At 38.4% G+C, this 72089-nt stretch overlaps 1 protein-coding gene across 1 annotated transcript; it reads left to right on the top strand.

The window, feature by feature from the left end:
- Positions 1-36090: 36090 nt before the first annotated feature.
- On the top strand, positions 36091-61307 carry LOC110914148. The gene is made up of 2 exons (XM_035984445.1): positions 36091-36961; positions 61285-61307. The coding sequence occupies exons 1-2, from the start codon at positions 36091-36093 to the stop codon at positions 61305-61307; spliced, it is 894 nt and encodes a 297-aa protein (XP_035840338.1).
- Positions 61308-72089: the final 10782 nt, after the last annotated feature.

Genomic DNA, 72089 nt, shown 5'->3' with positions numbered 1-72089 from the left:
GTTCGTTTTTGCGTAAAAAATTTTTTTTTTTAAAAGAAAAAGTTAAATCGTAAACTTTTTAACGTAAAATGTAAACTGTTTAACGTAAAAACGTAAAACATAAAAAGTTTTACGTAAAACGTAAAAAGTTTTACTAAAACGTACAACGTAAAAAGTTTGCGTTTCTGGGTGCGTTCGTGTTGCGTAAAAATGTTTTTGTAAAAAAAAGTGTTAAACCGTAAACTTTTTAACGTAAAACGTAAAAAGTTTAACGTAAAACGTAAAAACGTAAACTTTTGAAACGTAAAACGTAAAACGAAAAAACGTAAAAACGACGCGTTAAAAATGTAAAAAAACGTAAAACGTAAAAAAAACGGTACGTTAAAACGAAAAAAATGTAAAAACGTAAAACGTTAAAAAACGGCGCGGTAAAACGTAAAAATCAGCGCGTAAAAAAAACGACGCTTGAAAAAGCCCGGCGTAAAAATCGGCGCATTAACAAAACGACGATTGAAACGTAAAAAACAGCGCGTAAACCGTAAAAAACGGCGCCTAAAACATTAAAAAACGGAGCATAAAATTTTTAACGTAAATGTCGTCGCGTTAAAAAAACGACACCTGAAAAAGCCGGGCGTAAAAAATTGGCTCTTCAAAACATTTTTTTAAACTAATCTTAAAAAAAATTATCATAAAAATTTGATTTCAAAAAAGTTATTAAACCAAAAAATCAGTTTCTTAATAAAAAAATTATTAAAACCAAAAAGTAATAAATGAATGGGACAAAAAAGACATTTAAAAATTCTTGGATCTGAGTTTGTTTTTGATTGTATTTTATGTTTGTAAATAAGATGAAGATGGATGAGTGTGCAGCGGATATTATAATGAACACAAACTTTGCATACAATTAAACGAGAGTAATACTTTTATCAAACATCTTTACACAATGAACCGAAAGATTGAATTTATTTCAAACACGATTACAATGATTGATGAGTGATTGCAAACTCCCCATCAGCCAGAGCTCAGTAGTTTGTTCGTGCAAAGAAGACGAATGATGCAAAGAGCTAATAGAACAGTACAAAGTACTGAACTATTTATAGGCACTTGCAAACTACTAAGCATCTTAGCTGACGTCACCATGAAAGTGACATCTAACCTCCTAACAAACTCTAACCTCTGATCTATACAGACTTTAGAACAACTGCTACAACCTTCTACTGCTGTGAACCCAGCAGCACTTGTCCGGATCAGCAGTGCTTGACTCAAGGCAGTAGATTGAATCAGTAGGACTTTAGTCTTCCATCAGATCTTTAGTTGAGCAACAGTTATGGGTCAGCAGTTTAGCAAGATCAGCAGATAGGAGGTCATCAGTAGTTGTAATCACTTTCAAGGGGAGAGATTTGTATATCAACATCTGCTTATTCAGGATCCACTGCTCTGATCCAGTTTTGGCTTTAATTATCTGTTTCTCTGATAGGGTTCAATCCCAACAATCTCCCCCTGGAACAGATAATGCCAAAACCCTTCATTATTTGTGGACATTTTATTGCCTCATTAACAGCTCCCTTATCTGACCTTTAAATTGTAATTCAAAGTCAAGGGCATCTGTATCTTCATCATCCCTGCTAAGTGGAAGATCAAGGAGATCCTGCAAATCTTCAAGACTCAGGCCAAGAGCTTGTTCCCTTGATATTTTCTCCACTTCTCCACCAGACCTGAGCAAAGTCAATACGCAGGTCTGTTTGTCAGTTTCCCACTTTTGTATTTTTGAGCCTGGTGGGTTTCTTGGGAGATGCTTATTTGCAGAAGTATTTGGTGAGGCTGGCCTGTTCATCACTGGCTGAGCAGTGGTAGCAGAGTTTTCCTGTTCAAGTTCTTCTTTTAACTTTCTTAACAAGCCTTCTTTTACAACAGCATTTCCAGTAAGAATTTCTTGAACTGTTTCAGCTCCTAACTGGCTTTGTTTCCTTCTTTTGTAAAAGGCAGTACCAGTAGGAGCAGTGGCTTTCCTGGTGTGCAGCTTTGTTGGCCTTTTTGAAACCTCTGCTTCAGGATAGTCAGGTTTTTGAGGAATTTTTGGATCTTTCTTTCTTAATTCCTCCAACCTCTTGTAGGTTGACCTGATCATATCTTCTTTCCATCTAGCAATTTGTCTTTTTGTACCAAAATCAGCAGCAACCAGTTCTTCTTTCATTCTCTTTAGTTCCAACTGTTTGTCAGGTACATCCTTTTTGAACTTTGCCCAATCAGGAGGAGTGTGAGTGACTTTCCTTTTTATCATGTCTTGAATTCTTGCTGCTTCAACTTCAAGCTCAGGAACAGTCCACTCTTTGTACATGTGTCTATCTCCTTTGTATCTCTTGTGAAACATAATGCTTTCAATGTAGTCTTTCTTCAAAGTTTCAACTGCTCTTTCTGAAATTTGTTGACTGACATTCTTTGCAAAACGTTCTAGGGAACTGACTTGTGTGAGCAGATATTGATAGTATCTTGAAACTTCTTTGTCAGATTTCCCTTGTGTGTTTCTTTTCGAGATATCTTCTGCTTGCTTGGCCTTTATCTTCAAATATTCATCAATATTTTTGGGCCAGGGATATCCTTTGATTGAAGGCAAACTCCTTTTGGCAGGGTCATCCTCAATATAAAAAGATTTTATTTCTTCTCTAACAGCTTCTAGTTCAAGAGGAAATTGAACACCTGCAGGAGGTAAGGGTTTGTGCATTGGAACTGAAGAAAGTGGAACTGGTTTTGGTATATTGACAAGAGCTAAAGATTTTGAAGATGTTTGTGATGGTGAAGAGACATCATCTTTAGGAATTAGCCTTCTCCTCTTTATTTGAGGAGGGACTGATGATGTTTTGGATGGAAAGGTGGTTGTAGTGGCAGTGGTGGGTGATAGACTAACAGCTGTTGAAACAACTGGTGTTCCAACCACTGTTGTCTTTACAGCAGAAGTTATAACAACTGTTGTCTTCTGCCTTTTGACAGGAGGTGATTTTGATTTTGGTGGTGATGGTGGTAAAGCAGTGGATGTAGTGTGTGTTGAGATGGTGTGTGTTGAAGTGGGAGCAGATGTTGAAACTACTGAAGTACCAACAGCAGCTGATACAACAGGAGTTACAACAGCTGTTTTAGGTGGTGGTTTTTTAGCAGACTTTGAACGTCTGACTGGAATGGATTTGGGTAGCCTTACTCTTCTTGTAGGCTTCTTCTTTTCATCAATAAGATTTTTATCATCTCTTGACCCTGAAGTACCCTGATCCTGGTAATCCACCCTGGCTTTCTTTTTGGCCTCTCTATCCATTTTCACACATGCAAGTGCTTCTGTAAGTGCATTTGTGGTCACATCAATTTTCTTACTCCCATCTGGCAAAGGAATCTGTTTGGTCATATTTGAATTTTCTAGTGCAAGGTAGAGACCATCTGTTATTCCTTTCCTTCTCCACTCCTGAATTTTCTCCCCCTTTTTGGCATTATCTTCGGGGAGTTGATCAATGAAGAACACTGGTGGAGGAGCAGTGCCAGTGGAGTGCAGGATCTGAGTTTTGAGAGCCTTTAGATCAGCCTGAGTGTCTTTGAACCTAGACTCCATAGCATTTCTCAATTGTTGAACATGTTTTACATGTTGCTGATATGCTGTTTGTGCTTGATGATGGAGAAAAGGTTGAAATAGATTCCAGAGCTCATTTGTAGCAGGTGCCTGTTGGAGAGCAGGTGCTTGAGGTGGAACAGCAGTGGATTGTACCTTTTGTACCTGTAACAACTGTTGGAGCATATCTTTGAGCTCTGCAATAGAGTTATCAAGTTTTTCAACACGAGCCGTCAATTTCTGGTACTTTAAATCATCACCCAATTGAATGGAATCATCTGATTTCCCACTAACAGTGGTTTTATCAGTGGTAGAGGTAGGGAGTTTACTCCAAATATTAACCACTGATGCCCCTTTTTCTTGGTACTGGGGTCTTCTTCCTTCAACACTTGACAACCTTTTGATGTTGCCAGTAGGATAAATAAATCCACTGGTGGTTAGCAGAAGTGCTATAAAAGGAATTGCCTCCAAGGAAGTGTTATTGATGTACTGTAAACCAGTGGGTTCAACAGTTGTAGTGGCTGCTTCACTTGGATTACCACAAAGAGTTACTTGTAACTCAATGGGTGTAACCTCCTCAGGTTGTGTTGGTGGGTTAGCAATGAATGATACAGCAGGCTCAGTCATTGGTTGAGGCATATTCTCATTGACAGGTGATTGAGAAGGACTGAATAATTCCTGGTTCAAATCAATTGCATCCAACAGTAGTTGTGTTTTTGGTGGAATTGTGGATGTGATGGTTGGTGTAGAAGGCGGACTTGCTCCGGGCATTGAGCTGTGAATGATGGAAACGAGTGTATCCAGAGCATCATAATGTGGTGGCCCTTTGTGTACAACCTGTTCTTTTTGTGAAGAAGCAGGAGGAGTTATGGTTATGGGTTGAGATATTTGTACCAACTGCTGTGAGGAAGAAGCAGCAGTGGTTTCTTGTGACATTTGTGTTGTCACAGGCATTAACTCTGGTATCTCATCCTCCAGAGTTGCCGTTTTGATTGGTTTGGGGGGTTTTTGATTTTTCTTTTTGTAAAGCCTTTTGGGTTTTGTAGGTGTGGGTTTCAAAACAGTTGGTCTGCTGCTTTGATCACCTAGAGCAGTAGGCTCAGCAGCAGATACCTGAGGAGCAGTGGTAGCTGCTAAATTCTGCTCAGGCACCCCTGCTTGTGTTTTGCAAGGTGCTAACATACGTGAAAAAGTTTCAGATGTTAGGCGGTTTATTACAGTTATCTCACCTTGGTTTATTAAAGCTAAATCATCCTTACTGAATTTCTTTTCAAAATAGTAACTTAAAAACCTTGGAAATAGTAAGAATGATTTGGTTTCAACATTATGAACCAAATCTTTAAAGATTTCCCGAGAATAGTTAAAATTTTCTTCTTGAAGAATTGCATATCCCAGATTTTGAATCTTTATAGGGATCTCATTAAAAGAAGTGGTTTTGTTTGAAACACATAGTAGGAGGGTATGAAATAGGAATCTGGGTGCAGGAGGAAAATAACCTTTTTCTAAGGTTAGTTTCTTCATCATTGTGGCTTCATACCCTCGTTCAATGAAGTCAATGTGCAACTCGTTTTTAGTGAAGGAAGTTTTACCTGCCTGATCATCGAGTTGAAAGACTTCGGAGATGGCTTGTGGCGTGATTTGGACCTTTTTACCCTTTATAGAAGAGTGTATGGTGGTTGCAATGTCTCCTTGTTTGTCAAGGGTTGCATTCTTCCAAAACTCCCTTTGGGTTGCCAAATAGATTGGTGCAGCGGCGGTGAACAAAGTTTTGTACTTTGATTTTGCCATGATGTTGATGATGGAATTGAAAACATCGGTGGTTCCTGGTTTTGTTAGAAGACCCAGGAGATCGTGAGATGATTTGTATGGAATTTCAGTGGAAGTTGCCTTTTTAGAGGCTGTTTTCGATAATTTTGATGTGGGTTTTGCAGATGACTTCGATTTTGTCATTTTTGAAACGAATGATCGAAGGAATTTGTGACAGATGAGAAGAAAAACTGCTTTGAGAAGAGAATTTTTAAGAATTCAATTCGACAGTAAAACCCTGTTTTGGTGGTGAGTGGGGAATTTTATAGGAAAGAGAATGAATGCTGACGTGGCAGCCGTTACAAAAGGTCTGACTGCTATGTACTGCCCACATGACAACCACTGGTGAAAATGAAGAACAGTACTTTTGATGAAAGCAACTGATGAAATCAGTGGAAAGGGGGCAGTGGATGATTTTCACTATCAGTGGATAGCATATCAGTGGATAAGACACTGCTTTTGAACAACAGAGGTTATCAAGAAATGAGAGAACAGAGGTTGCCTTTCAGCAGTGGGCAGGCTTTTTGAAGTAGAGCAGACTTTTGAACAATCAGTGGTTATGGCAGACTTTTAAGGATTTAATGAAATTTTCATTTTTAGCTATTTTTAAGGATGGATTTTTGATTTTCTGAAAATATTTTGTTGCTTTTATTCATAGAAAAACAAGATGTTGCTTGTTATTCCATGTTTAGCATCCCAATCCTAGAGACCAAACTTTCAAAAGTGGCTGTATCAAGTGCTTTTGTGAGCACATCTGCCAGCTGGTCTTTAGTTGGGACATGATGCAGAGAAATCAAACCTTTTTCATAGCAATCCCTCACAAAGTGATGTCTGATGTCGATGTGCTTTGTGGTAGACTAGGAAACTGGATTTTTTATGATATTTTCTGCTGCCTGGCTGTCCAACATGAGTGGTTTTTTTAAGGCAGTGATACCAAAATCCAGCAACTGATTTTGAAGCCACAGGAGTTGGGCTGTACAGCTTGCAGCAGCAATGTATTCAGCCTCAGCAGTGGATGTTGAAACTGCTTCTTGCTTTTTGCTCTGCCAAGAGACTAAGCAATCACCTAGAAACTGGCACCCTCCTGAAGTGGACTTCCTTGTGGTATGACATCCAGCAAAGTCACTGTCTGAAAAACCTGAAAGCTTGATATTCCCATTAGCTGGATACCAGATACCAAGTGTGGGAGCACCTTTTATGTATCTGTGAATCCTTTTTACAGCAATGAGATTTGATTTTCTGGGAGCTGATTGACTTCTTGCACAGACACATGTTGCAAACATGATGTCTGGTCTAGATGCAGTTAGGTACACTAAAGACCCAATCATGCTTCTATAAAGTGTTTGGTCAATCAGCTCATCCTTTTCATCAGACATGACCAGCTTATTTGTGGCCATGGGTGTGCTGCATGGTTTACAATCATTCATATCAAATTTGGTTAAAAGTTCTTTAGCATATTTGCTTTGATGAATGAAGGTTCCATTTTGCAATTGCTGTACTTGGAGACTAAGAAAGCATTGCAGCTCACCCATTGCACTCATTTCAAACTCAGCTGTCATGAGTTCTCTAAACTCTTCACACATTTTGGTACATGTGCTTCCAAAAATAATGTCATCCACATACATTTGGACAATCATTAAATCTTTCCCTCTCCATTTAAGAAACAGTGTTTTATCAATGGTACCTCTTTTGAAACCATTTGAGAGTAGAAAGTTGGAAAGAGTTTCATACCAGGCCCTTGGGGCTTGTTTCAGGCCATACAAGGCTTTGTTTAGCCTGTAGACATGATCAGGATAAAATGGATCCTCAAAGCCTGGAGGTTGACATACATACACCTCTTCTTGCAATGTACCATAGAGGAAAGCACTTTTGATATCCATCTGAAACACCTTCATGTTGTGGTTGACAGCAAAGGCCAGGAACAGTCTGATAGCTTCCAATCTTGCAACAGGGGCGAATGTTTCATCATCATCAATCCCCTCTTCCTGTCTGTAACCTTGAACCACAAGCCTGGCTTTGTTCTTGACAACAATGCCCCTTTCATCTGTTTTGTTCTTAAAGACCCACTTTGTGCCAATGGGACTAACCTCTTTTGGCAGTGGTACAAGCTCCCATACTTGTTGTCTTTTAAACTGTTGGAGCTCCTCTTGCATGGCTTCTACCCAGCTGTTGTCTTTTAGTGCCTCTTGGTACTTGACTGGCTGATGGAGTGATAGAAAGCCAGCAAAAAGACAAATGTTTTGGGTTTGGCTTCTTGTGAGCACCCCTTCATTGATGTTGCCAATGATTTGATCAGGTGGATGAGATCTCGAGAAGATTAAATCTCCTTGGTATGGTATGATGGCATTTGTTGGTGAAGGCTGCAAATGTGTATCATCTGAGCTAACCACAGCTGGTGACTTTGATGACCCAGCAGTGGCTTCAAAAGGTGGTGGAATGGGTGGTAATGAAGTGGACCACTGCTGACTTTTATCCACTGTTTGAGGACTTTTGTCAGCAGTGTTTGAGGATGTGGAAGCAGTGGTAGAAGGGCTACTTTGGTCAACAACTATTGAGGTAGCAGTGGTTGAGCTTTGACAGCTGTTTTGAACAACTGATGCTTTTCCATTTGTGGCAGACCTTTGAGGGATGATGATTTCATACCCATAGTCTGGTGTTGTATCCTCTGTTGGACCTGCACTGTTAGTCTTGACAACAGTATTTTCAAAAGTAAACTTTTCAAGATCAAGCAGATCAGCAGGATTTGCTGGGATTTTCATTGAGGAAAGTTCATTGAACATTACATTCAAAGTCTCCTCCACTGCCTTGGTCCGTGTATTGAACACTTTGTAGGCCTTGGCAGTGGCTGAGTATCCCAGATGATAACCACAATCAATTTTGGCTGCAAATTTTGAAATGGAATCTTTTAAGTTCAAAATAAAGCATGGGTAGCCAAACACCTTGAAGTATGAGATCAGTGGTTTAATTTTATACAGAATTTCATAAGCAGTCTTTTTGTGTCTGGGGTTTATTAAAACTCTATTCTGGACATAGCAAGCAGTGTTTACTGCCTCTGCCCAGAAAGTTAATGGCAAACCTGAATCTGCAAGCATAGTTCTGGCAGCCTCAATCAAAGTTCTGTTCTTTCTTTCAACAACCCCGTTTTGCTCTGGTGTTCTAGGGATGCTGTACTGCCTTACAATCCCTTTCTTCACACAGAAGGCATCTAACTCCTTATTTTTAAATTCTGTGCCATTGTCACTCCTAAAGCTTTTCACTGGAAGATCAAATTGCTTTTCAACCTGTGTCACAAAGTCTTGCAAAATGCCTGCAGTTTCATCTTTAGAGTGCAAAAAGAAAGTCCATGTAAACCTAGAAAAGTCATCAACTATAACCAAATAATATCTTTTCCTTTTGAGGCTCATGACTTGAAATGGGCCAAACAAATCCATGTGTAGCATTTGCAAATACTGGGTTGTTTTGGACTCTTCAATGGACTTGTAAGAACTTTTATGCTGTTTTCCTTTTAAACAGGAAATGCAATGTTCAGAACATGAAAACAATTTTTGTGGTAGGCCTCTCACCAAACCATTTTTTGAGATTTCACTGATTGTCTTAAGATTTGTGTGCCCCAGCCTTATGTGCCAAAGTTCTGTCTCTTTGTTAGAGGCAGCTGAGAACAGACAGGCATCAGCTCTGGGACACTCTTTTGACATGTCAACAACATAAACATTGCCACTTCTTTGAGCAACAAGTTTAGTTTGACTATTTTTGATTATTGCTTCAATCTTTTTGACCATTTCTGGTCCAACAATCCTACAACAATCTTTTGTGAAGAATGACCCAAACCCTTTGTCACTCATTTGAGACACACTCAGAAGGTTGAATTTCAGATTGTCTATTAGACTGACATTTTCAAATTTTACATTACCAGATTGCACTGTACCAGACCCCAGAACTTTCCCTTTACTATTATTCCCAAAGGATATATCACCCCCTCCATGGATTTTAAAGTCTTTGAGGAGGGCTTTACATCCTGTCATGTGCCTGGAGCCTCCACTATCTACATACCAAAGACTATCAAAGCATGCAGAAGCTCCCTGCACATGAAGTAAAAGGATTAGTTCATTAAGGACTCCAAAGCCAACAAGGCTTTGGATGGAGTCTCAACAGTGTCTGGTATGGATGCAGTATGATGGACAGTGGTTAAGTCAGAGGTTTGGACAGTTTTAGTACTGTTTCTAGCTAACCACTGTTGGGGGTCTTGACCAATCACCTTCTGATAACCAAAAGGATGCCTGTTCACTCTGGGTTTAGAGGGCTTTTTGTAGACCTCATAAATGTGTGTAATCCTTTGGTAAGACTGTTTTTCCTTGCCTTTTCTGAACTGATTGGCAGGGGGTGCATCAGTAACCTGAACATCTCTTTTGACAGATGTTTGGTTCAGCTGTTTTGTGACAGCTGTTTGAACTGGTACAAACAGTGGTTGCTTTTTGGTGAATTTGACCGATGATGATGCTGATGGACTCAAGGATGTTTTAGCAAGGTACTCATTCTTTTTGATATCAAAGTTTTTGAGATACACACATGCTTGAGTTTTGTGGTTTGTTTTACCACAAACAATGCAACTTTCAGCTGAAACTATGACACTTGTTTTGTTTATATCATAAGCTTTTAAGTGGAAACAATCTTTTGTTAGATGGTTCCTTTTCTCACAGAATTCACAAAACAAGTTATCAATTTTTTCTTTCTTCTTTCTCTTTTCAGACTCCTTTGTAGCAGAGGTTTTAACCACTGCTGGGATGTCCTTGAGAGGTATGACTTTAGCTTTTGGAGCTTTAACACCATCAGTTGATGTAAAGTCCATTGGCTTAAAATTTTCATGAATATCACACTCATCAGACCATTTTGGTTTAAATTGATGATTTTCAATCTCCTCAAAAGCAGAGGGGCCCATTGGTCTGTCAAGTGTGATTTTGTTACCAAGTTTGTCAGTGATTTTCACTTCTTGGCCATTCTTGTTTGTGGGGATGAACTCAGCAGTTACATCAGTGGTTGAAACAGATTTTCCAAAAGCAGTGTTTTCATCATCATGTTTTCTATAACCAACCCCAAATTTCACATTGCTTTTTATCTGTTTCTCAAGCATAACCTCATACCCTTTGCATGATTCCACCCATTTCTCACATGTGATCTGGGTGGATTCTAACTCCTTTTTGCAACCTTGGTATTTTTCTACCAAGGTTTGGAGTTGGGTTTTGGTTATGCGTTGCTCTTCTTTCATGCTGCTAATCTCTTTTTCCTTTTTAGCCAATTTGTTTTTAAGTTCTTTTAAAGATCTCTCAAATTTGACTTCATCAGATAAGATTTTATCATGAAGGTTTTCATTCACCTCTTTGATGTTAGCAAAAGCAATAATGCAGTTGTCAGAACACAGTTTTTCAAGAACTTGGGGTGATACCTTGGCAGCAGCCATCATTGCACAATCACATTGAGGATTTTCCTCATCTTCAGCTCTCTCTTCTTTCTCACCTGCCTTTTCTTCTTTGTTCTCTTCTGACCATGGATCTGTCAATGGTTCAATCAGGGTGCCTGAACTTTCTCACAACAGTACTTCATTTGCCACAGCAGTAACCACTGCTTCAATCACCACATCCACTGTTTCAGAAACCAGCTGTTCCTCTTCAGATTCAACATCCTCCTGTATTGACTCTAATGCCATCAAACAAAATTCATCATGAGAAGAAACATTTGAAGCATAGAGTGCAAAATTTTCATCACTAAGGTCTTCAGGCATACTGCTCCAGTCAACAAACCCTTGAGTGAAAAAGCTTTGTTGATCTGGTTGTACTGCTGCTAGAGCAGTGGTTTGAGGTGCAGGCTGCACTTGTGCCTGAGGGACAGGGGTTTGAACATATTGGATCTGTGGAGCAGCTGTTTGGACATAATGTACTGGCACAAGGGGCAACAGCATAGTGAGCAGTGTTCACTTGAGCTGTTGGGGCATATTGGGCATAGTGCACAGTGTTTTGATTTTGAGGTCTATGGTTTGAACTAGGATGAGTGATTATGGGGCCAGCAGTTTGACTCCTACATTCCCTAGCAAAGTGTCCTAACCTATTACACTTGTAGCACTTGATTTTCAATTTATCCAACCCAACCCTTAGATTCCCATGCAACCCTGGGAATTTTCGCCCTGTTCTTTTATAAAACTTGCTAGTTCTAACACTTAGCAAGGCCAGTTGATGCAGGATGTCCATTTCCTCTAAATCAGTGGGGTCAAAATGCTATAGATCATTGAGTTCAAAGCTTAGATTGTCTGACATCTGGTTTTCGTTTGCAGTGAATGCATAACTTGTAGAGTGAGGATCAGGGTTATTAAAATTTGCACCAGCAGTTCTGTCAATGAAGTGATCATAACCCTGATCCTTACCACTACTCCCAGATTCTTCTTGACCCAAAAGAGCAGTGTTACCGAATGTATAATCATCAACGGTTTTTCCTGACTCTTGTAACTTCCTTTTCTGGTTCAACTCTCTTTCGTAGGTCAGGAGTCGACCATGGAGTTGGGTCAAGGTCAGATCCTTGAACTCAGGTGAATTTCGGGTGATAAAAGCTATGGTGTCCCATTTTTCTGGCAGTGACCTGAGGAACCTGCTATTTTGAGTTGAGTTTGTAAAAGTGGTTTTAACAAGCCTCAGTTCACTGATGAGACAACTGAAACGCTCAAATTGTTGCGTCAGTGACTCACCTTTAACATGACAAAATGTTTCATACTGTTGGTTCAGGATTTCCCTATTGTTTTCTATGACTTCTTCAGTACCCCCAAACTGTTCCTTAAGCGCGTCCCACAATTCTTTGGCACTGTTACAGTGTAACAGTCCAGCATTATTTCATTGGGCAGCGCTGAAGCTATGATGCTAAACGCTTTAGCATCTAGTTCGATATTTTGAAAGTCGGTTTCGGTATAGTTTTCAACTGGTTTTGGAACGAACTTTTAGTATCTTCAGCGCTTGGCACTATAGGAACATGGGGACCAAAGACGACAGACCTCCAACAACCTGTGCTTTGTTGAGCGAGGATGTGACCCATCCTCCTCTGCCAGATGTTGTACTCATTTCTTTTTAGCATAGGTGGTTTAAAAAGAGAACCAATGTTGTGTTTATCGTCCTGAGATTGCGATGTCATTCTTGTTGTTTTACAGGTACTAAGAAATCAACTTTAACGGTGATTAATCCTTACTCTGTTTTTCAACGACGAACAAACGAGCAGTATCAACTGTTTTGAGCTGAACTATTTACGTCAAAATGATTGTTAAATCAAATTTGACTGTTCTAGCTCTGATACCAATTGTTGTATCTGAGTTTGTTTTTGATTGTATTTTATGTTTGTAAATAAGATGAAGATGGATGAGTGTGCAGCGGATATTATAATGAACACAAAATTTGCATACAATCAAACGAGAGTAATACTTTTATCAAACATCTTTACACAATGAACCGAAAGATTGAATTTATTTCAAACACGATTACAATGATTAATGAGTGATTGCAAACTCCCCCTCAGCCAGAGCTCAGTAGTTTGTTCGTGCAAAGAAGACGAATGATGCAAAGAGCTAATAGAACAATACAAAGTACTGAACTATTTATAGGCACTTGCAAACTACTGAGCATCTTAGCTGACGTCATCATGAAAGTGACATCTAACCTCCTAACAAACTCTAACCTCTGATCTATACATACACTGCTTGTGTTAACTACTGCTAATACATTCTATTACAAAACAGACTTCAGAACAGCTGCTGCAACCTTCTACTGCTGTGAACCCAGCAGCACTTGTCCGGATCAGCAGTGCTTGACTCAAGGCAGTAGATTGAATTAGTAGGACTTTAGTCTTCCATCAGATCTTTAGTTGAGCAGCAGTTATGGGTCAGCAGTTTAGCAAGATCAGCAGATAGGAGGTCATCAGTAGTTGTAATCACTTTCAAGGGGAGAGATTTGTATATCAACATCTGCTTATTCAGGATCCACTGCTCTGATCCAGTTTTGGCTTTAATTATCTGTTCCTCTGATAGGGTTCAATCCCAACAAAAATAATATATATAAAAAGACAAAAAAAACAATTTTACCTAAATACCCTTTAACAATAAAATATTAAAAACATAATAAGACAAAAAGCTTTTAATATTAATATTAACTACTTTTAATCTCATCCATCCATCTAGTTGATCTAAGGGCTAAAAAGTGGTTCCCATGGTTCTTACAACTGGAGGTGGTTTTCATTTTAGCGGTCCCCTATATATATATAGGGGAATGTTCAAATGAAAACCACTAGTTATTGTGAAAACTCGAAAACTAATTAAAAAAGCCAAAAAAACATACCAATTTTTTTTTTGCATAATAATTTTCGCAGGTTTTTTTATATAAAAAATAATTTCAAAAAAAAAAATTGTGTAGTGCACATGTGTAATACTACACATGTGTATGTGTACTACACATGTGTATTATTACACATGTGTACTACAAATTTTTTTTTAAAAAAAAAGTTTTTTCATATATAAAAACCAGCGATTTTTATAAAAAAAATTGTGTGTTTTTTAGGATTTTTTTAGTTAGTTTTCGAGTTTTCACAATAAAAGTGGTTTTCATTTGAACCATGCCCTATATATATATATATATATATATAGAGAGAGAGAGAGAGAGAGAGAGAAACGGGTTCGGGAGAAAACGCTCAAAAGTGTGAGAACGGTGAGAACACATCCTGGCCTAAGACGTGTCCCGCGACATAGAGAAGGGCGGAGGGGCTTTTTTGGCTTTTCATTCTTCTTTTATTTTCACAACGCGGTATAATATTTTCTGGCGTCTAAGTTTTTTTTTGGCGTTAATTGTATTTATTAAACTTTTTGGCTTTTAATTAATTGTTTTTGTGTCACATATATAATTTTTTGGCGTTATATCATTTTCTGGTTAATTTTTTTGGCGTTTGTGGCGTTTTGTATAATAATTCACTATGAGTAATTAATGTTTGCATAAGATTAAAATAAGTCCAATTTTTCTTTTTGGCGTTTATTGAATTTTTTGGTGATTTAATACCCTTTTTCAAGGTGCTTTGCCAGCAGCTGTTCTCCCAGTTTTCATTCTACTAGCGTTTTGGTGATTGTAGTTTTTGGCGTTTTATATAATAATGTATTTTATTTAAAGAGAATTAGATAACAAAAAACATATAACTTGATATCAATACAATATAAAATGAAAACGAAAATATTTAAAAATGGTAATATAACTCTTCTTTCCAATCTTCAATGTCATCAGCCTCATCTTTCTTGAATTTGTTTTTGGCGTTTTGAACCTTTTTTGAATAATTTAGCTAGATTCCAACTTTCCTTCATACACCCCGTCTTTTTCAGAAGAAGCTGCTTAGTGGCAACCCGTTTTTTGGTGTGATATTCTTGTTTAGTGGCATGTCATTAAAGATCAACTATTGCTTGATGCTCTCTGTAATAATGGAGTCCAAAATAGCATTTTATACTTGTGTTGAACCCTTTCTTCCATGCCTATAATCATCAAGAACAAAGATCACATGATGGCATATCATTGTCATCAGTCTCTTTTTCTTGAATATTTGTCCATCTCATCTAGCAAAATATTATTGAGTTAACCTGCTCAGAAAAAGGATCCATTTCAGTGAAAGCTTTGCCATCTGTGGCTTTTTAAAGGGAGTGGTTTATAGAGGATATGACGTTTTTTGTGTTTTTCTAGGTGTGATTAATTTCATTGTGTATAGACCCCTCTCTTATAGGAGTTTTTTGGCACGTAGTTTAGGCGGGACTTTTTTATTGTTATAAATGATAGTAATAAAGTAACTGTCTTCTCAGTTACTGTTTTTGTATCTACTGTGTTGATAAGCTTTTATCAGTTTTATAGGTTATAGACGTCCCATCTTCTATGTTTGGCATTTTTTTAAATGGCCTTATGCAGACCAACATGACAAAATACAATAACGGAGTAGATAAAATATTAAGCAGGAAAAATATTTTTTGTTATTTTTGGCGTTTTGTTAGGGTTAACCATTTTTAGTATTATTTTGGCGTTTTGCTAATAAAGATAGAAATATATCATTTAATTAACTCCAATTTTGAGTCTATTTCTGTGCTGGTACAAGTGGCGTTATGCAATTCTTCCATGAAACCTAGTCGCTGCTTTGTCATGATGTTCTCTAGCCAGTAGACTTCCTGCTCTCCGCTGTCGTATGTAATCGTCACCATGTCTGTTTCGTCATCAAAACGCCATGATGTCATGACAGGGTCTGGCTTCACATCTCCTTTGATTGGTCCAAATTTGTTGGTTAATGCTTTCATAAGCATATGCGTTTCATGGCATTCGTTGTCTAGAGTGATGCCAATAGATAATATTTGCCTCTCTATCTCTTCTTCCATCTTCAGAATAGCCCAGACCGTCTTAACATACACCCTTCTTTTGTTGTCATAATGGAGGACGTGTCGTCTGATTCCCAGAGTGTATCTCCACGAAACGATTGTTGCCATTTTTGGCGTTTTGTTTAGGTTGGCGTTTTTGGTTAACGATATTTTTTTTCAGAAAATGGATAGATTGAAGTGATTATGGAAGCTATGTTTTACCTTTGTTTATATAATGATGTTTTTGGCGCGTAATTTTGGAGGGAATTTCTTCTAATAAATTTTAATAACCGAAATTCAGTTATTTGTGTTGTTTCATCTTCCTGTAACATTCAACGCGTTTTATTAGTAATTTTTGGCGTTTTGTTTTTAATGGTGTTTTATTTTTTTGTATGGCGTTTTACCATTTGATGGCGTTTTGAATATGAGGGGTAAAAGACCCTTTTACCCTTAATGAAGCGCGTCCCACATAATAATATTGATGTTATTTACGAAAACGCCACCGCGCAATCTAGTCCATGGATTGTTTTGATCGGACGATCCATAAGCGTTCTCACCGTTCTCACACTTTCTACCGTTTTCTCTAAATCCCGACCTATATATATATATATATATATATATATATAGAGGAAAACAAGATCAGGAGAAAACGCCTCAAATTGTGAGAACGATTCTCAGCCACGAGATCTTCGTGGTTTGTTGCTGAGATTGATGCGGTGTTATTTTTGTAAATACTAGAGGCCTTGGAAATATCAGGATGGGTAAAATAGGAAGATCCAAAGAAGAGTACACATGCTAATCACATGTCATTTCCCCCGATCATATTTAAACGTCAATAACTTTTTTATAGGCGATTATTTTGTCAAAAAAATCACACCATAGAATGCAGCGTTTTTTTATCTTTCCAACGAATATACTATTGCTATATTTTTTGAAAAAAAAATGAAGTGGGTTTTTTTATGGCGTTTTAAACTTTGTTTTTTACGGCATTTTCAACTGGGTTTTTATGGAGTTTTTCTGAAGCGGGTGTTTTTATGGCGTTTTTCAACCAATTTTTTAAGGCATTTTCTGAACTAAATGTTTTTATTGCGTTTTCAACTGAGTTTTCATGGTGTTTTTCTGAACTGGGTGTTTTATGGCGTTTTCAACCGAGTATTTTTCATTGCGTTTTTCTGAACTGGGTGTTTTTATGTCGTTTTCTACTGAGTTTTTATGATGTTTTTCTGAATTGGGTGTTTTATGGCGTTTTCAACTGGGTATTTTTCATTGCGTTTTATGAACTGGATATTTTTATGGCGTTTTTATTTGAACACACAGCTCATGCTATTTTTTCTAATTTCAAAAGTATAGCAACAGTATACTCGTTATAAAGATAATAAAACACTCGATTTTACGGTGTATTTTTTTTTTAAATAATCACGTATAGTAAAGTTACGAGAGTTTAAAAAAGATGGTGAAATATGCATGTGAGTGGCATGTGCATGGTCTTTGACATGTGAGTGACATGTGCATGGGCTTTTTGACAATATTACCCTTAATGTAAGTTAGCACAACCGCCACATGTCAACACCAAAATCGTTCTCACTGTTCTCACACTTTTAAGCATTTCCCTAAATCTTGACCATATATATATATATATATATATATATATATATATATATATATATATATATAGGGCAAGGATAAATTGAAAACTGACCTGAGTTGAATAAACCCTGAAAACCCAATAACAACCATTGATTATGATGCATGGATGGCTAAGATTAATTTTTGGATATTTGTGGCTTTTTCTCCCTTTCTCTCAATGTTTAAATATATATGATGTGCGTGAAGGGTAAAATGGGAACACTCTTACACTTATTTCTTATAAACAAACAAAAAGTCTACATGCATGTGTCAGATTTTTGTTTCTTTTGATGTAATTCTGCTTTTTTCATTTTTATATAAATCAGATCTTTAGTTTCTTTTTTATATACATCTGTAATTTTATTGCATAAAAATGTAACATACATTTTTTAATTATCAATTTATGCCACATTTGTAATAACATACTTTATTTCTATAACATAAAATATTACATAGAATCGTAACATATAATTTTTACATGATTAAATGCACTTTATATTCTGTAACAGACATTATTTCTGTAACACAAAAAAATGTAACAGGCATTTTTGCTTTGATTGATTGTTACATTTCTAACACACAAAAAAAAAATATAACAACACACTTTGTTTCTGTAACAGTCACTTTGTTTTTACAATAATCTGGGAAAAAATGTACCAACACACTTTATTTTTACAATAGTCTAAAAAAGTGTAACAATGCACTTTATTTTCAGTAACGTGCATTATTTATGTAACGAAAAAATGTAACATGCATTTTTTTCTTTAATTGTTACATTTCGGAACTATGTTCAACATCAAACATCTTTTGAATCATCTTCAACATCTGAAACATCATCTTCAAATTGTTTTGGTTGGTACAAATATAACAACCCTCCAATATATATCCGACACCCTAAAAATATTTAGAGTGCCCCGATATGTCCTAAAATACACCCCATATACGAAAACTGGCCCTGATACCTTTATTTTTGCAAAAAATAATTAAAAACAAACTTTTATGGTCCTTGGCGGCGCGCGACAGAGCCAGGGAAGGCCTACGCGGGGCGCGACCGCCTGGACAAGCGGCGGCACCCGGAGCTGCCACGTGTCGTGTGCGTACCGAAGCTAGCCGCTGAGTGGGCAAGGCTAGGGCCTACACACCTTACGTCGCGGGGCACGACGGCCCCTCCTGTTTCCGTCGCCGGGTCGACGAGGTCGACGAACAACCCTATAAATAGGGGCCATCAGCTTTCGTTTTCAATCGTTCAAATCTTTCTTTCTCTCTCAAATCTCTATAGTAGGCACTATACCCGGGCATTATACCCCCTAAATAATGAAGTTCTGCCTCGTTGTAAGTATCATAACCCCCGGTTACTTATTAGATATGCTGCCCGATTGATTTCGGATTCCATAGCGGCTATCGAGGTGTAACACCTCGCGAAAATCATGTTCAATATAATGAAGACACGTGTCATAAACTTTAAACGTGTAACGAATTGATTTCGAAGGACTAAAGTTAACAAACAAAGAAAGATATAGGTGGAAGGACCAAAAGTGTCAACATGCAAATCATGTGCCTCTGATTGACCTTACAAGATGTTCGTATTCCTAGTTGAATATAATATCTCAAGGAAGAAGCCGTTGTGCTTAAAGTTTAAAATTTACAAAGCTCAGGGTTAAATGTGTCATCATGTTAAATATTACCTCTGAGTGACCTTTAACGATTCCAAAGCATTTTAATAATTTTATTTTACATTCACAGACGTGAGATATGGATTTCATGGAGTTACGATGCATATAAGACATTTCGGGTGATCTCGTAACTAACCGGAAGCTTAACGATGTTTATTTTTGACCCAAGACTCTTAAAAGTTAACTTTGGGGGTCAATAGTGTAATAAAAGAAAGTTATTTAAACTTAAAATGGACCAGGGACTGAAATTGCAAAGCTGGGAAACTTTTTACCGGATTAGGAGGTCCTCGCGGGCCGCGTAGACTCCGTTTAAGGTCTACTCGGGCCGCGACTGAGTCACCAGCGACAGATTTCTACACAGCTGCATGTTGCAGCCTGTTCCACCGCCATTGCATGCCTGTATACGATACCAGGGACTGTGCAACTGGTTTTTACTGCCCTAGGGACACATGGGATCATCTGGTTACTCCTAGGAATAGCTGGATTGATCTTGGGAGCCTTCAATCTTCTATATAAAGGGCCATGTTTTGAGTTCTTCACTTGCACACTTCAAGTTTTTACTCACAACTCACTCTCTGAAGCATCCTGGTGTTCAAGGAAGCTTTCTCAAGTCTAATATTCGTGCTAAGGACCATTGTAAGCGTTCTTAGCTTCTATAGTTAAGCTTTTCTTAGTTTACTGACCGAAAGTCAAAGATATCGTAATTACGCTTTGACTTTGTGATTAATCACTAACGGTCCAGCCATTATTCGAATTGAAAGTGGCTATGTGTTGTTAATTATGTAGGTGTTAAACCCTTAAAAGGACACCTTCTAATTATCACGTTATCTCAGTCAATTGTCGGGTTAAACTACTTAACAGAAAAGTCAAACGAGTCAGTTTTTGCAAAATAAATTATAACTGATAATGTAGAAGCTATAAAATACATTTTATCACTTAAACAACTTGGTAAATAATATAAGAACATGTTTAGGCATGTTCAACCCGACAATTCTGAGTTTAGGCTCGGTTCGTAACCAAAAGTCGCAAAAGTAGACTTTTGCTTTGACTTTCAGTTCTGACCCGATTTAGCTTAGTTTAGTTATTCCTTAGGGTTCCTTTGGGATCACATTATATGTTAGTATAACCCTCTGAGGTTATACGATACGGTTCCATAGAAATCTGAATCATTTGCATGTTCCCGTTAAATGCTTAAAATGGACCATTATGCCCTTTTGTTATTAAAACGAGACTTTTGAAAATGTGAGAGGACAAAAAGTTTTATTACTGATATATAAGTATGTCCTAAAAATTTGACATCAGTTTATGGTCTAAAATAAAAGTTATGCAAGATATCGTAAAACAAAAACTTTTTGTTAATTAAATTGCATTTTTGGCATAAATCATATTTAAACCCAATTTTTGGCACCAAACTTACTACCCATTGATATGATTTAATATTTAGGGATTTTTGGAAATTTTTGTCAAATTTTATACTGACCATAGCATAGAGTTCTAGAGTAAATTCGGTAATTGAAGATAAAGCCCTTTTTATTAATAAAATGAGTTTAACATATGATTTGCATACCAAACCTTTTACTACTGATATGATATGTTAAATAAAATATTTTAAACACTTGAGACTGATCTAATTGAAGATAAAGCCCTTTTTGTTAATAAAATGAGTTTAACATATGATTTGCATACCAAACCTTTTACTACTGATATGATATGTTAAATAAAATATTTTAAACACTCGAGACTGATCAAAATCTCAAATTTCCTTAAACATATCAAATATTGTCAAATACCAACTTTTATGCAGCACCTAGGACTTGCTACCTACTGATTTTAAAATTAAATTTTTATACTTTAATAGTAAGTATAAGTCTTGAACTCAGACTTCCAAATTTGACCTTAAAAGCATATGTGAAATGACCAAAATGCCCCTACGGTGCATAGCTTGGCCATAAATAATAAATCTCACATATGTATGATATCTTACTGATGTAACTTGATAAAATTAATATTTTTACTGTATATTTTAGACCAGAACCTTAGTTTGCTATTTAACCTCTTTTATAAACTTTAAAATGACAAAAATACCCTTACGGGGCTTAAATTGTTTTATAAATTTGTTTTGGGCATAATGAAAGATATGCTACTGATAACACAACATATTTTAAGCATAATAACTTATGGGACTTGTACATGACTCATTTGGTTACCCGTTATGCATATACGCGACTAGTTTGCATAAATTAACCGAAACGAGTCAAACCATATCATTTTTACTTCAAAATCCAGAATGTGTTTAGTATACCCATTATATACAAGTCTTCTTACTTGTCATGTCTAAATCACATTCCAATCCGGTCACCGCTTAATCTTGCATTTTGTACCGTAAACTTTCCTTTAAAACTAACCGGTCAAAGTTACAACTTAAATAAGACCCGTTAGGAATCTAATAGGTTATTAAAACCTTCGTTCCAGATTAGGAGCCCAGTAAAAGCTCCCTGCACTTGCTGATTAGAATATACGGCTGAGAATAAAATTTCATTTTAGCTCAGGCAAATACTTTTAACTTATTTTCCCTTATACGGGCTTGGGATACGGTAAATTATTACCGCTTGGTCGGGTATTGAATCACTAAGGCCTCGTCCGGTCCTAAGTGAGCATGCTTCCTATTCGTAATCAAGACTAAGCAACTTCACCTGAAACATATGTAAAAACAAAGTCAGCAAAGAAATGCTGGCGAGTACATAGGTTTTGCGTGAGTGTCAGATTCATGGCTCGTTTGCATGTCGAAATAACTCGTATAACTTCGTTATTCGACATTAGAAAACCTTGTTTTTGTAAAATATTTGTATTGTAAAATAAATAACCAAGCCAACAGTTTGGTTATAATTTATAAACCTCGATGCCATGAATCTTACTCCAAAACATTTGTTTTTGTACACCAAATTGGAAATCGTTCTCGTAATAAAACTCGTATGGTTTATATAGTTTGCAAACATCGTTGTGTGACATCGTTCAACCCGTACTTGTTATAGATCATCGTTCATTTGTTTAAATCATTCGGAATCGTGTCAATTGTTCAAATCGTTCTCGTTTTACTTGTGAAAACTACTTTTGGTCGTCTCGTTAACAACATTCAAACCTTTGTGACTCGTTCATCGTTCCCCTTGTTCTCGTATTAACAAACCACCAAAGGATAAGTTAACAATCATCAGATTCGGTCGTTACCCACCTAACCCACACATAACCATGGGTCCGGTCTGATAACGGGATTTGTCGGATCCTATGGTTCCATAACCAAATACTGGTCGGTTTGGCCGAAATTAATGAATGTCATTTGTTATGTAATTACAACCAACAAGCTCGTTCACATTATCGAAATCGTTATTAGTTTAATATAAACCATCTTACTCGTTGTGAAACCATCGTTAAAATATCGAAATCGTTTTGATACATATGAATCACCCCAAAACAATTGAAAACAGTAAAATATGGGAACTATGTACTCACCTTCGGGTGCGTTTTTAAACGTTAACACAATCCCTCAATTGTTTATCCGCCCTAAATTAAATAAGAATGATTTTTAATAATCAAGAACCACACTTTGGCATGCAATTACTACTTATGTCACTTCTGTTTTAATGTATATGAAACTGGACTGTTTTCGGACATTTAAATAAAATGGTTAACTTATTCTAAAAATTCCCAAATTTTTACAGAACATCTTACACGAACCAAATATTATCGTGTAAAAATATCGGGGTCTAGTTCATTACCATTATTTTATAAAAATTCATTTTCCCGGACTGAAGTCAGATTTGTTACTTTCTGACCGCAGTCTACGGAATAATTCACTAAAAATTAATCGCAAGTCCGATTGACGTAATTCCAGTTGGAGGGTCACGGCGACAACAGTGACCATCTACAGTATAAGTTTCATGATCTAATCCTACACAGAATGCAGGTTATGACTGAAAATAGGATGCACATTTTCAGCAGAAAAATTCAGCTTAAGCTGCTGTTACGGAAAGGCACTTTAAAAATAGTAAACGGGGTCCAAAAATTACGATTCCAGTGTCATTAGAACCGTATTTTATAATAAAACATTATAGACTTAAGAAAATGAAGTTTTTGTTAAGTTACGATGCAGTTACAGCCAGTTAAAGGTGGCTGGAAAAGCAGATCAGCATGCTGTTTTCAGTCTCTTATCATCATAAAGTGCGTTCGATTGATTCCGTTAACATGTTTAGTGATCACAACAATACTTACAGCAGATTATTACTTATTTATATAAGATTTATCAAGCAATATCATATTTCATTCATCATTTTAACACTACTTTAACCATACTCCATCTTTAGTTAGTTACACTTCAAGACTTGTTTATGTTCATTAGGATTTCCATCTTTTGATCTTTAAACATCATTAACCACATAAAAACATGAACAAGATGAAGATCTAAGGAACTTACTACTAGCACAAGGCTAGGGGAGTTCGAGTGTAGAAAAGTGGTGGATAAAAGAAAACGAGAGCGGTCCTTCGACTTCCGAACGCACCAAGCTTCGTTGTGTGTCTCCTTGCACCCTTGTATGGTAATAGAATGGATGGAACAAGGTCGAATGATGGTGGTAGGGTGGTGGTTGATGGCTGCCGATTTGGGGAAGGAGGGAGGAGATGGAGTGTAGTGTTGAGTGTGGAATGATGGACTGATGGAATGGTGGTATGTATAGATCTTCCATATAGCATATTCCTAGCATATTCCTAGCATATTCCTGGCATATTCCTGGCATATTCCTGGCATATTCCTGGCATATTCCTGGTATATTCCTGGCATATTCCTGGCATATTCCTGGCATATTCCTAGCATATTCCTGGCATATTCCTGGCATATTCCTGGCATATTCCTGGTATATTCCTGGCATATTTCTGGCATATTCCTGGCATATTCCTGGCATATTCCTGGCATATTACTGGCATATTCCTGGGTTTGCTGCGTTGTCTGCGTTTTGCAGTGTAAGCACTGTGTCGCGTAGGAACACACGGTACGCGCTTAAACTTGAAAAATAACGTTTTTAATTTATTTTTCAACATGAACCTGATTAAAATAAAATTTTAATCATAACAGAATATTTGTGGGATTTAAATATTATCCGCGCGGTCACCAATGTTCGTTTCGCAGTTTTGTCGTAATTAGTTCTTTAGTTCAAATAAACATGTTTTCGCCATACCGAATCCTTCGAAACTTATTTCTAAGTTATGCAAGGGATATTTAGGGTATGTTTGGCTTACGTCACAGTTCCGGAGTGTACGTCGCGTTAAACTGATTGCGTTTAAGCACCAGTTTGCGTATAACCTTCCAGAAAGTGATTTAAAGCTTGAAATCGGTATCGAATCAAATTGTAAAATTAATAAACACAATTGCACATATAGTAATACCAAAATACACATAATAACACCAAAGCATATTGTTTTATTGATAACGGACAGTGTTTTACATAATACGATGATTACAGATCACAGTTGTCACAGTCTCCCCTACTTTAGGAAATTTCGTCCCGAAATTTTACTTAGAGGAATCTTGTGAAAACAAATGTGGATATTTCTCCTTCATCTGGTCCTTATGTTCCCAAGTAAACTCGGGGCCACGTTTGGATTCCCAGCGAACCTTGACCAAACGAATCCGTTTGCCTTTCAACTGTTTGTATGTACGGTCCACTATCTCCACAGGTTTCTCAACAAAGTGCATCGTTTCATCGATTTGAATCTCGTCTAGAGGGACGTGAAGATCAGCATCAGCTAAACACTTTCGCAAATTGGACACGTGAAAAGTCGGATGAACATTTCCAAGCTCTGGAGGTAGCTCTAGTCGATAGGCAACCTTTCCAATTCTTTCAACAATCTTAAATGGTCCAACATATCGTGGTGCAAGTTTTCCTTTCTTTCCAAATCTCACCACTCCCTTCCAAGGTGACACCTTGAGTAGGACACGGTCTCCGACTTGAAATTCTACGGGCTTGCGTTTCAAATCCGCATAACTCTTTTGACGGCTTCTAGCTGTCACAAGATTATCGCGAATTTTCTTGATTTTGTCTGTTGCTTCCAGGATGATCTCAGGTCCAGTAAGCTGAGCTTCACCGGTCTCATCCCAACAGACAGGTGAACGACATTTTTGACCGTAGAGAGCTTCAAATGGTGCCATCTTAATGCTAGCATGATAACTATTATTGTATGAGAACTCGATCAATGGTAAATGAGAATCCCAATTACCACCAAAGTCTATCACGCATGCTCTAAGCATATCCTCCAAAGTTTGAATTGTTCTCTCAGATTGACCATCTGTTTGGGGATGAAAAGCAGTGCTTAGATTCAGTTGGGTTCCCAAAGCAGATTGCATGGTCTTCCAAAAATGAGATGAAAATCGAGCATCACGATCAGAAATGATATCCAAAGGAACACCATGTCGTGATACAATCTTGTCTACATAGATCTTGGCAAGCTTTTCAGCAGGGAAATCCTCACGGATTGGTAAGAAGTGAGCAGATTTTGTCAAACGATCAACTACGACCCAAATAGCATCGTGACCTTTAGACGTACGCGGTAACTTGGTGATGAAATCCATTGCAATGTTCTCCCATTTCCAAACCGGTATTTCTAGTTGTACAAGCAAACCAGAAGGTCATTGATGTTCCGCCTTGACCTTGAGACAAGTTAGGCATTTCGATACATACAAGGCAACATCTTTCTTCATACCAGGCCACCAATACTGGGTACGAAGATCCTTGTACATTTTATCAGCACCAGGATGGATAGAATATCGAGACTTGTGAGATTCGTCCATTACTAAGGTGCGAAGATCGTCCTGATTCGGAATCCACAAACGATTCTCAAAATAGAGTAAACCATCGTCTTTCCTTTCGAGTTTAAGCTCAAGTTGAAGCGGTAGCTCATACTTCAATAAGTCTTTGATCACACAAGATCGTTGAGTTTGAAGGACGCGAGATCGAATATCAGATAGGGTTTGAACAGAATGAAGCTTGACTCGTTCCTTTCGACTAAGCGCATCGGCTACGACATTCGCCTTGCCAGGGTGGTAGCGGATCTCGCAGTCATAATCGTTTAAGAGTTCAACCCAACGTCGTTGCCTCATGTTCAGCTCCTTCTGATTGAGAATATGCTGGAGACTTTTGTGGTCTGTGAAAACCACACACTTCGTTCCATAGAGGTAGTGTCTCCAGATTTTAAGTGCAAAAACTACAGCTCCTAACTCAAGATCATGAGTCGTATAGTTCTTCTTGTGAATTTTTAATTGTCTAGACGCATAAGCTATGACTTTACCACGTTGCATAAGAACGCAACCAAGTCCTAGATTCGACGCGTCACAATAGACAACAAAATCATCGTTTCCCTCAGGCAGAGATAAAACAGGAGCATCACAGAGCTTTCGTTTCAGTGTTTGGAACGCTTCTTCTTGCTTAGGTCCCCACTCAAAAGGCTTATTTTTCTGAGTCAAAGCAGTGAGTGGAACCGCGATCTTCGAGAAATTAGAAATGAATCGACGATAATAACCAGCAAGACCAAGAAAAGAACGAACTTCTGTTGGTGTCGTTGGTGTATTCCAATCCTTAATTGCAGCAATCTTGGATGGATCTACATGAATACCCTTCTCATTGATAATATGACCCAAGAACTGAACTTCCTTAAGCCAGAATTCACACTTGGAGAATTTAGCAAAAAGTTGTTCCTTCCTTAGGAGTTCCAATGTCAAACGAAGGTGTCGTTCGTGATCGGCTCGAGACTTTGAATAAATGAGAATATCGTCGATGAACACAATGATGAACTTATCTAAATAAGGTTTACATACCCTATTCATTAAGTCCATGAAGATAGCTGGGGCATTCGTCAAACCAAAAGGCATGACAGTGAACTCGTAATGCCCATATCTTGTACGGAAAGCAGTTTTGGGAATATCTTTTTCGAAAATACGAAGTTGATGATACCCAGAACGCAGGTCGATCTTGGAAAAGCATGAAGCACCTTGCAGCTGGTCGAAGAGGTCATCAATTCTAGGTAGGGGATATCGATTCTTGATGGTAAGCTTATTAAGCTCACGATAATCGATACACATTCGAAAAGATCCATCTTTCTTTTTCACAAAGAGGACAGGAGCTCCCCAAGGTGAAAAGCTCAGACGGATGAATCCTTTATCAGACAACTCTTGAAGCTGTTTTGATAACTCTTGCATTTCCGACGGTGCAAGACGATAAGGCGCCTTCGCAACCGGGTTGGCATTGGGTACAAGATCAATATGAAACTCGACTTGACGAAATGGAGGCAAACCAGGCAGTTCATCGGGAAACACCTCTGGATAATCCCAAACAATCGGAATATCCTGAATACTCTTGCTCTTGCCCTTCTCCTCGGTGACATGTGCCAGGAAAGCGACATATCCTTTTCGCAAATAACTTTGAGCCTTTGTACATGACATAAGCTTCAATCCACCAGATGGTTTCTCGCCACGAACTTCCAGAACATCACCAGATGGAAGAGGAATACGAACAATCTTATCGAAACAAACCACCTCAGCATGATGTTTGGTTAACCAATCCATCCCCACGATAATATCGAAACTACCAAGTTGCATTGGCGTGAGGTCGATGGGAAAAAGATGGTTATCAAGGTTTAACTGACAATCACGGATAACAGAATCGAGAACAAGAGGTTTACCAGTAGCAACTTCGACAGTTAAGGGTTTCCTTAGTTTAGTTCTAGGTATCGCAAGCAAAGGCTCAAAAGATAACGAAACAAAACTTCTATGGGCACCAGAATCAAAAAGGATGGATGCAGGTCGATTGTTAACAAGAAACGTACCATTGACGACGAGGTTGTCAGCTCGCGCCTCGTTTTCATTCAGATTGAATACTCGTCCACGAGCGGGATTCGCATTCGCATTGACATTGACATTCACGTTCGGATTTGCATTTGCATTTGCCAACCTCGGACAGTTGTTGCGGAAGTTACCATACTCTCCACAATTGAAGCATGAACCCGGTGGGAATCTAGCAGCATTCCCCTGAACTGGAGCTTGATTCTGAACAATCTGATTCTGACCCGAACGACAGACGTTGGCCAGATGCCCAAGCTTACCACACGTTGTGCATTGTCTACAAGCTTGTTGCGCAACATGATGACCGTTGCAACGAGCACAATGGGGTGCGGTACCAGCATACACTTTCTTTGCAGGCTGTTGAGTTGGTGGGTTCTGAGGGTTCTGAGCAGTTTGTGCAGTTACTGCAAAATTCTGAGCACCCTTTCGCTTCCTCGACTTCTTCAATGACTCACCCTTCTTACCCTTACCCTTTTCCTTGTCTTTAGCAGAATCAGTTGACTTCTTCTTATCACCCTTGCAGGTAAGTTTACGCTTCCTGACTTGCGACTCAGTCAGGGTAGCAGCTAACTCGATCGCTTGGCGAACAGTAGTAGGATTAACACCAGTCACAATGTCTTGTATGGAATCGGGTAACCCATCGATATACCTCTCTATAGCTTTCTCCAACGGGGTAAACATAGTAGGACACAAAAGACTGAGCTCCTCAAATCGATCCGTGTACGCACGGTGTTCTCCCCCATCTTGTTTTAGATCGTCAAACTCTCGTTCCAAAGTTCGAATTTCGTGACGGGGACAAAACTCTCTCATCATGAGAGCTCGAAGCTCTTCCCAGGTTTGTGCCAACGCTACTTCAGCACCCCTATTGCGCATCACTCCGTTCCACCAAGTAAGGGCACGCTTCTCGAACACACTTGATGCAAATTCAACCTTACGCCCATTCGGACATTGCACATGTCTGAATGTGTTCTCGATACTTTCGAACCATTGGAGGAGTGCAGTCGCTCCTTGTGTCCCAGAAAACTTTAGCGGCTTAGCAGAGTTGAAACTCTTGAAATTGCATTGTGCATTGTGCATTGTTATTGTTGTTGTACAGCTCGTGGATTTGGGTCACCACGCCTGGAAGCACCGCAGCCATTTGCTGAGTGAGAAGGGCTGCGATTTCTTCAGCAGTAAAAGATTGTGCATCACGTCGAGGAGGCATCGTCTAACAAGAAAATATGAGAGACGAGTGAGGTCGACAATTAGGAAAAACAAGAGAGGTTTTGAAAATATCGACGAAACATAAGGAAGGCGATCATTTGTTCGTTACCTCGAACAAACAAACGACACGCAGTGACTAATCAAAGTAATGAATCGAAATAATGTATCGCGAAGACATGCTCGCCTATAAGTGAACACTCACCCCAAGAGTTCCCAGGTAAGAGTGACTGGTCTGATTATGTGGATTTGTACGAACACTCTAGCCTTAGACAGAAAACTCAGGGTACAGGCATTCACTCTTCCAGTTTGCATGTGTTCACATTATTTAGACCCAAACTTTGACGAGATTTTGAAAACTCAGAAGGCACTAAGCCAAAAATGAATCAAAATGGGAGGGTTCAAAACCTAGTAATTAATCATTCTAGAACGGACGATTAATTTTTGAAGCAGATTCGGATTTCGCTTTTTAAAATTCTATACGCAAATCAACTTGCGTTGGGGTCCTAGAAAGTTATAGTCTAGGTCGAAATTTTACTAATAACCTAATTCTCTATAACCATTGGCTCTGATACCAACTCTTCTGTCACACCCCGACCACGTAAAACGACAAATAGTGGCGGAAACGCCGGGGAGTGTTGTAACAGAATTATTGTTTCAAACCATGGATACGAAGAGTTTCATTTCATTAAATATTAAACATTGATTTAAAGTTAAACAAGCAAATCAAACATAGACTAATATCATTATTAAATCACTAAGGCCTCGTCCGGTCCTAAGTGAGCATGCTTCCTATTCGCAATCAAGACTAAGCAACTTCACCTGAAACATATGTAAAAACAAAGTCAGCAAAGAAATGATGGCGAGTACATAGGTTTTGCGTGAGTGTCAGACTCATGGCTCGTTTGCATGTCAAAATAACTCGTATAACTTCGTTATTCGACATTAGAAAACCTTGTTTTTGTAAAATATTTGTATTGTAAAATAAATAACCAAGCCAACAGTTTGGTTATAATTTATAAACCTCGATGCCATGAATCTTACTCCAAAACATTTGTTTTTGTACACCAAATCGGAAATCGTTCTCGTAATAAAACTCGTATGGTTTATATAGTTTGTAAACATCATTGTGTGACATCGTTCAACCCGTACTTGTTATAGATCATCGCTCATTTGTTTAAATCATTCGAATCGTGTCAATTGTTCAAATCGTTCTCGTTTTAATTGTGAAAACTACTTTTGGTCGTCTCGTTAACAACATTCAAACCTTTGTGACTCGTTCATCATTCCACTTGTTCTCGTATTAACAAACCACCAAAGGGTAAGTTAACGATCATCAGATTCGGTCGTTACCCACCTAACCCACACATAACCATGGGTCCGGTCTGATAACGGGATTTGTCGGATCCTATGGTACCATAACCTAATACTGGTCGGTTTGGCCGAAATTAATGAATGTCATTTGTTATGTAATTACAACCAACAAGCTTGTTCACATTATTGAAATCATTATTAGTTTAATATAAACCATCTTACTCGTTGCGAAACCATCGTTAAAATATCGAAATCGTTTTGATACATATGAATCACCCCAAAACAATTGAAAACAATAAAATAGGGGAACTATGTACTCACCTTCGGGTGCGTTTTTAAACGTTAACACAATCCCTCAATTGTTTATCTGCCCTAAATTAAATAAGAATACACTTTGGCATGCAATTACTACTTATGTCACTTCTGTTTTAATGTATATGAAACTGGACTGTTTTCGGACATTTAAATAACATGGTTAACTTATTCTAAAAATTCCCAAATTTTTACAGAACATCTTACATGAACCAAATATTATTGTGTAAAAATATCGGGGTCTAGTTCATTACCATTATTTTACAAAAATTCATTTTCCCAGACTGAAGTCAGATTTGTTACTTTCTGACCGCAGTCTACGGAATAATTCACTAAAAATTAATCGCAAGTCCGATTGACGTAATTCCAGTTGGAGAGTCACGGCGACAACAGTGACCATCTACAGTATAAGTTTCATGATCTAATCCTACACAGAACCAAGGTTATGACTGAAAATAGGACGCACATTTTCAGCAGAAAAATTCAGCTTAAGCTGCTGTTACGGAAAGGCACTTTAAAAATAGTAAACGGGGTCCAAAAATTACGATTCCGGTGTCATTAGAACCGTATTTTATAATAACACATTATAGACTTAAGAAATAAAGTTTTTGTTAAATTACGATGCAGTTACAGCCAGTTAAAGGTGGCTGGAAAAGCAGATCAGCATGCTGTTTTCAGTCTCTTATCATCATAAAGTGCGTTCGATTGATTCCGTTAACATGTTTAGCGATCACAACAATACTTACAGCAGATTATTACTTATTTATATCAGATTTATCAAGCAATATCATATTTCATTCATCATTTTAACACTACTTTAACCATACTCCATCTTTAGTTAGTTACACTTCAAGACTTGTTTATGTTCATTAGGATTTCCATCTTTTGATCTTTAAACATCATTAACCACATAAAAACATGAACAAGATGAAGATCTAAGGAACTTACTACTAGCACAAGGCTAGGGGAGTTCGAGTGTAGAAAAGTGGTGGATAAAAGAAAACGAGAGCGGTCCTTCGACTTCCGAACGCACCAAGCTTCGTTGTGTGTCTCCTTGCACCCTTGTATGGTAATAGAATGGATGGAAAAAGGTCGAATGATGGTGGTGGGGTGGTGGTTGATGGTTGCCGATTTGGGGAAGGAGGGAGGAGATGGAGTGTAGTGTTGAGTGTGGAATGATGGAGTGATGGAATGGTGGTATTTATAGACCTTCCATATAGCATATTTCTAGCATATTTCTAGCATATTCCTAGCATATTCCTAGCATATTCCTGACATATTCCTGGCATATTCCTGGCATATTTCTAGCATATTCCTGGCATATTCCTGGTATATTCCTGGTATATTCCTGGCATATTCCTGGCATATTCCTAGCATATTCCTGGCATATTCCTGGTATATTCCTGGTATATTTCTGGCATATTCCTGGCATATTCCTGGCATATTCCTGGCATATTCCTGGCATATTCCTGGCATATTCCTGGTATATTCCTAGGTTTGCTGCGTTGTCTGCGTTTTGCAGTGTAAGCACTGTGTCGCGTAGGAACACACGGTACACGCTTAAACTTGAAAAATAACGTTTTTAATTTATTTTTCAACACGAACCTAATTAAAATAAAATTTTAATCATAACAGAATATTTGTGGGATTTTAATATTATCCGGGCGGTCACCAATGTTCGTTTCGCAGTTTTGTCGTAATTAGTTCTTTAGTTCAAATAAACATGTTTTCGCCATACCGAATCCTTCGAAACTTATTTCTAAGTTATGCAAGGGATATTTAGGGTATGTTTGGCTTACGTCACAGTTCCGGAGTGTACGTCGCGTTAAACTGATTGCGTTTAAGCACCAGTTTGGGTATAACCTTCCAGAAAGTGATTTAAAGCTTGAAATCGGTATCGAATCAAATTGTAAAATTAATAAACACAATTGCACATATAGTAATACCAAAATACACATAATAACACCAAAGCATATTGTTTTATTGATAACGGACAGTGTTTTACATAATACGATGATTACAGATCACAGTTGTCACAAATATGACCGTGTCCTGGATATCCTCGGCTCATTCATTTGAAATGGCCACGACTTAAGCACGGGGTGTAGGCATACACCTGACAATTGCGTATGTAAAACGGTATCTCACTCGTGAGGAAACTTCTTGTGGGTTTATACTAGTGGTGTGTCTATTAATCTTGTACCGGCTCTTCTATTCCGGTCCTGAACGTATGACAAACATATAAATCTGTATACAAGATTATTTTTAAATAATTGTCCCAAGTTATAAAAGAATATTTTTGTCTTGTGCATTTAAATCAATTTTCTTAAATGTTTTCCAAAAGAGTCAGTTAATTGTATTTACCAGTGTAAACTGACGTATTTTTCAAATAGATTAAGTGCAGGTACTACATGAAATGGGCTGGAAACTCCTGAGTATTAATTAAAGAGTCTTGTAAGCTTTTACTACTTAAAGTCTGTTGAACAATATTTACTTTCCATTTTAGGTCCGCCTGTGGATCCATTATCGACCGTTTGTATAATATTTTATTATACTTTTCAAATTTGGTTTGTAATATTATTTTAGACTTCCACCGTGCATTAAACTGTGATTAATTGTCTATGATGATATCAACTACGTCACGATACTCCCCACCGGGCCCACCGATAATACGTGGAAATATCGGGGTGTGACAGGTTGGTATCAGAGCCAACATTAAGTGAATTAAAGACTAGCCTTTTGTGTTTAATCTCAATGACACAGTTGCACATTCCTTGACTTCCGAGTCTAGGCAAAGGACTTAGGATTAATCCTAATCTTAATTGGTTTTTATCTTTTGTTGTTTTCTTTTGTTTTGACAGGATCAAAGACAAAATGCCGCCAGAGTTAGAGGCAGAGGTGGAAGAGGAAAAGCCCCAGTTTTGACAAGAAACGACCATGAAGTCGGGCCATCTCACCGGCGTACACCATCAGCAACACTTAGCTCTAGTCCTCATGAAGACTAGAGAACTTATTTGGAACCCGCGAGACGCTAAGTCTCACTTAGTTCCTCACCGTCCTACCACCATTCGTTCGGGCCACATCAAGATGAGGAGCCTAATGATTCGCATCATTCTTTTATCCTGTTGCAGCGTTCGGGTTCTCACAGCTCTTTCCAGAACCCAACTCCCTATTTCCAAAGCTGGTTCAACCCAATGAACCAGGTACAAGAACCAGAGGGTCCGAACCCTTTGGGGCCGGCCGATCATTTCCCTGAAATCCAAAACATGGATGTGGACGAAGATCCAGATCCTTAGATGCTACCAACTGGGACGCCGACGCATCCCATCGACATATCTAGCGGGTCATCCTTCCATGGTTCGCCTTACAGGGGCCCGTATATTTGGGCCGAAAGATGGGCTTCATACAACTGGGAGTACACTCCCCCTCGCCGCAACTCACCACCACACCAACAGGTCCCTTCTGAGGACCCACATTTTCAGGCGGTCACGCTACCGCCACCGCCGCCGCCAGAACAGCAACTGCCTCCAGAACCATCGAGGAGAAGAAGAGGTGCACAGATGTCCATGCGCGGGGATTTCCATTTCAGCACCCCCCAACACTCCAGCAACAGCAACTACCCGCCGTTGTATGAAGACCCGCAAATGGGTGAGCCTTCAAACCCAGTTTCTGAAGTCGACTCTACACCAGTCGCACCAGCACTACCACCCATGGGTTATGAAAACCCAATTCCTTCTTACCCCGGTGCAGCGGCGTATAACCCGTTTGAGCAGCAAGCTTACTCGAGTTACAATTACAACAATGCCCCTGCCATTGACCCGTATGTCGAGGCAGCCAACTACAATGCTCTTTACCCTGGACCCTTTCCAGCTACGTACCCAACTGGGTACCCAGCATATGGGTATCAATACCCACCACCTCCTCAACCTCAGCAGCAGCAGCCGTCGCAGCCGCCACAAATTCAACCACCGCAGCAGCAAGAGATCCTCCAGCGGTTGCACGAGGTGGAGCAAAGGGTAGATGAGGAGCGTAGGAGCCGCCGTGGTCTACTGAAGGGTTTGACATAACTTATAAAGGGGAAGAAGAAGAGGGATTATTAAAAATCCTCATTTAATTGTTTTGTAATTTAATTTCAATTAAGTCCCTGCGTGGACATTTTAATTATGTATTTGGTCCCTGCGTGGACTTATATTTCTTATTTTAGTCCCTGTGGACAAGTTATTTATTTAAAGTCCCGTTTAGGGCAGCTATGTACTTTTTTCAATTTATAGAATGTTTTATTTAATTTTTTTTATTTGTCATTAAATATATGCATATACTATATGAAATAAATTAAAATAGCATTCCAATTTATAATTGATCCGCCATTAAATAAAATCATAAAGTTAAAACCTAGCCTATATGTCATTTTAAGACATGGCCATGATGGTAAATCCTTTTTAAGAAAATAAATCTTTGTTAACAACTGAAAACATGTTAGCACTCCTGACAATAGTGATACGATAAAATCACACTTGTCATCCTTATATTGGATTTTTTTTCCAATTCCCTATTCTTACCTAATGATTTAAACATCCATTAGTGATGAAGTGCCTACGGGCCATAATCATTGTCTAGCAAGACAAATGGCAGTTGTAGTCTATGACTCCCTGTCAAGAAAGGTGATGAACTACGTTCAAACCTAAATGCCTCAATCCTATAAAATCATGGTTTATAAATTAAAAATTCCTTGTGACTAGGCCTTTTGTGTGCCACCTTAATACCCATGATAGTTTAAAACTGGGATAAATTATAACAAAAATTTAAATAAATTAAATTACTAAATTAACCAATATGGTTTATAATTACCATGGTTAATGAATCATCAAAAATGATGATTCTATAATAGACTTCTGAATAAAATTGTTGTCATCATTTTTATATAGCAATCAAGCTACATGGCTGAATCTCAAGAGGTTAACAGTCACCGAAAGGGAGAAAAATGATAACACCAGAAATTAATGTAGCTGGTGCAGACCTACAAGCATTAATAGATAATGCTGTCACTCGAGCCATTGACAGACAGTTTAAAGAATCAAGTGGTACTCGCACTAGGACCTAGTCTGTACCTCATATGAAACCACCTACCATGACACAAACATCTCACAAGGACGATTCTCATCATTCGTTGAATCGGGGGAGTGTCCCATCTAAACAGATTGTGCTTAATCAGGAGCCACGTGTCAAAACCTGTTCTTACAAATACTTTGTCTCTTGCAAGCTGAGGGACTTCACATGATAAAAAGGAGCCATTGATTGTATGACATGGTTCGATGAGATGGATACTGTAGTTGATATCAGTGGTTGTGCGGAACAGGATATTGTGAAGTTTGTTTCACAGTCATTTAAAGGTGAAGCTTTGGCTTGGTGGAGGTCGTTAATCCAAGCCACAGGGAAGATTCCATTGTATAACTTGTCTTGGGATCATATTGTTACACTGATCAAAGAGAACTTTTGTCCCCAACATGAGGTGGAGAAAATCGAGACTGACTTCTTGACTCTGGTCATGAAGAATTTGGACTGTCAGGCGTATGTTACAAGCTTCAACACCATGTCCCGATTGGTTCCTTATTTGGTCACACCGGAACCGAAGCGCATAGCACGTTTTATAGGAGGTCTAGCTCCAGAGATCAAGGGAAATGTGAAAGCATCCAGACCTACCACATACAGGTCAGTAGTGGATCTATCTCTATCTCTCACACTCAATGCAGTCAGAAATAAATCTGCCAAAGCTTCTGAGGAAGGAAAACGGAAACGGGAGGATGAGAGTTCTGATCGCTCTGACAAGAAAAGAAAGGGGAACTCAGTTCATAAGAAGAGTTCTGGATTTAAAAAGGACAACCAGCAGTCAGGTGAGAAACCCAAATGTAAAATCCGCCAGAAACACCATTTTGGGAAGTGTAGATTCGAGTCGAAATCGCAATCGCAGTCGCAACCTAAAGTTTATAGGATCTGCAAGTCCAAAGAGCATAGAACTTTGGAATGCAAGAAAATGAAGGATGCAACCTGTTATTGTTGCAACGAAAAGAGGCACATAAAGACTAATTGCCCGAAAAATCCAAAGAAGCCTGAGGAGGCTAAAAAGACCAATGCTCGAGTCTTCCAGATGAATGCTCAGGAGGCAGTTCAGAATGACAATGTTATAACAGGTACATTCCTTGTCAATGATGTTGATGCTAGAGTTTTGTATGATTCTGGTGCAGACAAGTCTTTTGTAGACAATAAATTTTGTAAACTGTTAAATTTGCCTGTTAAAACTCTAAGCATAAAATATGAGGTAGAATTGGCCGATGGTACCATAGAGACTGCTTCAACAATATTAGATGGATGTTTCATATCCATTAGGAATCACTCTTTTCCGTTGTCCTTGCTTCCGTTGAAATTGGCAGGATTCGACATAGTGATAGGCATGAATTGGTTGTCTCGTAACCAAGCCCATATTGTATGCAATAAGAAGCAAGTGGTTATCTAGACTCCTTATGGTGTGCCATTAACAATTCAGGGAGATACGCAGTACGGATTGCCTAAACAAGTGTCTATGCTTAAGGCATCAAAGTGTTTGAAGAAAGGTTGTGTCATTTACGTGGCACAGGTAACCATTGATGAACCAAAGCCCAAGATCGAAGACGTCCCTATTATTTCTGAATATCCAGACGTTTTCCCTGAAGAACTACCTGGTTTACCTCCAGACAGACAAGTGGAATTCAGAATCGATATCATTCCTGGAGCAGCACCAGTTGCAAAAGCACCTTATCGGTTGGCACCGACTGAGATGAAAGAGTTAAGGACTCAGTTGGATGATTTGTTGAAGAAGGGATTTATTCGACCTCGCTCGTCCCCTTGGGGAGCGCCAATTCTTTTTGTGAAGAAGAAGGATGGCTCGATGCGTATGTGCATCGATTATCGCGAGCTGAACAAAGTTACAATTAATAACAGATATCCATTGCCTAGGATCGATGATTTGTTCGATCAGCTTCAAGGAGCAAGTTACTTTTCAAAGATCGATCTAAGGTCAGGTTATCACCAGTTGAAGGTCAGAACCAAAGATGTGCACAAGACCGCATTCAGAACACACTTTGTCCACTATGAGTTCTTAGTGATGCCTTTCAGGCTCACTAATGCACCTGCAGCATTCATGGATCTCATGAATCGCGTTTGCAAGCCGTATCTAGAGAAGTTTTCATTGTCTTTATCGATGACATACTCATGTATTCAAGGAATCAAGCTGATCATGAAAGACACCTTCGGTGTATCCTTAAACTTCTGCAGCAAGAGAAGCTCTACGCCAAGTTTTCCAAATGTGAGTTTTGGCTTCGTGAAGTCCAATTTCTTGGACATGTGGTAAGCGAGCGTGGTATCCAGGTGGATCCCGCTAAGATTGAAGCGATTATGAATTAACAAGCGCCTAAAACACCTACAACGATTCACAGCTTCTTAGGATTGGCAGGATACTACAGGCGTTTCATCGAAAACTTTTTAAGGATTGCTGCACCTTTAACATCATTAACTCGCAAGAATATAAAGTTTGATTGGGGTCCCAAGCAACAAGAATCCTTTGAGATTCTTAAGCAGAAATTAAGCAATGCTCCTGTGTTGACATTGCCAGAAGGGATTGAAGAGTTTGTTGTGTACTACGACGCATCGCACACCGGTATGGGTTGTGTGCTCATGCAGAGAGGCAAGGTTATTGCGTATGCTTCACGTCAATTAAAGGTGCACGAGAAGAACTATACCACCCACGATTTGGAATTGGTGCCGTTGTATTTGCACTAAAGCTTTGGAGGCACTATCTATATGGAACCAAGTGTGTGATTTATTCCGATCATAAAAGCCTTCAACACTTATTTAACCAGAAGGATCTTAACATGAGGCAGCGTCTTTGGATGGAGACTTTGAATGACTATGATTGCGAAATTCGATACCATCCGGGCAAAGAAAATGTTGTAGCTGACGCACTAAGCAGGAAGGAAAGGGTTAAGCCTAGTAGAATCAATGCCAAAAGCATTGAACTAAAGAATAGCTTAAACGAAAAGTTGTTAGCTGCCCAGAAGGAAGCTGTTTTGGAAACTAACTTTCCGAATGAGAAATTAGGTGTGACTGCCGACCAATTATCATGTGGCAAGGATGGAATCCTTAGATTAAATGGTCGAATCTGGGTTCCAATCCATGGAGGGCTTAGAGATGTGATCCTCCAGGAAGCTCATAGTTCAAAATATTCAGTCCATCCAGGAAGTGATAAGATGTACCAGGATTTAAAGGCAAATTATTGGTGGATAGGTTTGAAGAAATCTATAGCCACTTATGTGGCAAAATGTCTTATGTGCGCACAGGTTAAAGCCGAGCATCAAAAGCCGCCAGGTTTACTTCAACAACCTGAACTTCCCACTTGGAAATAGGAAATGGTAACTATGGTTTTTATCACTAAGTTACCAAGGACGGAATGTAGGAATGATACGATATGGGTTATAGTCGACAGACTGACCAAGTCAGCTCACTTCTTGCCTATTAAAGAAACGCACAGCTCCGATAAGCAAGCTCAGCTGTACGTGGATGAGATAGTGTCTCTCCACAGAGTGCCGGCATCTATTATCTCCGACAGGGATACTAGATACACGTCTCATTTTTGGAAAAGCTTTCAGCAATCCCTAGGCACTCGTCCAAATTTCAGCACTACTTATCATCCTCAGACAGATGGCCAAAGCGAGCGTACGATTCAAACGCTTGAGGATATGCTCAGGGCTTGTGTTATTGATTTCGGTGGAAGTTGGGATGACCATCTTCCTTTGATTGATTTTTCATACAATAATAGTTATCATTCGAGTATCCAAGCCACGCCTTTTGAGGCCTTGTACGGAAGGAAGTGCAGAACGCCAGTTTGTTGGGTAGAGGTTGGAGAAACCCAACTATCAGGACCTAATATAGTCCTGGAGACGACGGACCAGATCGTTCAAATTCGTGACCGTTTGAAAGCTGCCAGGGATAGGCAGAAGAGCTACGCGGATAAAAGGCGTAAACCTCTGAAATTCGAGGTAGGTGATAAAGTGCTACTCAAGGTGTCACCCTAGAAAGGGGTGATGCGTTTTGGCAAAAAGGGCAAGTTGAGCCCAAGATACATAGGACCATTCGAGATCATCGAATGTGTCAGAACGGTGGCCTACAAGCTAAATCTGCCAGAAGAACTTAGTGGAATTCATAATGTATTCCACATCAGGAATTTAAAGAAATGTCTAGCCGATGAATCGCTAGGAATGTCGCATAAGGACGTACAGATTGACGAAATCTTGAAGTTTATCGAAAAACCTTTAACCATCGAAGATCGACAGGTTAAAAAGCTTCGAAGAAAGAGTGTGCCGATTGTGAAGGTAAAATGGGACGCTCGTAGAGGCCCAGAATATACGTGGGAGGTTGAATCCACAATGAAACATAAATACCCTCATTTATTTCAGTAAATCTCGAGGTCGAGATTCCTTTTAAGGGGGTGAGGATGTAACATCTCGCAAAAATCATAATAATGATGACACGTGTCACAAACTTTAAACGTGTAACGAATTGATTTCGAGGGACTAAAGTTGACAAACAAAGAAAGATATAGGTGGAAGGACCAAAAGTGTCAACATACAAATCATGTGCCTCTGATTGACCTTACACGATGTTCGTATTCCTTGTTGAATATAGTATCTCACGGAAGAAGCCGTTGTGCTTAAAGTTTAAAATTTACAAAGCTCAGAGGTTAAACGTGTCAACATGTTAAATATTACCTCTGAGTGACCTTTAACGATTCCGAAGCATTTTAATAATTTTATTTTACACTTACGGATGTGAGATATGGATTTCATGGAGTTTCGATGCATATAAGACATTTCGGGTGATCTCGTAACTAACCGGAAGCTCAACGATGTTTATTTTTGACCCAAGACTCTTAAAAGTTAACTTTGGGGGTCAATAGTGCAATAAAAGAAAGTTATTTAAATTTAAATGGACCAGGGACTGAAAATGCAAACCTGGGAAACTTTTTACCGGATTAGCAGGTCCTCGCGGGCCGTGTAGACTCCCTCTAAGGTTTACGTGGGCTGCGACTGAGTCACCAGCGATAGATTTCTGCACAGCTGCATGTTGCAGCCTGTTCCACCGCCATTGCATGCCTGTTTTCGATACCAGGGACTGTGCAACTGGTTTTTACTGCCCTAGGGACACATGGGATCATCTGTTACTCCTAGGAACAACTGGATTGATCTTGGGAGCCTTCAATCTTCTATATAAAGGGCCATGTTTTGAGTTCACTTGCACACTTCAAGTTTTTATTCACAACTCACTCTATGAAGCATCCTGGTGTTCAAGGAAGCTTTCTCAAGTCTAATATTCGTGCTAAAGACCATTGTAAGCCTTCTTAGCTTCTATAGTTAAGCTTTTCTTAGTTTAATGATCGAAAGTCAAAGATATCGTAATTACGCTTTGACTTTGTGATTAATCACTAACGGTCCAGCCATTATTCGAATTGAAAGAGGCTATGTGTTGTTAAATATGTAGGTGTTAAACCCTTAAAAGGGCACCTTCTAATTATCACGTTATCTCAGTCAATTGTCGGGTCAAACTACTTAACAGAAAAGTCAAACGAGTCAGTTTTTGTAAAATAAATTATAACTGATAATGTAGAAGCTATAAAATACATTTTACCACTTAAACAACTTGGTAAATAACATAAGAACATGTTTAGGAATGTTCAACCCGACAATTCTGAGTTTAGGCTTTGTTCGCAACCGAAAGTCGCAAATGTAGACCTTTGGTTTGACTTTCAGTTCTGACCCGATTTAGCTTAGTTTAGTTATTCCTTAGGGTTCCTTTGGGACCACATTATATGTTAGTATAACCCTCTGAGGTTATACTATACTGTTCCATAGAAATCTGAATCATTTGCATGTTCCCGTTAAATGCTTAAAAATGGACCATTATGCCCTTTTGTTATAAAAATGAGATTTTTGAAAATGTGAGAGGACAAAAAGTTTTATTACTGATATATAAGCTTGTCTTAAAAATTTGACATCAGTTTATGGTCTAAAATAAAAGTTATGCAAGATATCGTAAAACAAAAACTTTTTGTTAATTAACTTGCATTTTTGGCATAAATCATATTTAAACCCAATTTTGGCACCAAACTTGCTACCCATTGATATGATATAATATTTAGGGATTTTTGGAAATTTTTGTCAAATTTTATACTGACCATAGCATAGAGTTCTAGTGTAAATTCGGTAACTGATGATAAAGCCCTTTTTGTTAATAAAATGAGTTTAACATATGATTTGCGTACCAAACCTTTTCCTACTGATATCATATGTTAAATAAAATATTTTAAACACTCGAGACTGATCAAAATCACAAATTTCCTTAAACATATCATATATCGTCAAATACCGACTTTTATACGAACTAGGCGCATAGTATGGTTTATAACCATATTTAGCACCTAAGACTTGTTACCTAATGATTTTAAAAATAATTTTTTATACTTTAACAGTAAGTATAAGTCTTTAACTCAGACTTCCAAACTTGACCTGAAAAGCATATGTGAAATGACCAAAGTGCCCCTACGGTGCATAGCTTGGTCATAAATAATAAATCTCACATATTTATGATATCTTACTGACGTAACTTGATAAAATTAATATTTTTACTATATATTTTAGACCAGAACCTCAGTTTGCTATTTAACCTCTTTTATAAACTTTAAAATGACCAAAATACCCTTACGAGGCTTAAATTGGTTTTTAAATTCGGTTTGGGAATAATGGAAGATATCCTACTGATATCACAACATATTTTAAGCATAATAACTTATGGGACTTGTACATGACTCATTTGGTTACCCGTTATGCATATACGCGTTTGGTACGGTTTATGTAACTAGTTTGCATAAATTAACCGAAACGGGTCAAACCATATCATTTTTACTTCAAAATCCAGAATGTGTTTTGTATACCCATTATATACAAGTCTTCTTACTTGTCAGGTCTAAATCACATTCCATTCCGGTTACCGCTTAATAAGGCGTTTTGTACCGTAAACTTTCCTTTAAAACTAACCGGTCAAAGTTACAACTTAAATAAGACCCGTTAGGAATCTAATAGGTTATTAAAACCTTCGTTCCAGATTAGGAGCCCAGTAAAAGCTCCCTGCACTTGCTGATTAGAATATACGGCTGAGAATAAAATTTCATTTTAGCTCAGGCAAATACTTTTAACTTATTTTCCCTTATACGGGCTTGGGATATGGTAAATTATTACCGCTTGGTCGGGTATTGAATATTTAATCGATTAGTGGTTAAATCATTGAGATAACCCGTTTTAATCTGTTTTGTTTGATACAAAGCATTTGGGGTTTAATATGACCGTGTCCTGGATATCCTCGGCTCATTCATTTGAAATGGCCATGACTTAAGCACGGAGTATATGCATACACCTGACAGTTGCGTATGTAAAACGATATCTTAGTCATGAGGAAACTTCTTGAGGGCTTATACTAGTGGTGTGTCTATTAATCTTGTACCGGCTCTTCTACTCCGGTCCTGAACGTACGACAAACATATAAATCTGTATACAAAATTATTTTTAAATAATTGTCTCAAGTTATAAAAAAATATTTATGCCTTGTGCATTTAAATCAATTTTCTTAAATGTTTTAAAAAAGATCAGTTAAATGTATTTAACAGTGTAAACTGACGTATTTTCCAAAAAGATTAAGTGTAGTGATGTGAGTAAAATGCAACATATAAATTACATCAAATGAGCCATAAAACTAACCCTTTTTAAGTACTAATGTTGGAAAAAGTGTACTTTTGTCTTCCTTTTGTATTTTCAGGGTTAAAAGAGCTTAAATGAACAAAAGAAGCAAAAATGCAGTCAAATCCAACATAAATACAAAGAAAAGGAAGAAACGTGGCATGCCCGACTCCTCGACAGCATCTCCCAAAGCAAAAACAAGAAGAAAGCTGAGCATGGGGTTGTGCCCAGCTGAGCATGGGGTTGTGCCCAGCTGAACACGGGGCTGTGTCCAGCGGACACGGGGCGTGTCCAGCTCAACACGGAGCCGTGCTCAGCGAGCACGGGGCAGTGTCCAGGATGGTCAGCCCTGGCAGAAAAGACAAAGTGATAGAAGCTTCTATTGCCCACCACGGGGCCGTGCCCACCGGACACGGGGGCGTGGTCAGAGTGCTGCAGGTGCATTTATTGTAATTGCGAATTACAATTAATGAAGAGAGAGAGTGTCAGACGGGCACGGGGCCGTGTCCAGCGGACACGGGGCCGTGCCCAGGCTTCTGTTCAGCCTATAAATAGGAGTGCTTGGCTTCATTTCAACTCATCCCTTGGCACACCACCTCTCTCACACCTCATCCACCACCCACCACCACCATAACACCATCATCCACCACCATCATCCATTGTCCATCGTAGAGTGTGTGAGTCGTCTCGGGATCCAAGATTGATCGTAAGAGTTCTTGACAATCAAGGCCATGTTTGCCTAAGTCTCTTACATCACTTGGTGAAGACAAGTGTTTAGTATAATACTTTTTATTTTTAATCTTTTGCACTTTTTATTTGGTTTTGTATTAATGACTTTAATAACTAGTTACTTATGTTGAAGGTGATCTTTCCTTATCGTTTGTCCGTGGTGTCTTGGCGTTATTTTACTGTCTATATAAAATAAAAGATTTTCACCATTCATATCTCCACGGTCTATATGGAGGTATGTTGGCTACCTGGTCGGGGGTTAAGGGAACGGTTTGGTAAGGGTCTTGCCCTTGTTCAGCGTTTAGAGGTCCTGCTTGGGACCTGGGTCAAATTTAGTAGGATCTCCTTCAATGCCCATAGGTATTGGATGGCGGGGATCCAAACTCTTTGACCCCCTCATAAGTTAACTACTATTAATACTATAACCCGGCTATTTAGGACTGTATCCCTGCTGACTCAGACTACTTAGCCGAGGGTAACGTCACCGCCAGAAGCGGGGCCTACCATAATTTGCATTAATAACTTAATTCATTATCTTTCAATAATCCGACCCTTTAGGATTGTATCCTTGCTGACTCAAACTACTGGGTTGAGGGTAACGTCGCCTTCAAAAGAGGGGCCTACTACAATAACTAAGATAATCTCTTAAACAAGTGCAAAAGTGCGAAAATAATCAAAGGTTATACTAATACACGTGTCGGATCCAAGTGATTCATCTTGTCTATCTGTTTTTATTTTATTTTTCAGCATTTAGTTAGTTTTTATTTTTCTTAGTTTAAAACATTTTTCTAACTTTTTGATTTGATTAGACGTTGAGGATAAACCGGTACTAAAAGCTCTTGTGTCCTTGGACGACCTCGGTATCTTACCAACACTATACTACGTCCACGATGGGTGCACTTGCCCATATGTGTGTTTAGTGTTAGTGAATATCGTGTTTTATAAATTTAAAACTTGGCTAAAAGTGTAAAAAGGGCTTAATTATATATTAAAAATATATTACACTACACACGCATCAAGTTTTTGGCGCCGCTGCCGGGGACACAAGGATTTTAAGAAAGCTTAAAATCGACGGCCTAATCAGTTTTTCAAAACCTTTTTTAAAACGCGCGCATTTTTCTGCATTTTAGTTTAGTTTTGCATTTACAGTAGCCTGAACACGGGGCCGTGCTCGCTGAACACGCCCCCGTGCTGCATATTTTTAGTTAGATACCCAGATACAGAGTCTGAACACGGGGCCGTGCTCACTGAACACGCCCCCGTGCTCAACGTGACCAGTAACTTTAATTAAAAACGCCCAGATACAGACCCTGAACACGGGGCCGTGTCCACTGAACACGGGGTCGTGTCCAGCTTCTGTTTCCGTCTTTATTTTTGTTTTCTGGTCCCGGGACTCAGTTGTGGTCTGTTGAGTGATTCTTATGGATCAATACTCAAGAGGTTACAACTACACTTATGATGAGGATGATTATAGGGGTAATTATTGCACTAATTGTCGTAACGCACGCTCGGTTCAATATAATAACTCATATCAACCATCCAATTCATACAACCATTATGAGGAGCCCAGGTACGAGCCATCAACTTCATACACATCCTATGAAGACCAAAGGTATGAACCTACTCCCTCATACTCATATTTTGATGAACCAAGGTATGAGCCTTCATACTCATACTTTGAAGATTCAACATATGAGCCACCACCTTCATACTCTTATTATGAGGAACCATGGCGTGAACAACCCACCTCATATGAGTACTATGAAGAACAAAATTTCGACCCTTATCCATCATATACTCACAATGAAGAACAATGGTGTGAACCATCTACTTCATATGGGTACTATGAGGAACCAAGGATCGAACAACCGGATTCAAGCTTTGAGGATCCCGATCCTTACTCTATCACCGACATAGCCGATAGGATAATAGAAAAACTGAAATTTATCGAAAGATGCATAAAAGAATCTCGCGCAAGGGAAGAGGAGTCCCGCGCGAGAGAAGAATTAAAAAAGGAAGAAACGATAAATGAGGAATTAAAAATGGAAGAACAAATAAGTGAAAAACCGACACATGAGCTAAACAACGAAAAAGGTGAGGCCGATAACGTTAAAATTCAAGAAGAGTCTAATTTTGAAGAAATTAATCTCTTGTCACCTTCTTTTGAAAATCATTGTTTAGTAACCACTCATGCTAAGTTTTTAAAAGAGTTAAACACTAACACTAAAGTTAAAGAGATGGTAAGCGTTAAGTTAACTAATGATCAAATTTCACTAATAAAAGAAGATCCTTTTGAAATTAACATTACACCGGTTCCATGTTTTTTTCAAAATTCATTTATTAGTAATATCACCATTGATAAAGATCTTTGTGTTAACATAATGCCTAACTACATTTTCGAAAAATTAAGTGTTAGTGATTTTTCTCCACTTCAAATACCCATTTTTCTATCCAATCGGAAAGTAATAAAATCAATCGGTGTAGTTGAGGATGTCTTGGTCCAAACAAATCAAATGGTAATCCCAACAGACTTTGTCATCCTTGATGACGCTCCTCTAGTGTTGGGACGACCTTTTGTAAAAACACACGAAGCTTTGAAAAACCGGAAGTATAATAATCTACCTCTTCAATTAGGGGCATTCAAAAGGAGCATAGATCTTGAGCGCTCAATGAAATATCCTTTTGGCAATAATGACCCCCTAATTGAAGATGAGCCTGAACCACCCGATAAGGAGGGTCTAGCCAAGGACCCTTATAAACGTGGCGCACCATGGAGGCATTCCGCGGAACTATCCTTAGTTTTAGATTAGTTTAACTTTTATGCTTTCTAGTTTAGTTTTAATTTGAAGGAATAAAACACACTCGGGATGGTGAAGGATACTAAGGGAAGCTTGAACCAACACCCCATGCGCAAAAACAGAGCCTCTCGACAATTTTTCTTCATTACTGCAAGTTCAGCACGGGGCCGTGCTCACCCAACACGCCCCCGTGCCCAAAAATCTGCAGAAATGCCCAGTTCAGGTACCTGGACACGGGGCCGTGCTCACTGAACACGCCCCCGTGCCCAGCCTTCTGTTTACTTTTGGTACTGGCAGTCTGGACATGGGGCCGTGTTCAGCCAACACCACCCCGTGTTCAGCTACCCAGTACCATAAAATCTTGTTTTTAACCCACTTTTACACATTTTAATCAACCGAAAAACTTATTTTTGGGACACATTGAGGACAATGTGTAATTTAAGTGTGGGGGGATGCTAAAACCTTGAATTTTGCAAGTCCTAATAACAAGCCTTACACAAAACTCTATTGGAACCGCTAATCACCCCAAATTTTTTCAAAAACTTTTCATTTTTTTTACTTGTCTTGGTTTAATTTGGGAATAACAAGTTCTAAAAAGGTTATATTTTTATAAATTTACAACCGATAGCGTCGTGATAAAAAGAACCAAATAAGAAGATTATGAAAAGGCATGACAAGTCTAATTAAAATTTGATTATATATACTTGATCACATTAAAAACCCATTCCCACAAAAGTGAGTTTTGAGCCTTTATTGAGCATACAAATACATATCTTTAAACTAAATGCTCATTTTTCGTTTCTTGTGTGAATAGCCGCTTGGTTTCTTACGACTCTAGAACTTGCCATGACGATACATTCCCGGTCCTTACCAACTTAAACCCGAGTAAGTAAATGATGGAGGCATTAGGACTAACCCCTTTTTATTTCTACACCATTATTTTCTTTTTTTTTACCACCTACCCAAAAATCCCCCTAGTTAACCCCTTTGAGCCTAAACCTTTTCGTTTCTTTCCCCAAAACAAACACCCTTTACCCACCAAAACCTTTTTCATTTTAAACCCTTTATTTTAGTAACAAAGCTCGGTTTTCTTGTGACACGAAAAAAAAAAAGGAAAAAAAAAAGAGATGAAGTTAGCAATAAACAAACAAGCTCATCAAAAGAAACGTTGTTTGAAAAATGCTTCATTAGAATAAAAAAAAAAAAAAAAAAGAAAAAAAAAAAACAAAGTGTTTTAGGAAAACCGACGCTTTTTACGCTTTTCGCCCTTTTACTAACCACTAACCCAACCACCCACCTTTAGCCCAAGCCTAACCCTTCACCCAAAAAGTCCTCTTGATATTTACAAAGGTATAAAGTTAAAAAGGAGGAGGATTGATTGCTTGGCAAGCTTATGGTAGGAATAAGTTCCATGCCACTCTCGAGTGATTCACTAAAAATACACCTTCGGCCGAGTGTTGAGTGATCCCCGTGAGGTATGTGAACTTGTATATAAATGAAATTTTAAAAAGGCATGTTATGCCCAAATAAGTAATTTCTCTTATGAAACGTTCTAAATAAATCACAACGAATAGGATTGTAAATAGTATAAAAATAAAACCCAATAAAGATCTTGGATTCCCGACACTCAAGACAAGCCCAAAACCTTCTCTTCTACCCATTCCATTTGGGAGTGTAAGCCACATATTAAAGAGTTTTGCTTGAGGACAAGCAAAGATTCAAGTGTGGGGGTATTTGATGTGAGTAAAATGCAACATATAAATTACATCAAATGAGCCATAAAACTAACCCTTTTTAAGTACTAATGTTGGAAAAAGTGTACTTTTGTCTTCCTTTTGTATTTTCACGGTTAAAAGAGCTTAAATGAACAAAAGAAGCAAAAATGCAGTCAAATCCAACATAAATACAAAGAAAAGGAAGAAACGTGGCATGCCCGACTCCTCGACAGCATCTCCCAAAGCAAAAACAAGAAGAAAGCTGAGCATGGGGTTGTGCCCAGCTGAGCATGGGGCTGTGCCCAGCTGAACACGGGGTTGTGTCCAGCGGACACGGGGCGTGTCCAGCTCAACACGGGGCCGTGCTCAGCGAGCACGGGGCAGTGTCCAGGATGGTCAGCCCTGGCAGAAAAGACAAAGTGATAGAAGCTTCTATTGCCCACCACGGGGCCGTGCCCAGCGGACACGGGGGCGTGGTCAGAGTGCTGCAGATGCATTTATTGTAATTGCGAATTACAATTAATGAAGAGAGAGAGTGTCAGACGGGCACGGGGCCGTGTCCAGTGGACACGGGGCCGTGCCCAGGCTTCTGTTCAGCCTATAAATAGGAGTGCTTGGCTTCATTTCAACTCATCCCTTGGCACACCACCTCTCTCACACCTCATCCACCACCCACCACCACCATAACACCATCATCCACCACCATCATCCATTGTCCATCGTAGAGTGTGTGAGTCGTCTCGGGATCCAAGATTGATCGTAAGAGTTCTTGACAATCAAGGCCATGTTTGCCTAAGTCTCTTACATCACTTGGTGAAGACAAGTGTTTAGTATAATACTTTTTATTTTTAATCTTTTGCACTTTTTATTTGGTTTTGTATTAATGACTTTAATAACTAGTTACTTATGTTGAAGGTGATCTTTCCTTATCGTTTGTCCGTGGTGTCTTGGCGTTATTTTACTGTCTATATAAAATAAAAGATTTTCACCATTCATATCTCCACGGTCTATATGGAGGTATGTTGGCTACCTGGTCGGGGGTTAAGGGAACGGTTTGGTAAGGGTCTTGCCCTTGTTCAGCGTTTAGAGGTCCTGCTTGGGACCTGGGTCAAATTTAGTAGGATCTCCTTCAATGCCCATAGGTATTGGATGGCGGGGATCCAAACTCTTTGACCCCCTCATAAGTTAACTACTATTAATACTATAACCCGGCTATTTAGGACTGTATCCCTGCTGACTCAGACTACTTAGCCGAGGGTAACGTCACCGCCAGAAGCGGGGCCTACCATAATTTGCATTAATAACTTAATTCATTATCTTTCAATAATCCGACCCTTTAGGATTGTATCCTTGCTGACTCAAACTACTGGGTTGAGGGTAACGTCGCCTTCAAAAGAGGGGCCTACTACAATAACTAAGATAATCTCTTAAACAAGTGCAAAAGTGCGAAAATAATCAAAGGTTATACTAATACACGTGTCGGATCCAAGTGATTCATCTTGTCTATCTGTTTTTATTTTATTTTTCAGCATTTAGTTAGTTTTTATTTTTCTTAGTTTAAAACATTTTTCTAACTTTTTGATTTAATTAGACGTTGAGGATAAACCGGTACTAAAAGCTCTTGTGTCCTTGGGCGACCTCGGTATCTTACCAACACTATACTACGTCCACGATGGGTGCACTTGCCCATATGTGTGTTTAGTGTTAGTGAATATCGTGTTTTATAAATTTAAAACTTGGCTAAAAGTGTAAAAAGGGCTTAATTATATATTAAAAATATATTACACTACACACGCATCATGTAGGTACTACACGAAATGGGCTAGAAACTCCTGAGTATTAATTAAAGAGTCTTGCAAGCTTTTACTACTTAAAGTATGTTGAACAATATTTACTTTCCGTTTTAGGTCCGCCTGTGGATCCATTATCGACCGTTTGTATAATATTTTATTATACTTTTCAAATTTAGTTTGTAATATTATTTTAGACTTCCGTTGTGCATTAAACTGTGATTAATTGTCTATGATGATATCAACTACGTCACGATACTCCCCATCGGGCCCACCGGTAATACGTGGAAATATCGGGGTGTGACACGAGGTTCTGCCCGACGTAGTCGTTGGAGTTCTGTCTCAGGGAGGCTATTACTAATGTAAATATTGGGTTATTATACTAACGCTACCCAATACCAGAGGAACCCATGCCAAACCTAGTAGCTTACCAAGACCTGGACCATCTAGACCCGTATTATGATAATGACCAATTCATCAGGGAAATTCTAGAGAACCCTTACCCTTACCAAGAACCGATGCCCCAGTTCCCAAACCCAATATCAGCACCTGCACCAACCATGAGCACAGAGAATGTGCAAGAACTTTGAACCTTTGGTAAGGAGATTTTAGAAGAAAGTGAGAGAATGAGACAAATAGGGGAACGACTCGTCTGGAAATATCACGAGCGTAATATAGACTTTTGGATGAACCCCTATCAGTAGTAGTGGTAATAATATATATATATATATATATATATATATATATATATATATGCGTGTATGTTTGAAAAAAATGTAATATCTAGATAACAGCTACGGATGTGTACTAGTATTGTATTTTAGATTTCAGTTCCAGTTGTGCTTGGTTGCATTAAATATTATCTTTTGATATTAATATGTGGTAAATGTTTAAAATCCAGATGGACAACGAAGTGAACCAGGAAAACCAGAACAATGATAACCAGAATAACAATAATAATAGAAACCAAGTGGATAATAGTGCAATCCAACACATAGTGGTACAAGGAATTATAGGCGCAATGCCATATATTATCAAAACAGTTAAGGAAGCTGATAATAAAAGTAATAATGGCAGTAAACGACCTACTGAACCAGATCACAACGTAAACAATGGACCCATACCTCAAGTGCCCATTCCCAAAAGAAGAAGAACCATGTCTTATGGTTGTTCTTATAAAGAATTCTAGTCCTGTAAACCAATAGAATTCTTGGGCAATGAAGGACCCATTGTAGCCCTACGCTGGATTGAAAAGACTGAGGAAGTCTTAAAAATAAGCAAGTGCACAGAAGAGGACAAGATAATGGTTGCCTCCAATCTATTTAAGAACTCAGCCTTAGAGTGGTGGAACACTATTCTCCAGTCTAGGGGAAGTGACATGGTTTACAATATGGAATGGGAGGAATTTAAGAATATGGTTGAAAGGAAATTCTGCCCTTTCAATGAAAAAGAACAGATAGCAAATAAGTTCTTAAACCTTAGAATGACTGGAGTGGATAGTAAGGGGTACACTACTACATTCTTTGAATATGCTAGAATAGTGCGAACCCTTGCATCACCAGAACCAGTATTAGTCTCCCGTTACATCTGGGGATTAATCGGGGAGATTAGGCATGTAGTCAAGGCAGCTAGACCCTAAACTGTCACACCCCCAAAATCCACCTGCGGAGTATCACCGCTTGGGAGCGTGACTGACCAGGATCAAGCCACCAATCATATAGAACAATGTAAATAGTAAAAGTAATTGTATTTAAACCAAACCAATCCATATGAAAGGTGTTCCAAAACATATGTAAAATAACAAAGTTTAGCGGAAGCAAATGAGTAAAAGCCCAATCATAATTAAAGTATGTAATGTCATAATGTTTAAATCAAAGCATTCACGATCCTTGTCCACAACGACCGTGCCTCCCAGTGCAAGCTCCATGTACCTAACGACCTGCAAGGCATGTAACAGAAAGTCAACAACTAGTTGAGCGAGTTCACAGTAAGTAAGTTTGTTATAGAAAGTTCCTTTCGTAACGTGTGGCTCTACTGGGCCGATAGTATGATCTACTGGTGGGGGCTTCCCATAAATGCATATACACTAGACTATTTATAACCATGAGTGTTCTTCTTAACCTGAGAACAGTAGTACGTACAAGGTTTACGTAGGTTTTACGTAAGTGTCCTTCACAACCGAGGACAGGGGTACGCGGGGGTTTACGTAGGTTTTACGTAAGTGCCTGACACAACCGAGGCAGTAGTGAGTATAAGTTCATGTAGGTTTTACGTGAGTGTCCTTCGCAACCTGAGGACAGTGATGAGTACAAGTATACGTAGGTTTTACGTATGTATCCTACGCATCCGAGAACGATGGTAGATAGTCTAGTAACCGTGTAAGTACAAATCTAATCCTTCAACCCCATTCCCAATCCCGGGAATCCCATGCCTTGATAAGAGTGTGAACTCACCTCGGTTTGCTCGGTAATGTTAACGTGTCTTTATGCGTTGAGTGAATGTTAGGTCCGTTATGTGTGACCTATTATAGGTTAAACGTAAGTATGTATGCAATTAAAATTTGCAAATTCCCTAAGTGTCCAAATGACCGGTGTTTATTGTAATTAACTTAACAAGTTGTCATATTGTGACAATAACACATATGCATAAATCTAGTATGTGTCAAAGATGGCACACATAGTAACTAATCACATTGTAACTAAATATTAACACCTTCATAATCATTCATGATTGACAATCACAAATGGAACCATTTATTCACCATAAAACAATCTGATCCATGACAATCGGACCACTAACATGTATTCAACTTTTATTATGAAGCCCAGCCCCTATAAAACTCATTAACGTGTTCAAGACTTTTCACTAATTCCCTAAACCGCAGGTGTTAAACCTCTGCCCAAACTACCCACCTATGCGGCCCAACCTTTACACATCAAACCAAAAAAAACACAACCCAACTTAATTCACCAATTCATATAATTTGTTAACATAGAAATCAAATTATCGCAACATTGATAACTGTTATAGCTTGACTTAACAAATCATTCCTATGCCAACATAACCCTTTATTCTAACAAGTTTAAGTGATTAATACCCCATCATTGATTAAAAAAAACAACCTGATGAAGTCTTACAAACAAGCCGACAACTACAATCACCCTTTTTTTCTATTGGACCAACTTGTTGGTGGGCTGACCTATAGGTGGAATAATGGAACCAACTAAATCACATGGTGGCTGCTATCTTATTATTAGAAAATTAACAATAATGGCCAACAAAACTGTTATTATCTTACAATCGATTGGACCAAACAAGAATTCACATGGCATGGAGCAGACAAGCCTATTAAATCACATGAAATACTAGAGTGCCATGATATCAATAAAGACTAAGAAACTAACAAGCAATACCCATGCCATCATCATGAACAATAAGCAAATAATCAATAGTAATTTATCATACTAACCGAAGTCAAGAAGGCACGATTGAAAAAAGACTTCGAGTGAAGGGGGTGGGGGTCTATTGCGGCACGTATGTAGAGAATAATAGGGTTTTGGTTTGAGTTTTTGTGTTTAAACAATAATGTAACTACATAATATAACCGAAGTCACAACTTCCTAGCCGAAGAGGGCTTAAGCCCAACCACTTGGGCTGACAATAAGCGGGCCTCACCAATTTTTGGGCGCTCAGACATTCACTTGACATGTACTTAAATATATATAGTCCCACTTAATTCCGTTTGGGCCTTGCTAAGCCCATGTAAGATCCACTTAGAATTATTTACGTGTTTCACGATATAAACGGTCCGAACATAGGTGTAAGATAATAAGCAAAACTATTACACGTTAAGTTTAACAGAATTTTAACGACACAAAATAACGTTACTGACCTCGAAGGCTCGGGTTGTCACCTTATCCCCAACTTAAAAGAAATTTCGTCCCGAAATTTGGTACGTACTCACCGAGGAAGCTAGTTAAGTTGCATGGTTTTCCTGGTTTTCCTGGGGTGTCACATCCTCCCCCCGTTGATCTGGAATTTCGTCCCGAAATTCCGTGGTAACTTCAGCCTCAGTAGTGTTTGTACTGCTTGCGAACAATTGGGGATACTTTTCTTTCATTTGATCTTCGCGTTCCCAGGTGAACACTGGGCCACGACGGGAGTTCCAGCGAACTCGTACAAGAGGTATTCTAGTGATCTTGAGGACCTTGACATCCCGGTCCGTGATTTCAACTGGTTCCTCGACGAACTGCAACCGCTCGTCGATAGTGAGTTCCTTAAAAGGAACTATGAGGGTCTCATCTGACAGACACTTCTTCAGATTCGACACGTGGAATACATTGTGAACTGCACTGAGTTCAACTGGTAGGTTTAGTCTGTAGGCTACCTTGCCTATTCTTTCAGTGATTTCGAACGGTCCAACATACCGCGGATTGAGCTTGCCTCGTTTACCAAAACGAACCACACCCTTCCAGGGTGAGACTTTGAGTAGCACTCGATCCCCAACTTGGAACTCGAGCGGTTTCCTGCGTTTATCAGCGTAGCTTTTCTGGCGATCGCGAGCTGCCGCCATGCGTTGTCGTATCTGTGCAATTCGTTCAGTAGCATCAACTACCATTTCTGGGCCTGTGATCTGGCTATCCCCCACCTCTGCCCAACAGAGAGGTGACCGGCATTTACGTTCGTACAATGCCTCGAATGGAGCGGCTTGAATGCTGGTGTGGTAACTGTTATTGTACGAAAACTCCACTAACGGGAGATGTTTTTCCCAGCTGTTGCCAAAATCGATAACACACGCCTGAAGCATGTCTTCTAGAGTTTGAATCGTGCGCTCAGACTGCCCATCCGTTTGAGGGTGGTAAGCTGTGCTCATGTCTAGCCGTGAGCCGAACGCTTTGTGCATTGCTTGCCATAGTTCTGAAGTAAATCGTGCATCCCGATCCGAAATAATAGAAGTTGGCACTCCGTGCCTCAAAACAACTTCTTTCAAGTAAACGTCTGCTAAGGTAGAGAACTTGTCAGTTTCTTTGATAGCCAAGAAATGAGCAGACTTAGTGAGTCGATCTACGATCACCCAGATAGTATCATTCCCACGCTGGGATCTAGGCAGACCAGTAACAAAATCCATGGAAATTTCTTCCCATTTCCACTGTGGTATCTTGGGTTGCTGAAGTAGGCCTGAGGGTTTCTGGTATTCCGTCTTGACCCTTGCACAGGTCAAACACTTGCCGACGTACGTTGCTATGTGGGCCTTCATGCTAGGCCACCAGTATGTAGTTCTGAGATCGTGGTACATTTTATCCGAACCTGGATGTACCGAGTAGCGAGACTTATGAGCTTCATCCATCACAAGTTCTCGTAAACCGCCATATAGTGGGACCCAGATACGTCCTGTTACATAGTAGGCGTCGTCTTCCTTCTGTTCTAACCGTTGCCTCAAGCCACGTAAAGCTTCAGCCTTTACGTTTTCTGGTTTCAATGCTTCCACCTGAGCATCTCGTATCTGTGCAGGAAGATCAGACTGAATAGTAAGCTGCAAAGCTCGTACACGCCTAGGTAGAGTGTCTTTTCGACTGAGGGCATCAGCCACAACATTGGCTTTGCCTGGATGGCACTTGATGGCGCATTCGTAATCGTTAAGCAGCTCGACCCATCGTCATTTCCGCATGCTCAATTCTTTCTGCTTGAAGATATGCTCGAGACTCCTGTGATCGGTGTAAATAGTGCACTTGGTACCGTACAATTAGTGTTGCCATATCTTAAGCGCAAAAACAACAGCTCCCAGCTCTAAATCGTGCATCGTGTAGTTCCGTTCATGAACTTTGAGTTGCCGCGAAGCGTAGGCAATAACTTTATCCCGCTGCATCAATACACAACCAAGCCCCTGTATCGATGCGTCACAATATACCACAAAATCATCCGTGCCCTCTGGCAATGAGAGAATAGGTGCGCTGCATAGTCTATCCTTCAGGTACTGAAAAGCCGTTTCTTGTGTATTACCCCAACGATAGGTAACACCTTTCTGTGTCAACAAGGTAAGCGGCTGTGCGATCTTGGAGAAGTCTTTGATGAACCGTCTGTAATAACCTGCCAAACCCAAAAATTGGCGTATTTCCGTTGGTGTACACGCTGCAGGTCAGTTCCTGATCGAATCTACCTTGGATGGATCGACATGAATCCCCTCCTTGTTTACCACATGGCCTAAGAAATGGACTTCACGAAGCCAGAAGTCGCATTTTGAAAACTTGGCGTACAGTTGTTCTCTTCGAAGAAGTTCCAAGATAAGACGTAAGTGCTGCTCGTGTTCCTCCTGACTCTTGGAGTAGATCAGAATGTCGTCGACGAATACTATGACGAACTTGTCTAGATAAGGTTTGCACACCCTGTTCATAAGATCCATGAAAACTGCAGGCGCGTTTGTCAGCCCGAATGGCATGACTAGAAACTCGTAATGGCCGTAGCGAGTTCTGAATGCTGTCTTGGAGACGTCCTCATCCCGGACTCTCAGCTGATGATACCCTGACCTCAGATCAATCTTGGAGTAGTAGCTCGACCCTTGAAACTGGTCGAATAAGTCGTCAATACGAGGAAGAAGATAGCGGTTCTTCACTGTGACCTTGTTCAGTTCGCGGTAATCAATGCACATCCTGAAAGTTCCATCTTTCTTCTTCACAAACAGTACTGGAGCTCCCCAAGGCGAAGAGCTAGGACGAATAAAGCCCTTATCCAAGAGCTCTTGTAGTTGCTTAGACAGTTCTTCCAGTTCAGTTGGAGCTAAACGATACGGTGCGCGAGCTATAGGTGCTGCTCCTGGAGCTAGCTCGACTTGAAACTCAACCTGGCGATGAGCGGTAGACCGGGTAAATCTTCAGGAAACACTTGAGGGAATTCGTGTACAACTGGGATATCCTCTATTCTTTTCTCTTTCGTCGATGCATCAGTAACTAGTGCCAAAATGGCAGTATGACCCTTTCGTAAACATTTCTGAGCCTTCAGGAAGGAGATGATGCCAACCACTGCACCACTCCTGTCGCCTTGAACTTCGAGAGGTTCCTTACCAGAACGAGGAATACGAATGATCTTCTCCTTACATAGGATCTCTGCTTGCTGCTTGGATAACCAATCCATACCAACGACGATATCAAAACTACCCAGAATTATAGGGATAAGGTCGATGGAGAAAGTCTGACCAGCGAGGATAAGATTACAACCCTGAACTATGTGTGTGGCCTCTAGACTTTTACCATTAGCTAACTCTACGACATGCTTGGTGTTTAGGAGAGTTGGTGCACGTTTTAACATTTGGCTAACTTTCAAAGACACATAACTAGTATCCGCACCCGAATCGAACAATACGGTAACATAAAAGTCGTCAAGAAGAAACTTACCCATGACTACGTTGGGATCATTCCTGGCATCACCCTGCCCCAGCACAAATGCTCGACCCTTTGCGCCGTTGTTCCCATCATTGATGTTTCCCCCATTATTGTTGTTCCCATTGCCCTGGTTGTTGTTGTTGTTGCGATTCTGGTTTTGGTTCAACTGAGGGAAGTGTCTGTTGTTGTTGCGATTCCTAAGACCGCATTTAGAACAAGGTATGGCCATTATGAATTTACTGTCATGCCATTTGGTTTAACCAATGCCCCAGCTGCATTTATGGATATGATGAACCGAATATGTAAGCCATATTTGGATAAATTCATAATTGTATTTATAGATGATATTCTCATTTACTATAAGAGTAAAGAGGAACATGCAAATAATTTGCATGCACTTCTAAGTTTATTAAGAAAAGAAAAGCTTTATGCAAAATTTTCAAAATGTGAATTTTGGTTAGAAGAAGTGCAGTTTTTGGGACATTTAGTCAATCATGAAGGAATTCATGTGGATCCTACAAAGATTAAGGCGATTACCAAATGGAAAACCCCTGAATCAACAACCGAGGTTAGAAGTTTCTTAGGATTGGCCGGTTATTATAGAAGATTTATCCAAGATTTTTCTAGAATAGCCATTCCCTTAACTAAGCTAACCTGTAAATCTGTTAAGTTTGAATGGGGACCAAAACAAGAAGAAGCGTTTAGATTTCTTAGGCAAAGACTAACCAATGCACCCATAATAGCGTTACCATAAGAAATTAAAGACTTTGTAGTCTATTGTGATGCTTGTAAGTTAGGTTATGGATGTGTGATGATGCAACGTCAAAAGGTTATAGCATATGCATCGAGACAACTTAAGAATCATGAAGAGAATTATTCTACCCATGATTTGGAATTAGGAGCCATAATTTTTGCCCTTAAGATTTGGAGACATTACCTTTATGGTTGTAAGTTTACCATTTTCACTGATCATAAGAGTTTAAGATATGTATTCGGACAAAAAAAGTTAAGCATGAGACAGAGACGCTGGATGGAAATTCTTAGTGATTATGATTGTAATATCCAGTATCATGCAGGAAAGGCAAATGTTGTAGCTGATGCTTTAAGTCGAAAATATCACGAAAAGCCAAAAAAAGTACGTTCTCTTAAATTAAATCTACAAGTAGATTTAAATGACCAAATTAGAAAAGCACATGAGTCAGTAATCAAGGATGATACTGAAAAATTAAAAGGAATGATTAAGGAACTAGAACAAGAAACAGATGGAATTTGGAGATTCCATAAGAAAAGAATGTGGATACCTAAATTAGGAAACCTACGCCACCGTATATTAGAAGAAGCCTATAAGTCTAAGTATATGTAAGTCCAGGAACACTACACAGTCGGATATCAAACACTAATCAAAGCGCAGAATACTGAGAAAAGTGTTAAGAACAAGAACAATCAATCGATTATAACCAAAGTGCACACGGTTTCTAGAGAACCGCCTGGTACACCCACAAAGAATTCGAAAATAATAATGAAGAACCTCTCAAAAATGTCTAACCTAATAATGAACTAGGTTCACCCTATTTATAGTTACATAGGGTGACCTAGTTACAGGCTGGGCCAGGCCCATATGCACCACTAATAACCAAACAGGCCCAAATCACTAATTAGCCCACATGGCTTATTCCATTACTATCTAACCCACTACAAGGCTAAGCCCAATAGCCTATAATTGTGTTTGATAAAGATAGCGTAAACCTACTCAATTATAGGGCCTTACAATATCCCCCTAGGTTTATGTTGTCTTTATCAAACTGTTATCTATCTCATGTCTCTGTGGGAAGATACTTCATCTTGTAATCTTTAAACTTGGGCCTTTTGTTCTTCTTAATCACGATCAGCTTATCTTGAAAAACTTGTTGAAAAGGATGCAGGCGGAGGATTCTCAGCAACTCTCTTCTTTGTCAATGTCTTCTCTTTCAAGCAGGTTCATAGGTACCTCTTCAAATGTACTATCACTGTCAGATGATGACTCGTATCTGGTTCTTCTGACTCAGGCACATCTTGTTGTTGTGATGCTTCATGCTTTATCAGCAGCCAACACCATCTCATTCTTCAATAACCCCTGTTTCTTGATTTAAAATTAATTCTGCACATGCTCAGAAATTCATAAGCAACATTTCTAAACAACAGAGGGAAAGTACCACATGAACACTCAGTACATCCAAGTATTTGTACTTGGATTTCACAATTCAAATTTCATTCAATTTATGATGATCAATCAAATCTTCAAGAACGGTTAATATTCTTAATAAAACAAATAAGCACTCTATTTTTGGATTTTTGATTTTATAAAAACTAACAATACAAACTAAAACACCAATAAACAAAGAAACTAATATACAATTACAATTTGCAATGGGATCAAATCATCGTGTTTCAGGCCAGGCTACACTTATCAACACTAATTTACTTTGGGTGATCCGAGCGATTGCCAGTATGTTTGTCCCCTTAAACTTATCTCCCTAGGCCTTTTTCAAGTGATGGTCTGCAACTGATTTATCATGTTTTCCAATTTAAATTAATATGAACACTCAATTTAATCACAATCAATTCCCGGAATTTTAAATCGAACACGCTATCATACGTGTAGTTTCCCTACCACATATTTCACAAGCCCGTTCTAGGATTCTGAAACCTTGACTGGGACTGGATTGAGAAGAGAACATAATAGATCATTTGCAGAGACGAATATAATATACAGATCAAATGAGTTTTCTCAGTTTGATATAGGTTTTTTTTGGTTTCTTTTGGGCACTAGAGGGCCTCTTTCGGGTGTAATTGATCTATAGCGCGACAACGTACAGCTAGGTCTTTGCTCACGCAAAACAGAAGCTGACGTTGCCTAGCACCTCCAGGTCTTTGCTCACGCAAAACAAAGGAGATACACGAGTTGGACAGAAAAGATTACAGAACTAGAACGAAATTGTGTGTATCGGGGCGTCACACACGCATTCAAATAGCCATATCCTAATTCCAAGTGACGTTCTTTCCTGAGGTCATAGAATAATATTAGTGTTCTGCACAGTACCAGTCAAAGAGTCCGGCCATCAGGATAAAGCCTACCAGCACATCACTCTAGAGTCAGACCATTTCAATATTGGTCTTACATGAGTCAGCCTTAATCCACATAATGAAATTATTTCATTTCCTACTTATGCAACAAAATATTTGATTTTTCTGATTTTCGAATGTTTTTGTATTTTCTCATTTTTAAATTTTTTTTAAATCTATTTACAGATAGATATCAGATATCCCCCTAAATTTATGCTTAAATCTTACGCGCAAATTTACCTGACAACAAGAACGTATGTACAAAGATTGAACCAAAAGATAATAAAATATTTTTGTTGTTTTTGTTTAACCGTTCCATCATTAGACTGATCAATATCGAATTTAGAATACGAAATTCAATTGTGTACATTTTTGCTGATCTTGTCTTACCTCTCATATCTCCTTCAAACGAAACATATCAACTGTAAAGAAATATACATTTTGCAACAGTGAAATGTTACCCGTTATGTCTTTGGAACAACCACTATCAACATCCAAAGGTTGTCAACAGCTCCTCCTTGGTTGTCCCTGAAAAGTAAGGAGATTAGTAAGACACTGGTACCCAGGCCATAGTGGTCCTGGGTATTCCTAAAGCATCAATGTACGACACTTCTCGAAAACACATGCCCCCTTTTGATTCAAGGACTGGTGATGTTGCTGCTTTATGTTTTGCCTTCCAAACTTGTTTAGGCTTCTCTAATTTCTTAGGTGCCTTGGGCAAAACAGTCTGCTTTTCAACCTTTCTATTTTTTAGGACTTGTTTAGGTTTCAAAGCTTGTTTTCTTTTAGCTTTGGCAGCATTCCAGTCCCTATCAGATGGTTTAACTTGGGGATGCTTATTCATCATTGCCTTAGGTTTTTCAACCTTCATTGGCTTAGAATAAGATCTATCCCTAGGTGTAACCTTCTGATGCTGTGTATAATATGGCACATAGGGACGATGTGTGCAATTTCTTGCAATGTGACCGGGTATGCCGCAGTTGTAGCAGGTCTGCTTCTTTACATAAGGAGCGTATCCCGATCCATTCCATCCAACCGATGCTGAGTATGAGTTATACGATTTGTAGGATGATTTGTTTGCAAACTTTTCAGAATTTCTCCCCTGCTTCTTGTGTCCCTGTTTACAACAGTTAGCACATTCATTGGATTTAACATTTTCATTTCTAACTGTTGGCTTTGGAGGCACATATTTATTTGTAGGGCCTCTCAAAGCTGGCTCAGAAACAGCCTTTCTCACATAAGGAGGAGCATCAGCAGACAAATTTGATGTTTTTGGACACACATCGTCAGCTTTTTGACAAACAACATCATCCCCCTCAACCCAATCATCTATTATTACCTCATCTGCACATGAAGTAGACGCATCAGTAATATTCACACACTTAAAATCAGGGACTGGCCTTGTTGTTTCAATTTTAGACGTTGTGGGCTCAGTCACTGTTTCACTGCTTGATTCAGCTGAACCACCTGAGTTACATTCCTTTTGTAGTGGCTCTGCTGAATCCTCTACTGCTGAGTTAGCTGCTTCAGAAGACTCGCAGCTGGATTCACTAGATTCAACTGATTCCAATTTCTCAGAATCAGTTGCTTCATGTGATTCACATTTGGAGTCAGATGGAGCAGGTGGCTCAGATGCTACTATTGTTTGTTCTGATTCAACTATTTCAGGTGATTCGTTACTAGACTCTGCTGAATCAACCAACTCTGACTTTTCACAGTTAGCTGTCTCCGAGGAGTCACATGACGAATCAGATGAAGAAGTCGATTCATTTTGTTTGCGACACCATTTAAAAAACTCATTCAACATAGCAAACTGAAGATTGGTCGATTTAATTTGAGACTCTTCCCTTTTATTTTGCAATTTAGATGGTTTTTGAGAAATTGTTGATTCAGTATTATCTAACACTTGAAAATGCTTATCAACATCATCATTTTTCTCAAAATTTAAAGTCTTAGTGTGGTTTGAAACTTCAGCAGGTTTCACGAAAGTTTTATCAAACGCCTGTTTTTCTAGAATAATTTCAGTTTTATCTGGCCTTGTGATTTTAACTTTCTTTGGCTTAACAGGCTCAGCCTTCCTATCCCCGGGCTTCCCATATTCCGTTTCAGGCAAGTCGACTATCTCCTCCTCAGTCATAGGAATAGAGGTGTAATTGTGATTGTATGGTGGAGGTATGCATACAAATCCCAATCCCTTATTCCTCACTTCCTTTTTGCTATACTTTAACTGTTGATTTATCATCTTTTCGACCTTTTCACTTGAAACATCAAACTTTTTAAAATTAAATTCAGTATTTTCAAAAATTGATTTTAAGTCGTTTAATTCAACAGTTAATTTTTCAGATAGCTCCTTGAAGTAGAGATATTGACATTTTGCTTCGCTTAGATCACTATGCAACTTTTGAATGTCACGTTTTTGAACCTCTACCATCTCCTTATACCCATCTAGTTTCTTTTTAACTTCGTAGCTACTGGATCTGGTATATTGAAGTTGCATAGTAAGCGATTGGGCCTCTTCTTTAAAACCCTTTACCTTTTCTCTACACTTTGAAGTACAACAAACATCATCTACACATACATCAGTGGGAATGGGAGTGAAGTCGTGAATTTGAATAGCTGCATCAGAAGTGGATAAGCAAACTGCAGCAGGCAATGGAGCAGTAGAAGTATGAGTGGGTGAGCAAACTGCATCAGATGTGTTGCCTTGAGTAGACTGCTTGTCAGCATTGTCATATGATTTGATGAGTGAGATCAGCTCATCCGGCTTCATTTTGTAACAGTAGCAATCGGTTGTCACAATTATCTGATTAACATTCCTAAACCAACTACAGTTTGCTTGATCTGGAATCCCTTTTAGAAAATCTAGAAGCTTTCTGTTGCTCGTGCGATTAGACACCTCAATCTCAGCCTTCTCCATTTTAGAGAGCAGTTCAGCAAACCGGCCTGTAAGTGCTTCTATAGATTCACCATATGAGTATCTCAATCCTTGAAGTTCCTGCTCAAGCACCTCTCTCTTAGAAGACATTTTTAAGATTTTTAACTGTGATCCCCCGAAAGTATGATCCCCCGAATATGTGTTCGCTTAACAGAAACCCTTTAACACACGCACGAATCAACTTTCTGTACCGCGCCTCCAAACCTGTCAAAACTTATCAAATAATAACGAACCCCCTTTTTTATTTTAATAAAATATAATATTATTTATATAAAAGAAAAACTAATAATTATTATAATTAATATTATTATTATTAACTTAATTATAAAAGCACAATGATTAAGTAATGATTATGAATATTATTATTAAAATTATTATTATTAATATAATATATTAAACAAAACTAATCAGTTTCGTATGTCTTCTTTGTAACACCGATCCCCCAAAACCCTATTTCAAAAAATCAGTCGCCGGAGATGATGATGGAAACAGAGCAGCCGATGAAGACGGTGGTGGTTGCAGGTTAACGGTAAGCACAGTGGATGTGCGGTGGTGTCGTTGGTTGTCAGTGGCAGTGGAGATGATCGGCCGAAGATGATAAACAGACAATGTTATTGTGATTTAATGGCGGTGGTGGTATGATGATGACCAGAGGTGGTTAACTGTGATGTTGATTCCCGGTGATGAACAGAAGATATGGCGGTGTAAACTCGACTTCGAACTCGAATCGGTGTGCGGGTTCGGAGTCGGTACGGCGGAGATTTCAAAGAAGGTGGTGAGCAACGTAGAAGATGGAGGTGTTCAGTGGTTGTGTTCAGTGGTCGGAGATGGTTTACGACGGTTAACGGAGGTGACAATGTTGCGGCGGTTTAAACTGATGATGAATGACTGTTGTTTGTTTGTTGATGATGACTGCTGGATCGCACAAGAATTGTTGAATCGCACAAGAACGTTCCAATCGCACAAAATATCTTTAGTCGCACAAGTGATGATTTTGATCGCACAAGTTTGTCGCACAAGAATGTTCCAATCGCACAAGTGAAAGTGGTTGCACACTTAGACTTTCCAATCGCACAAGAAGAATTCAATTTTGCTGAATGTTGATACAATCGCACAATTTGAATTGTATCCAGCCAATTTAATTCAAATCCCCCACTTCAAATATTTAACACTTTCCTTGTGAATAGAGTCAGCAAACAAATCCCGAAAATCAAAGATATGAATTGAAATTCTATTTCCTTATTCTTTCTACCAAATTTTCCTAAAAATGTGCAAACACCTTTAATTCTTCTCAAAACAGAATCAAAACACGAATTTTGAACTGTTTTATCAATCTTCAAATGCGTTCTTCGTGTTCTTCGAATCTTCAACAATTTCTTCATTCTTCGATCTTCAAACAATATCCGATTAAAACCGAGCCTTCGTGAGACTACTTAGGCTCTGATACCAATTGTAAGTCCAGGAACACTACACAATCGGATATCAAACACTAATCAAAGCGCGGAATACTGAGAAAAGTGTTAAGAACAAGAACAATCAATCGATTATAACCAAAGTGTACACGGTTTCTAGAGAACCGTCTGGTACACCCGCAAAGAATTCGAAAATAATAATGAAGAACCTCTCAAAAATGTCTAATCTAATAATGAACTAGGTTTACCCTATTTATAGTTACATAGGGTGACCTAGTTACAGGCTGGGTCAGGCCCACATGCACAACTAATAACCAAACAGGCCCAAATCACTAATTAGCCTACATGACTTATTCCATTACTATCTAACCCACTATAAGGCTAAGCCCAATAGCCTATAATTGTGTTTGATAAAGATAGCGTAAACCTACTCAATTATAGGGCCTTACAGTATACGATGCATCCTGGAAATGATAAGATGTATCAGGATTTAAGAAAGAATTTTTGGTGGATAGGAATGAAAAAGGACATAGCAGCTTATGTTTCAAAGTGTTTAACCTGTTCACAAGTTAAAGCTGAACATCAGAAACCCGGTTTGTTGCAGCAATTAGAAATGCCAGTTTGGAAATGGGAATTGATAACAATGGATTTTGTTACCAAATTACCCAAGACAAGGAAAGGTAATGATACAATCTGGGTGATTGTAGACAGACTAACTAAGTCAGCTCATTTCCTACCGATGAAGGAAACTTTCAGTATGGAACAACAAGCCAAGTTGTATGTAAATGAAATAGTTTCATTACATGGGATTCCTTTATCAATTGTGTCTGATAGAGATAGTCGTTTTACCTCTCATTTTTAGACAAGTTTCCAAAAAGCAATGGGAACCAAGTTAAATCTAAGCACCGCTTATCATCCTCAAACGGATGGACAAAGCGAAAGGACAATTCAAACGATGGAAGATATGCTTAGAGCTTGTGTAATTGATTTCGGAGGTAATTGGGACGATCATTTACCATTAATAGAATTTTTTTACAACAACAACAACTATCATACAAGTATCAATGCTGCACCATTCGAAGCACTTTATGGACGAAAGTGCCGAACGCCAGTCTGTTGGGCGGAAATTGGAGAAAAGCAATTATCTGGCCTAGAGATAGTACAAGAAACAACAGACAAAAATTATTCAAGTCAAGGAACGACTGAAAGCCACACGAGATCGACAAAAAAGTTATGCTGGTAACAGGCGAAAACCGTTGGAATTTCAAGTAGGAGATAAAGTGTTACTAAAAGTTTCTCCTTGGAAAGGAGTGGTAAGATTCATCAAAAGGGGAAAGCTAATCCCCAAGTATATTGAACCTTTTGAGATTATTAGAAGAATAGGACCTATAGCCTATCAGCTATAACTGCCAGAGGAAATGGCAGGAATACATGATGTATTTCATGTATCTAATCTCAAGAAATGCTTAACTGATGAATCACTGGTAGTGCCTCTTAAGGACATAGAAGTAAATGAAAACTTAAGTTTGTGGAAAGACCACTACAAATCGAAGAAAAAAAAAGTCAAGAATCTCAAAAACAAGAGATTAGTTTTGGTCAAAGTGAAATGGGACTCCAAAAGAGGACCAGAATACACTTGGGAGCTTCAATCAGAAACGCAAAGGAAATATCCACATCTGTTCCAGTAGACCTCGAGGAAGAGTTCTAAAACTAAGTGGGGAGGATATAGCAACCCTCCAAAATATATCCGACACCCTAAAAAATATTTAGAGTGCCCCGATATATCCTAAAATACACCCTGTATACGAAAACTGGCCCCTAATACCTTTAATTTTTGCAAAAATTAATTAAAAGCAAACTTTTATGGTCCCTGACGGCCCGCGACAGAGCCAGGGAAGGCCTACGCGGGGCGCGACCGCCTGGACAAGTGGCGGCACCCGGAGCTGCCACGTGTCGTGTGCGTAGCGAAGCTAGCCGCTGAGTGGGCAAGGCTAGGGCCTACACCCCTTCGTCGCGGGGCGCGACGGCCCCTCCTGTTTCCGTCGCGGGGCGCGACAAGGTCGACGAACAACCCTATAAATAGGGGCCATAAGCTTTCATTTTCAATCGTTCAAATCTTTCTCTTTCTCAAATCTCTATAGTAGGCACTATACCCGGGCATTATACCCCCTAATAACGAAGTTCTGCCTCTTCGTAAGTATCATAACCCCCGGTTACGTATTAGATACGCCGCCCGATTGATTTGGGATTCCGTAATGGCTGTCAAGGTTCTGCCCGACGTAGTCATTGGAGTTCTGTCTCGGGGAGGGTATTACTAATGTAAATATTGGGTTATTATACTAACGCGTGTGCATTGTGTAATTAATAGATAATCGCAAGGAAATCATAAAGGAAAACCCTAAGATAGCAATGTGAGTAATCTCCTTTTTGTAAACGTTTTTGCAAACTATTTTTACAAAACCTTTATTTATTTTAAATTATAAATAGCAGTGATTGAGTCTGTGTAATTCTTCAATTACTGCCGGTATGTTGGGGTTTTGTATACAAAATGTGGAACACGTTACCATTGGACAAAGAGTTAGCCAATGTGTAATATGACCCAGCAGTCAGGATTGACAGTATTGAATGAGTAATTGTGTAGATATAAACATTGTAATCGCTCTCAATACTGTTAAAGGATAAACTCTTCTTGATTAAACTGGGATTCACTCACTAGTATTTCCCACTAACAAAATGTTTTTAAACGCGTTTCAGGTAACAAAATGTGAAAGCCAAACAGAAGCCAGTTGGACAGCACTGAAGGCTTGGAAAAGTGGCTATAAAAGTTACCTAAATAAAGAGATGTTTTTATTAAATAAAATAGGGTTTATCCCTATGAAAATGTATGTACTAGAAACTTGGGATTTTCCCATATGTTTAATATTATAAAAATATGGTATTTTACTCTGATAGAATATTTTCTAACTACGGTCCTGATGTAATTTCCGCTGCCAAATTGATAAACACCGATACCACTGAAACTGGCCGCGGCCGCCAGTTTCCGAGTAATTAGGGGAGGGGGGTTGCGACAACATATGTGAAACAAATTTTACACAAAAAAATTGATGTAATCAATAATAAAAACAACAAACCCATAAAACAAGAACTTAAAAACCTCCATCTTCTTGAACAAAAAAAATTGCAGATCCACAAAACACAACAAAAATGCAGACTAAAAAAGTGTAGATTTGCAAACAAAGCTGAAAAAAAAAATACTTATTCACCTTCTTGAACAAGATTTTCGAACAACCCCCTTCAGCCTCCTCAAAAACGTAAAAAAATGTGTAATTTCACCGGATCTTTCCCTGGTTTCGAACAAAAACTTCAGCCTTCTCTTCGATATCTGATTCATCATCTTCTTCGTGTACAATTTTCTTCAAAATAAACCAAAGAGGATCCATCTTCATGGGGTTTCAAAAAGAAACATGATGGATCCAGATCTAGATGACGTCCAGATCTAGATCTAGATGGCGTCTACATGGATCTAATGCTCATTAGTTTCTCTGATTTCATTTTTGATCTTGTTTTATCTATATTGGAACAAGAGAGAGAGAGAGAGAGAGGGGGGGGGGGAAGTGTGCTCTCTCATTATAATTAGCGTGTATATATGTATATGTATATGTGTATATATATATATATATATATATATATATATATATGAGGGGGTTATCTTAAGAACGCTAAATATTACGAGAACCGTGAGAACGAATGGAAAAAACCAATCAAAATCATTTTTTTTATACAAACCTCATTGTAATTAAGATACAACATTAAAAAAAGAATGTACAACATCAAATAATTCATTTTTCCTTTCAAAATCAATCTTTTTAGATTTTTACACATGTGTAAATGGCAAACTTACACATGTGTAGCTTTTCTTTATTTACGAAATCATGTAAATTTAAACGTATAAATTAAATTTCTAACATTGTATTCGAATAAAAATGATAATTGTAGAATTTTTTTTTTGAACTTGAATTGTTTTTTACCAAGTTCTCACGGTTTTTTCATTTATTCTCACAGTTCTCACAATATTTAGCGTTCTCATTTAAACATTCCCACATATATATATATATATATATATATATATATATATATATATATGGGAGAGTTTATATATATATATTCTTTAAACTAGTTTATAGACCCGCGTATTACACGAGTTTGTCCAATATAAATGATATATATAGTTATATAATCTTTAAAAAACTTTATATTACTAACGACCTATGTTAATTAGCAAAGAAAGTTTATATATATGCGAATTTCTATTACCATATAATGGTTGACACAATTAACTTAAATTTATCACAAAGTCCATCTTAATTAGTAATACTAAAAATACCATAATAGTCGTGTATTACAAAAGCAGAATACTGAAAAACATGTACTAAACAAATTTATATATTTTTAGTATGAATGAAATTATGTATTACGTTACATATAACAATGTATAAATAATAATAATTTTTATCATTGTGTATCTTTTAAATATAACTTTTATTTAAAATAAATCCCTAAGACCTCAATTATGTTTACAAAGTTCATTATTTAAGTTGTTCTTTTTCTTTTTATTGGTATGAGATAAATTAGATTTGTTATTCTTACTAATAATTGTTATGCGAATTTAATAAATAAATAGTATTTTTAAAGTTATATTATAAGTTACAGGGTTATATATAATGAATAAAATCTTTTCATTATTAAAGGTTAATTGACTATGTCACATATGGGTATAAAATGAAATTACTCTTTTTTAGCTTTTATTTATATGTTAGAAAAACTCATATATTGATTTTATAGATAATCTCCGATATGGATAACAATTTTTGTTTTTTTTTCTTTTGTAATTTAAACTATTTTGTTTTAAGAAGTACTAAAATCATATTCTTAAATATTATAGATCACTTTTGTATATTTTTTAAATCATCAATTAGAAATAGATTAGTTATTATTATATATTATAAATGAATTTAAGATGAAAATACCATGTGACATTAATTTGAAGAATGTTAGAGGAGAAAATGCCATGTGGCATTAGAAGTATTCTTTTATTAGTATTAGATGCCATGTGGCATTAGAAGTATTCTTTTATTAGTACTAGTAGTGATACCCGTGTGCAAACACGGATGGTTTTCATAAATTCATGCATACCACATTTTATGAAATGACGAATGAGTATACATTTTTTAATGTTAAACTAAAAATAGGTTATAAAAAAAGGAACATCTTTAAAATAACAAATGTAGTAGGAACATCTTTTAAATAACAAATAAATAACAATCGAGCACACATTGTTCTATATTCCATGATCGTAAATATTGAAACATCTCTTGATGCAAAATCCTTCATTGTTAGGGTATAGCGTTTCATAAATCTTTCATCTTCATTTCTTAAAATACAAAAGTTTGATTTTTGCTCTTAGGAGGTGAATTTTGCTTTTTCAAATGTTCCCTGTTATTGTTCTTCTTAGCATCATCACTCTTAGACCCCTCACTTTGACTTGATGCGAAACTACTTGGTGCAGTTGCCATAAAGTCTGCTAGCTCATCTTCATCAGGCAGGAAAGAGTAGTCATGACTAAGAGGAGGTGGGACTTCATTAAAGCCCTGGAAGCCCAAACTAGTCTTGTCATTACTCTTCTTTAACCCACCCATCATGTGTTTCATAACAAAAGTAGAGTCCCTGAATTGACCTAATTTCTTTTCAAGTTCAACAATTTTGAGTTGTGCATCTGACAACTCTTTGCATTTTCCAGAAACCTCTCTTGTTTTCTCAGCCATCATGTCATGAGCTAAGTCTATGACTTGAAGTTATTCGTTTAGTGTGCAGGTTAAAGCTTCAATTTCACTTTCATAACCTCTTATCTTTTTCAAGTATATAGATTCGTTTCTTTTAGCAAAAAAGTTTGACTCTTTTATGCTTGACATCTCGCTTACCAGACTTTGATTTTGTGTTGACAATCTCTCAACCTCACCCTGTAGTTCACGACATCTTAAACACACAAAACTAGATTGTACCTCTTTCTCATGAACTTCTGTAGTTTGATCAGCAATAACCTGTTCAGTTTCACTTTCTTTCTCTACTTCAGCATCCAATTTTGCTTCAGCATTTTTCACTTCAGATTCAGCATCACTCACAGTAGTTTCAGCCTCATCAACTGGCACTATCTCTGCTATGAATGCCTGAGTGACACTCTCATTTCCCTGATATCGCCTTTGTAATGCATCCCACATATCCTTTGAATTAGTGTACTTATTAAATGTATGCTTGATGCCATCAGGTAAGGACATCTTTATTGCAGCCAAGGCTCTCTTTTCAGCCTCATACATCTTTTTATCATCCTCTTGCATGTTCACATAGTCTGTTCTACGTGGTCTGCCCTCATAATTGTGTGTTGGGTTTATGTACCCATCAACAATACAGATCCACATGCGTGCATCCTGAGATTCAATGAAGGATTGGAAGCTGTCCTTCCATGTAAGATAATTCTTCATCTTCATCATCTTAGGAGCATTCAAATTCATCATGTTCAACATTTTAACGCAACAGACTGGTAAAACCGTACAAAAATTTCTCCGAAAACAGTTGTTACCAAATTACAC

Source organism: Helianthus annuus, chromosome 15, assembly GCF_002127325.2.
Source record: "Helianthus annuus cultivar XRQ/B chromosome 15, HanXRQr2.0-SUNRISE, whole genome shotgun sequence".
Taxonomy (NCBI): domain Eukaryota; kingdom Viridiplantae; phylum Streptophyta; class Magnoliopsida; order Asterales; family Asteraceae; genus Helianthus; species Helianthus annuus.
The sequence above is the reverse complement of the archived record's forward strand: the minus strand, read 5'-3'. Positions and strand labels throughout refer to the sequence as shown.

What these genes read in the sequence shown, in the direction of transcription:
- LOC110914148 (XM_035984445.1), top strand. Translation starts at nt 36,091, where the DNA reads ATGGATACTGTAGTTGATATCAGTGGTTGTGCGGAACAGGATATTGTG. An exon ending in GAATGACAATGTTATAACAG is followed by an intron (nt 36,962 to 61,284) that starts GTACATTCCTTG and finishes ATCTATTTACAG; the next exon opens with ATAGATATCAGATATCCCCC.